The sequence below is a fragment of the Phaseolus vulgaris genome, chromosome 8, assembly GCF_051622355.1.
Source record: "Phaseolus vulgaris cultivar YP4 chromosome 8, ASM5162235v1, whole genome shotgun sequence".
Classification (NCBI taxonomy): Eukaryota; Viridiplantae; Streptophyta; class Magnoliopsida; order Fabales; family Fabaceae; genus Phaseolus; species Phaseolus vulgaris.
In genome coordinates this window covers 44,943,207-45,015,295 of record NC_143505.1, presented here as the reverse complement: position 1 = coordinate 45,015,295, position 72,089 = coordinate 44,943,207, and the positions used below count along the sequence as shown (strand labels likewise).

The 72,089-nt window shown below is 32.5% G+C and overlaps 3 protein-coding genes and 2 pseudogenes across 3 annotated transcripts; all 5 read left to right on the top strand.

Annotated features, from left to right (window-relative positions):
- Nucleotides 1–3,220: 3,220 nt before the first annotated feature.
- LOC137826800 (WAT1-related protein At4g08290) lies at nucleotides 3,221–7,559 on the top strand. The gene is made up of 7 exons (XM_068632935.2): nucleotides 3,221–3,523; nucleotides 4,576–4,638; nucleotides 4,979–5,095; nucleotides 6,225–6,468; nucleotides 6,574–6,735; nucleotides 6,860–7,011; nucleotides 7,108–7,559. Exons 1-7 carry the CDS (start codon nucleotides 3,321–3,323, stop codon nucleotides 7,352–7,354), a joined length of 1,188 nt encoding a protein of 395 aa, XP_068489036.2. The 5' UTR covers nucleotides 3,221–3,320; the 3' UTR covers nucleotides 7,355–7,559.
- Nucleotides 7,560–28,629: 21,070 nt separating this feature from the next.
- Nucleotides 28,630–29,922, top strand: LOC150025605 (uncharacterized; annotated as a pseudogene).
- A 590-nt stretch (nucleotides 29,923–30,512) lies between these two features.
- Nucleotides 30,513–32,018, top strand: LOC150025604 (uncharacterized; annotated as a pseudogene).
- Nucleotides 32,019–38,818: 6,800 nt separating this feature from the next.
- On the top strand, nucleotides 38,819–43,820 carry LOC137823758 (WAT1-related protein At1g44800). The gene is made up of 7 exons (XM_068629017.2): nucleotides 38,819–39,691; nucleotides 40,078–40,140; nucleotides 41,572–41,688; nucleotides 42,343–42,583; nucleotides 42,838–42,996; nucleotides 43,165–43,316; nucleotides 43,401–43,820. The coding sequence occupies exons 1-7, from the start codon at nucleotides 39,480–39,482 to the stop codon at nucleotides 43,612–43,614; spliced, it is 1,158 nt and encodes a 385-aa protein (XP_068485118.1). The 5' UTR covers nucleotides 38,819–39,479; the 3' UTR covers nucleotides 43,615–43,820.
- Nucleotides 43,821–47,716: 3,896 nt separating this feature from the next.
- LOC150025603 (uncharacterized) lies at nucleotides 47,717–48,595 on the top strand. Its single transcript, XM_090294131.1, has one exon. It carries the CDS (start codon nucleotides 47,717–47,719, stop codon nucleotides 48,593–48,595), a length of 879 nt encoding a protein of 292 aa, XP_090150257.1.
- The last annotated feature ends 23,494 nt before the right edge of the window (nucleotides 48,596–72,089 follow it).

Genomic DNA, 72,089 nt, shown 5'->3' with positions numbered 1-72,089 from the left:
CTGAAGCCCGAGCCTTCGAAAGGTGGTGGAGTAAACGAAGCAGAAGGGGCCCTCGGGGTTTGAGGCTTCGTCAGCACGCACAGGCTCACCTTCACGGCAAGCCACAATCCTCATAAATTTATCATGGTCTTTGCCAAAGACGCGCGACTTGTTGCAGGGCTTTTTTTTCCTATAAGTGGCTATGCTTGCAAAGGAGGTAAAGGTAGACGTCTCCTCTAGAAGATTCATCGGTGCCCAGCGATACAAGGACTTATAAAGTGAGACAGAAGGAGGGGGAATTGGCGAAGAAGATGGAATAGGGGATGGTGTCGAGACTAAACTAGAGCCAGAAGGAAGAGTTAGAGTGGCTTCCTGATGGGTCATCTTAGATAAGAAAGCTAAAAATGAGAAGAAAAAGAGAAAATTTAGAGGAAGAGGTGGCGTAACTTGACGAAACCAGAGAAACCCAGAAAAACAGAGACTCGAGACATGAACAGAGGAAATGAAGCGCGGAGAAATGCAAGAATCATAAACAGTCCCAGGCAGTTATAAGCATGTTACAAGCAGCGAAATCATAAATAGTGAAGTGATTGGTGAATAAAAATCATACCTTTGAATGTGGAGGTTCGAGGGTTTTGAGTTTTCGAAGAAAGAGAAAAGATCGATTTTCATATAAATGCTAAGAGAAGGTTCGCGTAAGTGAAGTAATGGAACGGTGAGGAAAGCGTAAGAGTTAAAGGGTTTGAACAGTGCACGAAGAAGTTTGAGCACCAACAAGTCCCAACCATTGATCTTGACACATGTACACTGATGGTGAGATGTCACTTCGGTGTACTGTTCACGCCCGACACCCAATGCCACGTAGGTCACCCAACGCGATCACTTAGTCTCTTCGCTAAAACAAGTTACAGCTCGAGACTGGGGGGGCTTGTTTCCCGACCAGTCCTCGGTCATTGACCCAGAGACTGACCCCAGACATCGTGCACTGATGCTTGGTAATGGAAGGGGGCCACGTGAGGTGGGCCCTAGACACACCTACCAAGGAATTGGTTAGTCTTTGGATATTGGTGTGTTAGGCGCCGATGTTGGAGATCAATATCGGACCTCGCCAATAGAGAGAGAAGATCGGACATCGGTGGTCTGAATGTTATAGAGGGCCACGTACAGAGGGCCCTAGAGTTATGTTGAGTTAACAGTTAAGACATGAGATGTGTGGGAAGCCTAAGTCACGAGGGGTGCATGCACATGGTGTGTATAGCGCATGAAGGCGCAACACATATGAATAATCCTGGGAGGCGTTAAAGCCCATTAGGGTTAGGGTTTCCATGGAAGCTGCATGCATGGCACGTGAATGCTTAGGGCACCCATGAAGCAGATGGCTCTAGAGAATAGGTGCATAAGTTGGTACCCAAGCGGCCACTTTGTTATTTGTTGCACTCCAGTTAAGGGATGTTTTATGTGCCAGATACGCTAAGATTACCTAAATAGCGGCGCAGAGACATTCTCCATAGAACCCTAAATAAGGGTAACAGCACAAAGGTAAACCCTATTTTCAACCTATATAAAGGGTGCCAAGAACCCTAGCAAAGTACACAATTTCTAAGACTGAGGGTGTGTTTGCTTCCAAGTGGGAGGAGGGAGGGAGGAGGAGGGAGGGAGTGTTTTTTGTGTTTGTTTTCATGGTTTTGAGAGTGGGGGAGAGGATGGGGGAAAGGGTGGAGGGTTTTTTTCATTCTTCACAAAATGAAGAGATTTGTGGGGATTAAGTAGAATAGTTGTATTTTACCAAAATACCCTTAGACATACATTTTATTTAAATATCAAAATTAAATATTACATAAATTTATTTATAATTTCAAAAATATTTAATTATACTATTAATAACAACATACAATTATAATAATGAAAATAAAAAATACAAAAAATTATAATATTAACAAAATATATATAGTTATATAAAATAATAAATGAATATAATAATAAATATTATTTTCATAAATTTTAATATATTTAATAATTTTATTTCAATTTAACACAAAAATATTTTCTATTATATTTTTTAATTTTTTATTATAAAATATAAATAATTATGAATATTATATATTAAAAAATTTAATTAATTCAAACAAAAAGAATTATAATTTATTATTTTAATAACAAGGACAAATTTGTAAACTTACAATAAACCATCCTCACAAATCCACTCTATCATCCCTCAATCCAAACAACCTCACATATCCTCACTCATCCTCTCTAATCCTCACAAATCCACTCCCTTCCCTCCTCACAAATTCCCTCCTCAATCCAAATAGAGCCTGAAGCTAATATACACTCTTGGTGTTTCTTTGTCCTAATACTGACTTGAGCATCGGAGTGCAAACGGCCGCTAGGACGTCCCTTTGTCTTTACAGATGAGTGGTTTCTTGATTAAGAACGTTCGATTCTCAAGCAGAGATAGAAGGGGCAAAGAGAGTCAACCGGCATGAACAATTATATTATCAAAATTTCATAATAAAAAAAAACGTAGATATGTTTGACGTGGATCAGGTTTGTAGGAACAATGAGTCACTGAGAAATTTTGTTATGTACTTCTAAAGGATTGATTTATAACAAACAAATGAGTCAATCGCTTACGTCAGATCACGGATCGATCTTCCACCACTAAGAAAAAATAGCTCGAAAATTATAATTAGCATAAAAATTTAATACGATTGCAGACTATAAAGTTTGCCGTTACAAAAAATAAAATATGACAAATTGCAATTTCGTGTTCATGTAGTTTTTTTTTTCAAATATAGAAGCCTAACCGCATTCATATGTCGTATAAGGAACTTAATGGTCATAATTTAGGAATGCATGTGTGATCATCTCTAGATTCTTTATATAGTTTTCTGAATCAACCCACAACTGAGTTTGTGGCTGCAATACGACAAAACAAATGATCTTGAAGATGGAAGAGTTCAACAAAGCTTCCAAAAATGAAGTGTTTGCGTTAACATGGCCTCCATCATTGCATGAGGAGAAGGAAAAAAAAACCAACAAAATTAAACATGAAAAGGAACACCAACTATTTATTAGTTATTTCTCTCTTGTGCCACACACAACTTCTTGGAAAGTAAACTCTGTGGTCATCACGCAATTTTTGTCATAGTGGATTTTCGATTAAGCTATAAACAAATCATTTAACAAGTAATTAAGCAACATCTTTGGTTATAAATACTGAGAAGGGTAACCTGGTTCTTGCATTCAATACCACACAAACAAAGTCATCAGACACAGTACTAGGTAAACTAGAAAAGAAACCTAGTAAGAGAGAGAGAGAGATTATAGATTGAAGTGCAATGGAATGTTGGAAGAAGGTGTATGATTGGTTCTGCAATTCAAAATCATATCTGATAATATTGAGCTTGCAATTTGGCTCTGCTGGCATGTACCTTATCACCATGGATGCTCTCAACAAGGGCATGAGCCATTATGTATATGTTGTTTATCGTAATGTCATCGCCACTGTAGCTCTTGGTCCATTCGCATTTTTTCTTGAAAGGTTTCTCCTTTTCTCCTTTTCAAATACCTAACATCAAACTATAGTTAGATTATTTTAACCAGTTGGAGAAACTCACCACACATTTTCATACTATGATTTTCAAAAACAATACGCATGTTTTGCTTGTTCTATAGTTTTCCATTTCACCATTTACATTCATGATCATGAACATAATATTCCAGGCCCACCTTTTCGTTGTTCTGATCAATTGCTTTTTCTGTTTTTAATTTAGTATATATACACAGAACAAAAAAGTTAGATCATTACTTTCTTTAAATGTGAGATTTAAAAAAATGTTTTTATTTAACTGTTACGCACAATTAATTACTCTTCTATTATTTACATCCTCTTTTTTTTACCTAGTGTTACAATGATGTAGAAATGGAAAAAAAATATTAAAATAAAAAGTATTATATTTCTTGATTTTTTTTTCTAAGAATAATCTTAAATGACATTTAAAAACTAATAGGGGAAATTAAAGGTGTTTTTAGAGGACTCAAGAGTTTTAACCAACTGAGTTCAATGTCTTTGGAAATGTTGAATTTGAATGGTTATAAATGATGCATTGTTTGGAAGAGCCTTTTCTTAGGAAAACAAATACTTACTTTTTTTAGAAAAATTAAAAAATAAGTTAAAAGTATATTAAATTTAACTCATATTTAAACTATTATTCCATTTGTTATTCATGAAGATGTTAATTTCAACACTTTCTTAACTTTTACAATATTTCGCTGCTTTATGGAAAAGACAAAAATTGAATCAAGTTTTTCTATCATTTTACTATAACAAATAAGCATTATTATGAATCTTCTTTACCTTTAGTTGCTTATAATTGAAAAATTAAATGTTAAAATTTTTTTACTACACTTGGTTTAGAACATGAAAAAAACAATAATCTGCAAAGTCACAACTATATTAAATTTCATAATTATCATTTAGGCTTTTTTTCATTTCTTTAAAGAAAACAAATTTATGATTCATAATTCTATAAATAAAAATTACAGTAAAATATTTTAATTAACGGTCTTTATCCATTTTTATTTAACTTGCAGGAAAGTTAGGCCGAAGATGACAGTTCGGATATTTTCAGAGATTATGGCAGTGGCTTTTGTCGAGTAACGTCATCTATTTCCCTTACCTACCTCTTTTCAAATAACCAAATTATTATTTCCACATTTTTATTAGAAATGCTAATTTGCACCAAAACAATAATTGCATGAAATTAGCATCATCTAATATATATATTAGAAAAGAGTAAATGTTAAATTAGTTGTCAAAATAATAATTTATATGACATTAAATTATATATTTTATTTTATGTGATGAGAAATGATTGTTGAATTATAAAATATCAATAGTGATATTTAATATAAATATATTAAAAAATTATATATTTTTAAAAATATTAAGTTAATTATGAATGAAAGACTAATTTGAAATTATTATTGATTGCAGGATAATACTTGATCAATGCTTCACGTTCTTGGGTATGAAGTACACGTCAGCATCATTTGCATCTGCAGTAATGAATTCCGTACCCTCCATTACCTTTGTACTGGCAATCATTTTTAGGTATGTCAGATGTTAATTAATGAATTAATTAGTTGATTAATTAAATGATTAGTTGGTTGATGCATACTAAAGACCATAACATTAACCTAAACAAAACACGTACAAGTGAATATCCTTCATAGATTCCACTACTAAGAGAGCATGCGGTTGGTGACTCTTATATATTTAATTTACCCAAAGATTAGTGATAAGTCGATGTCATCGCATTCAAGAATCCCGTTAATAGGTGTCATCTTCTTAATCTCTTCACCAAACCCATTAATCTATACTGTCTTTTTCAAGAAGAAAAAAAAAGGAAAAATATTATTTCTTTTTAATTAGTTGAATTTGCAAGATAAGGATGCTTGCTTAGAACATAATAATTTATACTATATCTTCATTTTATATATATATGAATTGATAAATAAAAGTTATCCATGACTATGAATTAGGAGAAACCCAAAACAGGAAATAAATTAATGATAATTAAAATGGTTTTTTCTTAACAATAGACAGAAAAAATAATTAATATAATGGCCTTAATTTATAAGGCATAGTCAGTTTTTATTGTATCTCAATATTACTCGATGCTGTTATGTTTTTTCTTGATATAGTAAATTCCATTCCATTCATGTTGTTAGGTTTTGTATCTCCAATATTAGGTATCACTGCTATAATAAATATTTTCCTATCAAAATAGTCGAATGTCCTAAAACTTAAAACAGTACTTCAATATTTCATCAGAAAAACTAATTTCTTGGCGTAAATGGTCAATTTTAAGCCCTGTTTTTATATTAATTGTATTTATTATTGACCTAATCAATTGAAAGCAGCATAACACTATTTGTAAAATCATCTTCAACATGAAACTTTTTTTCCCAGTATTTTTTTAAAAGGAAAAAGAAAATCGTTTCACTAAAAAAAGAGAAAGGAAACAGTAAGTCTTAATATATGTGTTAAAAATTAGTTTAACAGAATCATAAGGGGAAATCAACATAACTAAGTCTTACACATGAGAAAATAAGGAATCAAAACTTAAACCAAATGGTGATGGATATTTTTAGTTGTAATTTAGTTCTGATTGTGAATATTTGATATTGTTTAATAATGAAAGAGAATCAGAAACATTCTTAATTTGTAATTTGAGCAGATTGGAGCGTATGAACATTAAGGAAGTTGGATGTTTGGCGAAAATGAGTGGCACAATGGTTACTCTTGGAGGTGCTTTTCTAATGGCATTGTACAAAGGTCCTATTCTTAGAATTGCAGGTTCATCAGACACCCACGTTGACCAGCCTGAGAATGTCAACGACCCTTCTGGACATCATTGGCTCCTTGGTGCATGTTTTCTCCTCATAGGTTGTGCTGGCTTCGCTGCTTTCTACATATTACAAGTAAGTTTATTCACTTACACTTGCACCACATTCATTTTATTTCAATTTTAGATCTTACTTATCAAGAACTGAAGCTTATGCATGATTTTGAATATTATTTTGCAGGCTATAACATTGAGAAAGTACCCAGCAGAGATGTCCCTAGCGACATGGATTTGCTTTTTGGGTGCACTTCAAAGCGGTGCAGTCACCATTTTCATGGAGCCCAATACCCCTCATGCCTGGTCTCTGGCCTGGGATTCTAGGCTTGTTGCATATACATATTCGGTTAGTACAAATCTTTTGGGCTCAAGAGCCCAACCCAAGTTAAACTTTACCAATTACTTTCTGCACCAAATCAAATTCAAATGCCTTCTTCATTTTTGACATGTCTTGATAATTTATGATGCAGGGAATAGTAACATCAGCAATCCAATTTTATGTGCAAGGCATGGTTATTAAAACCACAGGGCCAGTGTTTGTGACTGCATTTAATCCCCTGCGTATGATCATAGTCACAGCCTTGGCCTGCATAGTCCTCTCGGAGAAACTTCACCTTGGAAGGTACTATCTTTACACTAATCTCTTAATTGTTTACCATTAAAATTTGTTTGAGAAGATGACCAATTAGATGGATTGGTATGGTGTGTATTGTATCAGCATTATAGGAGGAGGAGTGGTGGTAATAGGGCTTTACCTAGTTGTTTGGGGAAAATCTAAAGAACAGAAGAAGCATTTGATGCCACCGTCCCCTGAAAAGGTCACCCTGCAACGCCAACAACAACTACCTGTCACTGTACTCAGAAGTGATGGCAATGATAACAAACCTCAATTGGTCATAATTGGAGACAAAAACCAGGAGATGGACGAAGCCAGAACAGTGACTATAGAGAACCAGCAACAGTGAGCATCACTGTCAATCTAAGTGGACCTTAATCGAATCATCACATAGTGACACTAGTAGTAGTAGTAGTCCATGATCATTTCATGTACTGTGACTTGTGACTTTACGTGTTTATTAAATGTTTCCCAATTTGGATGGTTATTCTCAGCTTCACCTACAATATCAGTTTATATCTTTTAACCTTAATGTTACATATTCTTTTGGTGAACTACCAATATTCTCAACTCCAGAATTCAAAACTAATCTTTTCAAATATTAAATCAAGTTATTAATAATTGCTCTTTGAAGTTTCATTTAAATTCACGTCCTTGAAATATTAAAGATTATTTAGCAAATTAGGACTTTTTATTATGAATTTAAAAATATTTCATCTATTTCTCTATCCCTAAGAAAACTACTTAAATGTCAGCCAAATAGGAAAATAGTAATTTTTTTTATTTTAGTAAAGACGGTACATTTATTAGAGAAACATGCATACGATTTAAATTACTTTGTTGTTCCGTTCAAAGCAATATGTCATTGGGTTAATGGTTAGACTCTCTTTTTTCTGTTGAATTAATTTATATTAAAAAATCTATATATAATATAATATAATGTGGTAAATCCAACTTAAATTTAATTTTCTTTTAATAAAATATTTATATGTGAAATAGTAAATAAATTCCAAAACAATATAATATTATGGTTCGAATTTAAAATTTATGGGGCCCAACTGTCTGCAAAGGCCGGGATTCGAGGCTTTGTGCATGTGTTAGTCGGTGAGCACTCACTGTTTGGGTTGAAGTTGTTTCAAACCACACCCATAATTTTATGAGTACACCAATCCATAACAGCTTTATAATAAATATATATATATATATATATATATATATATATATATATATATATATATATCATTCCCTCTCATATTTTATGACATTTATTTGTAAAAAATTGAGTATTTTTCTTAAAACATATGGTGATTTTTCAGGTCAATATGTTAATAATTCTAAGATGAGTTTTTTCACCATGGATAATTCTACAAGATTTGTTACCAAAATTCAAGGTCTTTTGTCTTATAGTCATGGTTGTTTACCTTTTAATTATTTAGGGGTGTTTATTTTGTTGGTACTCCAAAGTGTCGATTTCTTCAACCTTTGGATGATAAAGTCAAATTGAAGCTAGCATCTTGAAAAGGTAAATCTCTTAGCATAATGTGTCAGATTAAGTTGGTTAATATGGTGATTACCGGATTTCTAGTTCATAGCGTTAATATGTATAAATGATCTGTTTCACTTCTTAAGCAAGTTGAGCAATGGTGTAGACATTTTATTTGGACGGATGATATTCTGAAAAAAGGCATAGATATAGTTAATTGGGCTAAGATTTGTTCTCTTCTTGAGAATGGAGGTTTGAAGAATATTAACCTTCATCATGAAAATAATGTGAATCTTCTTAAGCTTGCTTGGAACTTTTCTTATAGTAACAAGCCTTGATCTTTTCTCCTGAAAGCCGGAGTTCTTAAATCAAAATACAAGCTTAGAATGGTTTATAGATCCTCATCTATTTGGCCTGAAATTAAGAAGTTCTATGATACTATTCTTGACCATACTAAGCATTTGGTCTTCATCTATTTCTCCTTCCAAAACTTTAGTGCTCTGGAAATTTTTTCATGGGAGGCTTCCTAGAGATCATCATATTTAGCATAAAGGTTTGCATATATGTTCTATGAGTACGCTTTGTGAAAAGCATGAGGAACCTATTCAACATTTATTTTTTGAATGTTTTAATGCTTTGCAGATTTGGATTTGGGTTCGATAGATTTTTCTTACTTCTCATTTCTCTAATAAGGACGATCTTCTTTCTTTTATTATAAGGGATGGTAGTCCTTTGGTTAAATTGATTAAGCTTGTTGTGATAACTTTTTCTATTTGGATGATATGACATATGAGGAATTATGATAGATTTCAATATAAGATTGATGTTTCTAGGGCTATTTAGTAATTAAAGACTTAACTTCTCTAGTGGGAAATTCGTCTAAAACTTCAATGAAGAATGATATGTTGGATTTCAACGTGATTAAGTTTTTTAGTATTAATACTCATATTGGTAAAGTTCTTCGTCCTCTTCCTGTTAGATGGGGGAGTTCCCTTCACCAGGTTGGGTTAAAATTAACACTGATGGGGCTGCTAGGGGATATTCTGGACTTGCTACTTGTGGAAGTATTTTCCGTGGAAGTATGGAGGAGTTTATTGGTGGTTTTTCTACGTTTCTTGATGTTCAAACTGTTATGGTTGTTGAGTTTTATGGAGTTATACATGTTACGGAGGAAACTCAAAATATTAGACTTACTAAGATATGTCTTTAATGTGATTCTACATTGGTTTGTGTTGCATTTAATGTTAAAACTAATGTTTTGTAATCGATGGAATACTTGTCTTAATTACTGTGGGAAAATTAGGTTTAAGGTTACTTATATTTTTCGTGAAGGAAATGCGTATGCTGATAAGTTGGTTAATTTAGGATTTATTCGTAAAAAATCATTTCATTGGTATAGTAGACTTCCATCTAATTTGTTCTTAGAATTCTTTATGAATAGGTATTATCTACATATGTATCGTTTCTCTTAATATATGAGTTTTGGTCTAGTCTCTCCATACTTTTTTTGTATTTTCTTTCTTTTTTTGTATTTTTTGTATTTGCTACTTGAGGTGTCAGTCTAACTCAGATGTCAAGTTGCATAGTAATGCTTAACATGAAAGCTTTTATAAAAAAAATTAATAAATTGTAGAAGTTAAAAGAAATACAAATTTAAATCATTTATTAATAATCTATATGTTTCAATCTAAAAATATTTATATATCATGGATTTAATTACATAAAATAAACATTTTTCTTACTATATATATAAACTAAAATATATTTTGAACGCAGTGTTTGTTGCTGGACTGACTCTCTGTAATGATCTCACACTTAGATAGTAATAGCAAGTTAAGTATTCCAATTTCGTTTCTTTTGTGTTTTATTTTGTCTATTTAACTTTTCTTTAAGAACGATTTTTATTATAATAATAATAATAATATAATAATAATAATAATAACAGAAAATTATTATTATTGTTGTTGTTATTATTATTATTATTTGCTTGAAGGGGTTAATGAATATGAACAACAGAATTAAATATCACTGTCAAGGCATGAAACAGAAGCTTCCAGATAATGTGCCCAGAGATGATGACAAAGCTCAATCAACCATGAATAAATATGTATTCATCGCTATCAAAATAAAATGGACAGTTTTTCTTTGACTAAAATAAATGAAGAAATGATCTTGTGAAACATCACATATAAATTATCCAAATATACAATTAGTTGTGTACAAATCATAATAATTTGACCTTGGGTTATAGTGGGCGAGTCACCGACAATTTATAAACCAATGGGACCATCTTCAATCCAAAAAAAAATCAGGGTCCAACTAGAGTTTTTTTTTATTAAAGTCTGGTTGTAAAAACTCGGATAGGATAGTATGAATTTTCTTTTAGAGTGGATTCTCTTTTATTTGAGGTTTGGTTTAGAGTTCCGTAGAGCTTGTAGATTGTATGTTGGCCAAGTTATTAGTTGATTTTGGTCAATTTTTATATATGATTTAGATACCGTGAAGTATTTGTATAGGAATTGAAACATTTCTGAAGTGTCTCATTTTATTTTATTTAATTTTTACTGATAAAAAAAAAATTATATAAGAAATATTTGGATTTCTCTTTAACTAATCTTTACCAACTTAAATAAATAAATAATGAAATATTTTTAATCCTATTTTTTATTTACTTCACTTAAAGAATTTAAAATACTTTTTTTATAAATCTAACCATTCATTAATCATACATAGATTTGTTTAAAGCCAAACAGTTTATTAATACTATTGAAAAAGATACACAATATGTCTCTATATTTTTTTAAACTAAAAAAAAGATTGTGATGGTGAAATAATATTGGAAGCTATATGGGTAAAATAGGATATACTAAAATGACCTATCTTCTTTTATATACAGTTGTAAATAATTATCCCAAACATAACAGGATGAAAGGAAAACAAGAACAAGAGAATAGTTATCTATTTATTATTATTCATATATTAGAAAATATAAAATAAAACTTATACATAATTATATAAATATTTAATTTGATCCGGATAATTAAAAATGTTAAATAAAATGGTATAATTGATTTAAACAAAATACTAAAAATAATAAAATTTAAAAAATATAAATTGAGAAAAAAAAATATTTTTTAAATTGATTAATTTAAAATATTTTACTTTTGTTTTTCCTTTAATATATATATATATATATATATATAAAATGTAAGATGTAATTTAAAATAATAAAATTGGTTTGTTAATATTATATATAAAATTATTTTTGTGTAACAAAAAATTTGATGTTAACTGATAAATAAAAATGTTGAAAAAGATTAAATTAAAAAGTGAAAAACATGTTTTTTTATAATAAAAATAAAAATATGTAGTAGTTTTATTACACCCCCTATTTTATATCATATAATTTCTACACTCCTATTTATTTATTATTCATAAAAAAAATGAAAATAATATATGCATATATAATTGATTAACATTTTCAATTAATAGTCTTTCCAATTATGAGCATTTTCAACTAACTGATTGAGTAGTTACATCTCACTAATAAAATAATTATAATTGAAAAACTAAAATATTCATATGAAATCATATTTATTATCCAATAACACCCAACAAGTTGAAGCATGCATATATTTCATGTTCATTTTGAATAAGTTGTCACGAAATAACTGAGAATGTAAAGATTTGGTCAATATATCAATCACTTGATTAGAAGAATAAATATGAATTAAATGAATGAGACATTCTTGAATTTTAGTTCGAACAAAATGACAATCGATTTTAATGTATTTCTTCCTCTCACGATATATGAGATTCTTTGCTATGCATATAGCATATTTATTGTCACAATAGACGAAAAAATATTCAAAATATTAATATGTAAATCATGACACAAATATTGTAACTACTGAAGATAACAAACAAGTATAGTGAGTGATTTGTATTATGCCTGAAGAATATATGGACACTATAGACTGTTTTTAGACTTTCATGAAATTAAAGAGTTTCCCATAAACACACAATAAAGAATGATAGACCTTCTAGAATCAATGCAAGTTCCCCAATCAGAATAAGAAAAAGTTTTGATAACAATTTGATTATTACTAGGAAAGAATAGATTAAGACTAAGACATCCTTTCAAATGAGGCCCTTGTTGCTGCTCCTGCCTTTTCAAAGATGCACATCAGGTTTAGCTCCATAGTCTTTAAGCTATCTGTTGACAAAGGCTGTGTGAGTGCCTCGTTGGATGTGGAGGAGTTGGCATGAGCTCAGCAGATACATGTGGTATGGAAGCACGTGCAGACCGGATCATGGAGTCCTAGTAGTCGGGCATAGCAGGGGAGATGTAGGAAGTGGTTCTGTTATAACTGCTGGTTTTTTTGTGTTTGTTGGAAGTTCAGGTTGGTGATTATCATCAATACACCACGCTGTTGGTTTGCTTGTTTGTTGGAATTTCAGGCTGGTGATAGTCACGGTTAAACCATGGAGAGGCGCAACTGGTAAGCTGCTGGGCATGGTTTTGGGGCACTTACACTGGTGTTGTGTTGAAAAAGTGCTATCTTGATTACTGTTATGTTGCTCATTCTTGTTATTATACGCTACATGCTTAGCAGGTTCAGGGTGATCTAAATAGGTTAGGTGAACATACGATGTTTTTTCCCTTTTTCGTCCTGTTTACAACACCTTTGGATGTATACGGGTTGGGACACCCCTGAAGTGTCCCATGTTTATATTTATTAATTCTTTGCTGATAAAAAAAAAATCCTTTCAAATATTGTAATACACGAAAAGTTGTTGTCATATGAGGTTCTCGTGGATTTGAAACAAACCAACTAAGCTTATGCTTATGAACTACAAAGTTGATATCAGGCCTAGTGTAAGTAAGGTATAACAAAGACTCAATCAATCTTCTATATTCACATGGATCTAAAAGCAACGAACTTTCACTTTCAAAGAGAGGACGTGATGGTTCCATGGGCAAAGTAACAAGTTTGCAAGCCAATAAACCACTATCAAAGAGAAGATCTGGACAATACTTCTATTGATTGAGAACAATACCAGAAGGTGAATGATTTGTTTAAAATACCAAGAAATAGCGAAGAGTACCAAGGTCTTTGATACTAAATGAGTTATGAAGATGAGTTTTAACAAGCTGAATTTTCTGAAGATTATTGTCAGCCAACATAATGTAATCAACATATATATATATATATATCAACAAATTTGTACTACGATATTAGTTAGTTTTGAATTTTATTGCCTACTTGTCTGCTTTAGTCCATATTAATATTTTCTAAAGTTTACAAACTTACAATGTATGAGAAAAATCAAGACCTTTCGGAGGAGTCATGTAAAGTTCTTCATCAAGATCACCATGAAGAAAGACATTATTCACATCCAGTTGATGAATAATTCATCTCTTAGCACTTGCTAAAGATAAAATAAATCGAATGCTAGTAATTTTAACTATTAGAGAGAGTTTCAAAATACTCAATACCTTCAGTTTGACTATATCCATTGGCAACCAAACGAGTCTTGTAGCTATCAACGGTGTCGTATGGTTTATGCTTAGCTTTAAAATCCCATTTACATCTAATATGATGCTTTCCAGGAGGTAAATACACCAAAGACCAAGTTTCATTAGACTTAAGAGCATCAAGTTCACGTTGCATAACTTCTTTCCAACAATCAAGTTTTATTGCCTCTTTAAATGATTTAGGTTCTTGGATAGAAGAAATATTACAACAAAAAGAAGAATATGTAGAAGAACAATTATGGTGAGATATTTTTTAATAGGGTATATAGTACCTAAAGAATGATTGGTAACATCTTTTGAAGAAAAGAAAGTAGTGTGATAGTCCTTCAAGTATCTAGGTTGTTTTGAGACAAGTAGAAACTCAAACATGGAGGTTGTGGACCATAATGTTGGTGTTGTAAGACATTCGTATTAGTTCAATATAGTGGATTAAAATAGTTAGTAGTAGATGACAATGCACTTTCAGAAACTAAAGGAATAATATCACTAACAGGTAGGCACAAAATATTGTTATAAGAAATAGAGGGAAGCAAATGCATAAATTTAAACGGATCAAGTTTGTCCAAATTGATATCAATTTTATCCTTATAGAAAGCAAAAAGGGATTTCACAAAAAATAACATCTCTTGTTCAAACTATGTTTACGTATCAAGATAATATGTTATGAAAAAAATAAAAGAGTTATTCTACTGCACTCTATTTATAAAATCTCATGTTCAATATTAATTAGATTAAAATTTCAACAACCTAGTAATTTTAACTAAATGTTTAAATCAACAAAGCATGAATCATGATGCATTTGCATATGATAGATGTTGAAGGAAAATAGCAAATCATGTAAGTACAATGCTTTTTATAAATGATAAAGCACTTTGGTGACCTTCCATTTTGTTTGATAAGGTGTTGATAAAAATCATACTATAAGTGTAGACAATTCTTAAAATTAACATAAACTTAAAATATATTCTCGTATCTTAAGTTTGTATTGCACAAACTGTATTCACCATCTTTGATGGAAATCATCCAACCATAAATTTTTTGACTAGGAGGATAGAAGAAGATGAAGTCTCAAATAAGAAGAGTCTAGATAATGAAGAGTAGATAACCTACAAACTATAGCATTTGATGTTAAAGAATATTTAATGAAGATAGACTACTCAATAATGCAAAATGCAAAAACCTTTATTGGTTCGCAAACATTTTTTCTCAACCTAGAATCCAATTTGATCCCCGTCAAAGAGTCTACTTATCTTAAAGTTATATGAATGTTTTAGGAGACTTTTTCTATAAATATTTCATAAATTTTTACAATATCTATAGAATAATTCAAATAAAATTCATTTCTTAGAACTTTTTATAGAAAACTAGTAAAAACATATTGCAAAATATGAAAAACTATAGCAGTTTAATCTTACCAACAAATATTGAGATAAATTATAATTATAGTCAAACTTAATACACAATAAAATCAAAACTAGCATATTGATTATCAATGTACACTACAAGAAAATAGATATTTGACTTATGCTAACAAGCAAAAATTTAATTAGCCAATAACGTTAGATCTGCATTGAACATGTGTGCAATTCTAAAACCATTGATGTTAATTCATTAGTGTCAGCGTTTAAAGACCAACTCTAAGTAGCATCGACTAATTCATCACTATTTTTTAAATTAATTTTTTAATTAATAATTATTTTTTATTTTAAATTTATTTAATTTATCATCGGTTAAAATTTATGTTTAATATTAATTTAAATTGTCAATTTGACCGATGCTAATGATAGTAATCAAAGAAATATTCTCATAAATGTCTCCATCTTCAACAAAATAAAATATAAATAAAAAAATAGGAAAAAATAATTGGAGTGGATGAGCGTACAAATTCATAGCATATAAACTAGTGTTGAATTAGGAGACGCTAATCTTATTATTTTTAATATTTATTTTACTTAATATCGGCTAAACCGACGCTAATCTAACACTAACATAAATAATTTTACTTATTAAAAAGTTAAAAATAGTTATTGTCGTATTAGAGTTGGCTTAGCCTACTCTAGTAGCATCCAACATTAAATGAATTCTATTAGTATCGACTTAGTCAATGCTAATCCAACACTAACACAAATATTTATTTATTAAAATAAATTAAAATCTTTTTACATTTTTTTTAACTTTTTAAAAAAAATAATATTTTGTATCTCTTTAGAGTCAGCTTAATCTACTTTATTAGTTCTAACCACTACAAGAAAATCATGAAATAGAAACCCATTTTTAGAGACTAAAATAATTAGTTGCAATAGTAACTAAATTATATATCATTTTAGAAACTAAAAAAAATTGATTTCTAAATTAGTTTATATTATTGTTAAATAGTTTTTAAATTGGTATCTAATTAACAACCAAGATTTTAACTACCAATTATTTAGTTTCTAAATTTGGTAGCAAAAACTTGGTTGTTAATTAGATATCAATTTAAAAACTATTTAACAATAATAAAAACTAATTTAAAAATCAATATTTTTTTAGTTTTTAAAATGACTTCTAATTTAGTTATTATTGCAACTAATTATTTTGGTCTCCAAAAATTGATTTCTATTTCAAGATTTTCTTGTAGTGAACATTAAAAAAAAACTCTATTAGTTCGACTAAGCTTAATATAACACTAACATAAATATTTATTTATTAAAATAAAATAAAAAATTACACTTTAAAAAAAAAAAACATTTTGTATCACCTTAGAATTGGTTTAACGAACTTTATTAGTATAATATTAAGTGGATTCTATTAGCGTCAGCATATTAATTTAATTTGACATTAACATAAATATATATTTAATAAAGAAATTAAAAATAGTTTTACAACATTTAACTTTTTTTAAAAAAATAATCTTTTAAACATTAGAATTGCCTTAACCGAATGTAACAACTTAAGAATTTGGTCGACCTGTGTCATATTATTTTATTGCAAATATCTTCCGACATGCATCATTACTTTATAATGTAATAATTTAATTAATTCTTATCATCAATCCTAATGTTCAGCGATTGGATATAGTTTATTCGAATATGAACGTTGAATACTATACAATTAATATTTATTTAAACAAAGGCAAATAATTGTGGTTCCACTGTCAACTCCATATTATCGACCAAGAGCTGTATGCTTCGTCATTTTTGTAGAAAAACGTCATTTTCAAATAACTTTTTCACAACAAGTCTTACAATTTTGAAATGAAAAAGAAGAAGAATAAGAAAAATGTAGAGTAACATGAATATATGACGATAAAATATAAATAAAAAAACTACAGAATATTTCGTCAAATTTTATTATGCTTTTAACATTCCTCTTTTTCTAAAATATTATAGTATCGGTGACGAAAAGGAACAATTAATTAATAGAGTAATATTAAAGAAAAACGCACACAAAATAACCAAAACCAGTGGAGGGGTGGAGAATCAAGTTATGCTTTGATTCTATTTAATTGGTACATATAATAATGTGTTCTTTAATTTGTAGGATGTTAGTTATCACTTCACTACACTCTTCTCTTTTTAATATTCTTTTAGACAATAATATGACTGAAGTTCTAGACATGAATACTATAAGAATATGAGAAAAAAAAATTATTTTCACTCTTGAGCTAGGTTTTGTAAAGCTAATATCTATATATTCCTTTCTAATATCCATTGTTGTGTATATACCCGTAGAAATGCTCTTTTTGTAAGAAAAGAAATACACAAATTGCTTTGAATGTAAAGTTCAATCGTTATTGAGAAGTTTGAATTATTAGAGGTGTATTTCCGCATTAGATTTACTTTGCTAGCTCAATTTGTTTAAAAGAACCTTACTTTTTAATGCAACTATTGTGGAAGATCGTGGAACTAAACTTAATTAATTTAATACCAAGTGTAAAAGACAACTTTGTATTATTTTCACTTTAGAGTTAATCCAAGGTTTTGGATAAGTCATGCTAATGAATTTGCGTTTACTTCTCAAGGTTGAGAAACTAATTATTACAATGGTTCATCTTTAATAACATTATTACAACGGTTCACATACTCTTATGTCTTGAGTCTTGAGTTATGTTGATGAGATCTAGATTTTTGAATATCAAATGTAAGTTTGTCTTTTATATATGTTTTTTTGTTTAACCTAACATTGTTGAGTGATATGATACTATTTTGGATAATCATTAGTACAAAAGTTTAAAACAATAATTCATTATTTAATGCGTTTTTACGATTAGACGCTGTATTTCAAAACACGGTGACATTTTTTAAATTAATTTGATTTACGAAGACGGCTATTTGTAATAGTCACATTCTTAAATCAAGCGTTTTGATTTAAGAAGGTGACTTGTAATAGTCGCATTATTCCAACTAATTAATATTTTTGAAATATCCGTAATAATAGATAATACTTTTTATATATTTTTTATTTCTAAACTTTACCTTTCATATAATAAGATTTAGTTTGTTTATGTAGTAAATTTCTATTTTTATAAATAAAAAGTATCAAAATCTTATATGTTTGCATTTGTGTTTGTGAGGGAAGAAAGAGAAAGCTCATTTCATATCTTCACATTCAAATACTGGAGTTTGAAACAAGGGAGATGTAAGTTCACTAGCACAAAATGTATAAACAACGACTATTTATTTAATGCGATTTTAGGGTTAGTCGCCGTCATTCAAAACGCGATGACATTTTTTAAATTAATTTTATTTACGAATGTGGCTAATTGTAATAGCCGCATTCTTAAATCAAAACACATGATTTACGAATTCGGCTATTTAAATAGCCGCATTCGTAAATCAAAGCGCATGATTTAAGAATGCGGCTATTACTAATAGCCACATTCTTAAATCATTTTTTACGCTAATTTTGAAGCGCGTCACTTACGCTTTCATACTTTCATTCTTTTTGGCTCTTCGCGTTTTCTCTTTGTTTATGCTCTGGTGTTCCTCTTTTCTTCTACGAGTTTCATTGTGTTCTCGTACCATTGTAAGTTTGTTTCGATTTGCTCTCTTTCTTCTTCACCAATGGTTTATAATTTTTTTGTTGGTAATGAAAAAAGTTAATTGCCATGTGAAGAACAAGGTGATTTCAAATGTAATTTGGCAACCTACTTCGTTATAAGGTACTATTTACTTATCTAACTACCACACAAGTTGCTAATAACACCCCATACAAAAAAAAATGAAATTCTAAGAACCTTTAAGACACATTTTCATGCAGACTTTCTGCTTTAAATTTGCATATTTCTTTCAAAAGTTAATTTTGATATATATTTTGATTAGGGTTTTCCTACCCTTTACCATTGAGGCATTGGAATGTGAAGGAGTTCCCTTTCTTCTTCATTAATTTCCCAAATGATCATGGTGAAGCTGATATGTGGAGTATCTTCCGTAGAAGGGGTAGGGTAAAAGAGGTGCTCATTGATAGGAAGACTGATCGAAGAAGGAGAAGATTCGGATTCGTGAGATTCTTTAATGTCAGGAATGCTAAAATCCTTGAGAAAGAACTTGATGCCATCTTTATTAGAAAACGAAAACTACATGTTAATAGGCAAGATTTATGAGACAAGAAGGCAACCATGGGTAACCTCTCAGAACAAGTTATCCACCCTAGAATGCTAAAAGGGAGACTAAGGTGTGGAGAAAAATAACCCCTATCCAAATTTATGCCCAAACTCTTTTGAATCAAAACGGCAAAATGCATTAGGTTTATCAATGAATGGGCATGGATATAAAATTGAAGGAATGCAACGAAGAATGACTCAAGAATTGTGTGGTGGGTAGATTTTATGATTACAATAGTGTTAACAAAATACAAGATTTATTGGTGATGGAAGGTCTGGTATGCTAAAAGCTAGGTACATGGGGGACAATATGGTGCTCAACTCTGGGCCAAAAAAAATTTATTTTGCAAAAATCATTGATGAAAATAGAGAGTGGCTTGAGTTAGTTTTTGATTCTAATGGTTACAATGAATCAAAGCATGCTTGGAGTCATCATTTATATCTGTCTTAGTCAATGGAAGCCCAACTAACGAATTCAAACCATCTAGAGGCCTCAGACAAGGGGATTTGATTGCTCCGTTCTTATTTTTAATCGTGGCTCAAGGCTTATTAGGTTTAGTAAATCAAGCTGTTAGAAAGGAAGTTTTTTTTCTAGACTGAAAGTTGGGGACAACAATGTGGAGGTGAGCTCATTCAGTTCACCGACAAAACCCTATTCTTATGTGATTCTAATATTCAAAATATCCACACTATCAAAGCTATGCTTAGATGTTTTAAAATTTGCTTTGGCCTTAGAGTTAATTTTTTAAGAGAAAAATTGGTGTTGTAGGTGTGAATAGGATTACGCTAGATTCATTTTCAGAGGTTCTACAATGTAGCATTATGAATATCCCTTTTATATACGTTGTCTTTCCTATAGGAGGTAACTCGATTAAGGCAACTTTTTGGGACCCGGTGCTATCAAAGATTAAGAAGATATTATCAATGTGGAAAGGTAAAAATCTATCCTTTCTTCTACCATGTAACTTCTTGTGAGGTTGGGGTGCCGAGGAAATCTAAAATTGCTTGGAATCAAGCAGATAGACTTGTTCATTAAAGCTTTATTAGGAAAATGGAAATGGAGATTATGGTCCCCTAAGACATGATTGTGAAAAGATGTCATTGTTTCTAAATATGGCTCATGGAGGAAACTAGGTGAATGTAGGATTTCAAAGCACAACTCTAGATGGTGGTGTGATTTAACTAGAGTGTATGAGGATGAGCAGGGCAACAATCGGTTTGATTCCAATATGTAATGGTTAGTGGGGTATGGTGAAAGAATCAAGTTTTGAGAGGACGTTTGGGTTAAAAGAATGAAATTTTGGGAGGACGTTCGACAAGTGGAACAATGATAGTTGGGTTTGGGATTTAGGTGGAGAAGATGGTGGTTTGAATGGGAGAAGATTCAGGTTGAATAATTCATGTCTATTTTGGAAGGTCAAACCTTGAACTTAGTTAGGGAGGACATTTGAATTTGGAAAGACCTTCACAATAGCATGTATATTGTCAAATCAGCTTATGCAATCTTATCTAAATTGCACACAGGGTCAAGTAGTGCTATGTTGAAAGACTTGTGGGGTTTGTTGGTTCCACTCTCGGCTCAATGCTTTGCTTGGAAGGCACTGCAAAATAAGATAACTTGTCTAGAAGGGTCATCCAACTAGCGGATTCTCTGTGTGCTTTATGTGGGACTGAGGAAGAGATGACTTTTCACCTGCTCTTAACTTGTAGATTGCCAACTTTGTATGGAATTATTGTTATCAATGGATCGTGGTTAGGTTAGTTAATCATAATTCTCGGAAGGATTACTTTGGCCAATTCTAGTGTCCTTGGTTTAGCAAAGAAGGAAATAAGTTGTGAAAAGGAGTGTGGGTCTCCATTATTTGGTGCATTTGGAAGCATAGAAATGAGACAATTTTTAACCAAGCAAAGGTAGATGTGGTTGAAATATTTTCCCTGACTTAGATGTAGTTGTGGGCATGGTTAAAAAACAAGGTACCAAAGACATCATTTTTTGTTTTAAGATTAGGCCAAATGCTCAAGTACATGTATTAATATGGCAGCAAAATGATGGGTCCTTTGAACAAGGGGGTTGATGTTGGCACATGCTTGACACTTAAACTGCAGAAGAAAGTTGCAGAAGAATTTAAGTACAGGGAGCAAGAGTCACTCTTTGTAGCTATACATCTTTTGTTATTTGTTTGATGTGAGAGATTTCCATTTGCTCTGCTTTAGTGTGCCTTAGTGTGGTTGTTGTCCAACGCAATCTGCACCTAATTGTGAGCTATTTTTTCTCTGTTTTATTTGTATTTTAGCAACTGGTTGTGATTTATTTGAAGTAGTTTTGTGTGTTTTTGTTGCTCTTATCTTTGGTGAGGGAATTGTGCAAACTGATCTCATATTATAAAGACTTTATGCTTTTGTAGGGTGATAGGGAGTATAGCAAGCTACTTTATCTTGTATAAAGGTTGAAACATCCATTAAATATTGCTCTTCAATTTATTTATTATTTGTTAAGTAAAAAAAATAAACTTATTAGAACACTGTCATCATAAAAAAAAACACAGTCATATTTTATATTTTTGCAACTAACATATTCACCTACCACACACCAGCTTCTAGTTTGGTTTAGATTACCCAAATCATGAAAAACATGTTAAATTCTTCCTGAATTTCATATCAAAGCCTATTTATCATTTAATACATGTGGCAATAAATTTTAACATGAAATATGTAAATCAGATTTCTGCAATATCCCAAATCCATATCAGATATTGTAAATTGGGATTTTATTTTAACACTTCAAGATCTAAGTTGTAGGTTGTTTTGAAAGACCAACAGTTACACTTCCACTGACACAGGAAAATAATGAGTCCCACAAAAAAAATGTCGTTTTTTTATTCTTGTCACATTTTTTATTATGAAAATATCCACTTAGTATTTTTGGAATTCATCTCCAAGTATATTGTAATGTGTTTTACTTTGTGTTGTTTTTTTTTGAAATGTAACAACGAAATTATTTGGTTGAATTCATATGGTTCATTATGGTCCATTTGACTTTATTTTAAGATATGCAAACACCTTTTACATTCTCTTTTTCTTCATTATAGTTTTTTGTTGACTTTTTGCAAAAACCACAATCAGGTCAGACAAGTTATTCTAAGCATAAATATTTTCTTTTGAAAGCATTAATCATTTCTTAAATAATTTAATTTATTTTATTATTTTTTATAGATAAAAAAATCATAAAGATATGATATTTTTCTAATAGTTCCAACTTCTAATGAAATCCTAGAATTCACATTTAACATGAAGATTCAATAAATATTGACTCAAAACAAATACCTTTTCACATATCACCATTTCTACTAACCTAACTAAAAGGAAAACGTTGCTATTTTTTTACAGGAACTAAATTAAACAATTTAATAATAACTAGATCTAATTTAATGAAATATATAATTTTGGGACAAAATAAGTTATATTTTATCATATCAGTATGATATGATGATGGGTAAAAAAATATTATTTAATACGGTTGTACATTATTGATTAAGTTAAGTTTCTACATTTTGTTATTAGACTCAATCAAACACAATTAATCACTAACAAGGTTGGATTGAGTTGTGTACATGGAGTACCAAGTTTTTTTTTTTTTTTTTAATTTTACATTGTTTTAGATTATTTAAAATAATTTTTTAAAATGAACTATATTACTTAGTATTTAAATAACTAAGTAATTTAATATTTCAAAAATAGAAATTTAATTCATAGAAGAATGAAGTAAATCAAATAATATTTATATTAATATTAATATTATGCGATAATTTTGGATTATTCGGTCTTGGATTTAAATACACACTCCATCATCCAATAAGTAGATGAGATGACACAGAAAACACTATAAAAGAAAATACCTTTAATGCTTTAGTAAAAAAATGTAAATACAATTAAATCTTGTTTTTATAGTATTTTATAATTATAAGAAAATAGAATTAAATCTGATAAAGAAGACAAAATTTAATATAACCATATTACCTTTCATCTTTAGCTTATATTTGCTTTAAGGTGTCTCCTATTCACAAATATATGCTCGAATACTATGTTTACTTCATGGGAGTTGCGAACATAATCAAGTGCTCAAACTTTTATAATTTTATTATTTTTAACTTACTTATGATTTTCTATTATTATGTTTGATTCATAGGTAGGTTTGATTAAGAATTATATATCATAACAAAGAACTAAAATCATTTAAAAAGAAATTTCAGAACATATTAATTATATTATAAAATAAAAATATTAAATATATTTTAATAAAAATAAAAATATTGTATACATTTATAATAACATAAAAAATTAAATATATTAATCAAATAATAATAATTATATTATAAAATTTATATACATATAATATAATTCGTATAATATATAATCATTATGTATAACTTATAAAATTTTACTTATATTATAGAATTATATACATAATTAATTATTGTATATTCCATATAATTATTATTTATTTAAATTTATAATAAAATTAATTAGAATATAATAATAAAATAAATAATAATAATATAAATATATTTATATATCTATAATAATAAAAAGTATTATTAATATTAATAATATAAATATTCAAAATAATAATAATATTTAAAATTAATTTATAAAATAATAATCAAATTATAAATAATTTATTAAATAATAATATTATTTATAACAATAATTTTATTTTAATTATATTTGTGCAAATATTTAATAATATTATTAATAAAAATAAATAATAATAATTCATAATAATAAAAATGAATATATTTATTTATTAAAAAAATAAAAAATAAATGTTATTAATTAAAAAAAATAATATAAAATTAATTAATTGATTTTTTGAATTATTTTTAAATATAAGGATAAATTTAATTTTAAAAATATATAAGAAAATCATATTTTTTTAAAAAAAAATAGTTATTCAATTGTATTATAAGTAATTTATAAAATTTTAAATATTATTTAAATATTTTTAAAGACAAGTAAATTTATAAACTTACCTTTAATATTTTTTAAAATTAAAAATTTTCTTACAATTGTAACATAACTCATCAATTTTAATAAATTTTTTTAATAAATGGATTCGAAGGCAATTCAAACAATTTTACTTTTTTTTTTCGTATTTTTCTCTTAAATTATCATCCATCCCTTCTTATTTTAAATTCATATTTACCAATTCACCATGCACATAACCATATTACTAGTCTATGAAAATTATGACAGTAGAAAAAAAAAAAAAAGATAAAACGGATATTTCACAGTTTATAGAAGAAAAATATAAACACAAAACATAAAAAAGTAATATAAAATTTCACTATCAGAAAGCAATTGAAAAGAAATTAAAATATAAAAAATACTGCCACTTCGCACCTTCGCTTTATAAAGGCAGTGGTAGTAGTTAGTTACTACCAAAACGGGTAGGCCTCATTAATATATATATATATATATATATATATATATATATATATATATATATATATATAAAGCAATTGAACCATAATTTATAAAGAAAAAAGTGTTGCAAGTAATTTGTCTTTTCTAAAGCATCCAATATATAGTACGATGACCTGATTCAAATATCTTATTGAATTTTTCAATTATAAACTCAAACCTTATATTATTTAATTCAATATGATATTGATAAACTAAATCATATTTAATTAACTAAAAATTATATTAAAACCCATTTAATCTATCAATAATTACTTAGTATCTCACTATGTAAAAAAGTGTTGCAAATAATTTGTCTGTCTAAAGCATCCAATATATAGTACTATGACTTGATTCAAATATCTTATTGAATTTTTCAATTATAAATTTAATCGTTATATTATTTAATTCAATATAATATTGATAAACTAAATCATATTTAGTTAATTAGTTATAAATTATATTAAAACTCATTTAATCTATCAATATGTAAATTTGCATATTTATATTAGGTAATATCATCATAATTTATCAGCCTCTTTACTCTCAGTATTTATTTTAAAAACAAAAATTAAAATGCTTTGATTTAAAGATGGGATAGAAATACTAGCTTAAAAAAAGTGTTGAAATAAAGTAAATAAAAAGTTAGTGTGTTAACTTTTAAAAAATCAAATCCTAGACTAGTTATTTCTGTTATTAGAATATTTTTCTATTCATTCTAGTTTAACAATTATAAATAATTGCATCACTATTGTATCATTACCGATTTATGAATAATACATTTATAATTTCAATTCTAAAAAAAAAAAAAATCAATTCTCAACAAAAATAATTCATATTTTATCATATCAATAAAATTGGTTAAAAAATATTTAATACGGTGGTACAAGAATAAATTTTTAAAGTGAACTATATTATTTAATATTTAAATAACTAAATAATTTAATATTTCAAAAATATAAATTTAATTTCTAGAAGAATGAAATAAATTAAATTTGATAGTTATATTAATCTTATTTGATAATTTTGGATTAGTTGAGTCTTTGATTAAAATACACACTTCATCATCCAATATGTAGACTATAGGACCCAGGAAACACTAACATAAAAGCAAATAGATCTAATGCTTTAGTAAAAAATATTTCAATACTCTAAAAGATTTCAATACAATTAAATCTTGTTTTATAGTATTTTATAATTATAAAAAGATAAACTAATTTAGATAAATAATAAATAGCTTAATAAGTAATATAACCATATTACTCTCACTTTTAGTGTGTCACCCCACTTAACCAGAGTACCAATCTCTAAAGGTATAGCAGTAGCAAAAAAAACAAAAAACAAATAGATAAAACGGATATTTCACGGTTCAGATAAAAAAAAGAAACACAAACATAAAGAAATAATATAAAATTTCACTAAAGCAATTGAAAAGAAATTAAAATATAAAAAAGACCGCCACGCGTTTCATGTGAAAAAACGCCGCTGCACTCACTCCCCACTTCGCTTTTTAAAGGCAGTGGTAGTAGTTAGTACCAAAACGGTAACGTAGGTCTCATTATATATAATTTAAACAATTGGAACCAAAACTTATAAAGAAAAAAATCCAACAATAGATAGATGAAGAGTTACTTCACTAAGTAAAAGTGTTGCCAATAATTTGTCTTTCTAAAGCATCCAATATATAATAGGTTTTTTATTTTTTTATATAATTAACTCTAAATAATCAACTCTCCCATTCTTAAAAACACTATTTTTCCTATGTTTCCAAATTTCACCTACAAGAGCAATCCACAGCTCCCCCTGCCCCCCAAACTTTGGACATTCGACCATTCACAAGGGCAAAACATCATAAAGTGTACCTTAGCATCGAAGTGATTCACCGACACACAACCCAACCAAGACAAGCACAATTCCCAGATTCTCCAAGCAACCTTACACTTAAAGAAGAGATGACTAACATTCTTCTCTTTCTCACCACACAGCCCACACAAACTGCTCACCAAAATAACACCTCGCATCAACAGATAATCCTTTGTTGCTATACTATTTTGCAACAACCTCCAAGCTATAACTTGTGCAGTTGGTAGAGACTTGACCTTCCAAAATCTCTAAAAAAGAGACCTATCCCCACCTCGTCCCTCTTTCATTTAAACATTATAGGCATATTTCACAAAGAAGCCCAACTTTTCATCATCCCTCCAAATCCAATTATCCATGACGCTCTCCCCCTTCGCGACTAACTTCTTATTATCCAAAAGACTCATTAGTTAAGCAACCTGATCCTCTTCCCATACAAACAAGTTTCTCCTCCACCCCAATACCCACTCCCACATACTATTAATCCACCTACCTGTGTGTGCCAAAATACAACCTCGATTTATCGCAACAGAATATAGTCTTGGATACTTATACATCAAAGAGACATTATCCGCCCACTTATCTTCCTAGAACCTTATATGCTTCCCGTCCCCTAACGCCCACCCAATTTTATCTTCAAAGTCACTTTCCCAATCTTCTAACGTCCAAACCCTTTTTAGATCTCTCCACCATAGGGATTCCTTATTACTTGTGACCGAACTCTTTAAACCTCTCTAACCTCCATACTAAGATTGCAAAATAACTTTTCACAGACCACTCTTATCTGACTTCAGACGCCAGATCCATTTATTTAATAGAGCGATATTGAAAGATCTTAAATCTCTTACCCATAAGTTGTCTTCCTCTCTGGACTCACAAATCCTATCCCAAGACACCCAAGCTAAAGTAACTGAAAGTGGTATGCAAAGAATACATGGTTGCAGGGAGTGACATAACTGGATAAAAAGATACATCTTTTGGGATCTTGCATACTGGAAAGCCAATATATTAAGACAAGATGTTATGCATATTGAAAAAAAAATCTTCGATAACATCTTTAAAACTATTATGAATGTCACTGGGAAGACAAATGATAATGAGAAAGTACGAATGGACTTAAGTTTGTATTGTAGGCGAAAAGACTTGGAACTGAAGTCACATCCTAATGGAAAGAAATTCAAAACAAATGCAAATTGCACACTTGCAGTTGAGCAAATAAAATGTGTGTGCCAATGGCTAGAAGATCTTAGGATGTCTAACAGGTATTCTTCCAACTTGGTTAGTTGTGTTGATGTCAACAAAGGAAGAGTGCTTGGAATGAAAAACCATGATTGTCATGTACTCATGAAATGCCTACTTCCTATGACATTTAGTTTGTTACCAACTCATGTTATAAATCCCATTATCGAGGTAAGTCATTTTTGCAAAGATTTGTGTTTTACAACACTAAAGGAGGATGCCCTTACTAGGATGGAACAAAAAATTTCAATAATTCTTTGTAAGTTGGAAAAAATATTTCCCCTGAATTTGTTTGATTCTATGGAACATCTCCCTATCCATTTAGCATATGAAGTGAGACTTGGTGGACCTATCCATTATAGGTGGATGTACCCATTTGAAAGGTAATAATAAGAGTTATTAGTCTTTATAAAATGTGAAGTATAATTATCAATCATAACATATTTCTTTGATTATAGATTCATGGGATATGTTAAACGATCAGTGAAGAGTAAGGCTAGGGTAGAAGGATTTATTTTTGCATCTTATTTGCATCATGAAACAACTCATTTTTGTTCACACTATTTCAAAAACTTTATGTTAAGACCACAAAATTGTAGAAATGAAGTCAAGATTGAAAGTGAAAGGCTTTCATATGTTATCAGTCTTTGACTCCTGGACGTCATTCTAGGAGGGAGTTCACTCGTTGGTTAAGTGATGAAGAATTGAACTCATCTCATGTTCATGTTTTGATCAACTGTAATGAAGTTAAACCATACCTTGAGTAAGCCTCGTGCAAGATATTCTTTTAAAACATTGTTATTCATTCATTAAATTATCGCAAACCTAATGCATTGACACCTATTGATAGCTCATTCTTACATTCTAATGAAATTACTGAAGCACATGCTTCAGCTCGTATACATGCAAATTTTCCTTTGTGGTTTAGGGGACAAGTATGTATCTTCAAATTCTATAATTTACTTTTTGTTGACTTCCTTAACCATTTCATCAAAATTTAATGACATTGATGTATTTATAGGTTCATAAATACCCTTTAAGTGTGAGGAACCAACACCTAAGAAATTTATCACTTGCTCCTTTAAGGTGTGTAAAAGAATGGCACACATTCTTTGTGAATGGGTACAAATTCCACACTCATTCACGGAGTGAGATAAAGAAAATAATAAATAGTGGGGTCCATGTAAAAGGCCTTATAGAAGGAGGTGGGGATGATTTCTACAGTGTGATTCAACACATGTATGAGGTGGAGTACAATTCTTTGACCTAGATAAGAAAGTTGTATTATTTTACTGTGATTGGTTTTATCCATCAACAAGAGGTACACGAGTGGATTCCAAATATGGTATTGTTAATATTTGAATGGATAGAAGATATGTGCAATTTGATCCTTTTATCATTGCACATAATGTTCGACAAGTATATTATGTACCATATCCAACAACACACAGAGACAAACGTGGTTGGTGTGTTGCAATCAAAACGAAGCCCAGAGGTCGTATAGATTTTAATGGTGTAGAAGTTGAAGTGTCATACCAAGTTGATGAAATGTCACATGTTAATGAAGTGATTGAAGTTGAACAAGTTTCAGGATTACAAGATTTAGAGGTTGAGCTTGAAGAAGTGGACATAAAGAATGTATCATCGTTTGAAGATCAAATAGATGAAGAAACAAATGAATGGGAAGAAGACAATGAAAAGGGGGAAAGTGAAGATGAATATGGATATGACTTTGACATCTTTAGCTCTGAATAGACTTAGGTAGCTAGTGTCTTAAAATCGTGTCTTAAATGAGACAAAGGCGACAAGTGTTAACAAATAATATCTATTGTAGGAACTAGTGTTGTACTGTTGTTGTTAACATATTCTTTATTACATTAGTTAATCTAATGTCATATTCTTGGTTTATTTTTGGTGTTGAAATTTCCTATAAACTATATTATGCATATTTTTCTCCCCTAATAAACTTATATTACCATCATTATCATTTCATGCCATGTATAAAAATGTCATCAGGAGGTTGTGATCAACCATCACCTAGTGCCAATTAAAAAAAGGGAAAGAAACATTATGTAATAAAATTGTTATCACGAATAAACAACCTAAATCCATCACCCACTCAACCCACTACACCTATTCCATATTCAACTCCATCAGTACAAAATGCTATTGCATCCACACCATCTCCACGTCTTGTTGTTGGATCCACCCCATCAGTAGCAGATGCTACTGCATCCACCCCACCTATAGCAAATGCTACTGCATCGACACCATTTCCACGTATTGTTGTTGGATCCATCCCATCAGTAGCAAATGTTATTGCATCCGCACCATCTCCATTCGTCATGCCATATCGATCCACCTCGTCCCTTTCTCCACATGTTGGTTTTAATGCATCAACCCCAAACCTTGATATTGCACCATCCCCATATACAAATGTAATAGGGACGCGTTCAGCTTCTGCAGTCAATAACTTAGAGGAGGAGGTTCTCTTAGTTAGTGATTGCCTTCTAATTCAGCCTATTGGAGGAGGGTAAGAATATAATAAATTTCAATTTATATAATTTACTATTATTGTCTTATAATTTTGACTAACTTTGTTTTGGTATTTAGGTTTTATCCATAAAATACTGCATCAAAGGCCATCACTGCCACCATTAAGCAACATTTTGGTGAGCCATGGCTAACATGGGGGGCAATCCTAAAGGCTGATCTGATATATTTTTTCAACATTTTAAGGCACTTGGTTTTTATTTCCTTTAAAAATGCTTATATTTTATAATTTGGATTGATGATTCTTGTTGTTTTGCAGAGGAAGGTCACATGGAGGGTTAAGGATGAGGAAAAAGTTAAGAAAAATTTCCATTCGAAGGTTTCTCAAACTGTTTCACAAATCTTTAAAATGGTCCGCCAAGAAGGTAAACAACCAGAATGGATTAGAAATAGTGTTTGGAACAGCCTCCTGGAAAAGTGGAACATGCATGTGTATCTATCAAAATGTGATACAGCTACAAAGAATCGTTTATCCGAAAAAGGTGGATGTTTGCACACCAGAGGATCCATTAGCGTGCATGAACACATGATTCATTTGGTATGACTCCCCAATAAAATTTTGTATTAATCTATGATTAATTATTACCTCCTTAATTTATAAAATTGTTTATAGATAAAGGAGCTTGTTCGCTTGGTCCATATTGATGAAGTGTTTCAACAAACACATTTACGTAAGAGCATTGGGAATTTTGTTGATGATAGATCGAGGCAGACACATGTTAGTTGTTTTCAACTTTTCTGTACATGTACATTAATTACTATTTCATAAAAAATATTTATCATTTTAATAGGATGATTTTGAAAGTAGATTCTGTTGAGCATTATCTAAGTCACCATCTGTGTGTACCTCAATATCTACTCCATTAGATCCTGCGGAGTAGGAAAGATTAAGAAACAGTTGTTGGTTAGAAGATGTAGGTGGAAGGTACAAGGAACGAGTGTACGGGGTTGGACATGTCGATTGTGAGGACAACTGTGTTGATCATTACCTACAACAAACACAAGCATCTTCTAGTAAGAAAGTTGATCCAGAAGAAATTGTTAAACTTAGATAACGACTATCAACAAGTGAGGAGCAGATTCGACACATGAATTTTCGGTTTTAATCCTTTCTGGATCTTATGATTCAATATCTACTGCCTAAAGCCGTAGCGGCCGCAAAACATATTTTTCAGCAGCCAAATACTCAACAAGCAAATATTCAACAAAATCAGATGCAAGATAATGATGAAGTGCAACATGACAGTAATCATGATGAGCAACACAATTCACCTACTCAAGCTTATAATGATTATTAGTTTCTTAAAAACTTTGTAATGACTTGAAATTCTTTTTATTAGATGATTTTTTTTGGTTTGAATGAAATACATTTGGATATTTTGAACATTTGGAAATAGTATTCTATCATGCTTTTCAATTTATGGGCAGGTCTGAATGTTGATGAATATATGTTTCTAAATGCTTTCAGTATATCCAGGTCTGGAAAACTGGTTTTCAATACTTTCATATATACAAAAAAAAAAAACAAAATTATAGTTACATACAAATATATCCATATGTAATACATTAGTAATTACATACGAATATTTCCATATGTAACTTTCTGGTGTAATTACATATGGAAATATTCGTATGTAAATCTAAAAGATAATTTTATACGGATATATCCGTCTTTAGTTACATATGAATTATGAATCTGTATGTAACAATTACCTATGACAGTCTTACATACAATTTTTTTTTCGTATGTAATCTGTATGAAACTATGTTTTACATACGAATTTAGTGTCTTACATACGAATTGGTGTTGTATGTAATACCAAATTTTCTTGTAGTGGAATCTCCAAAGCCACTTTCCTAATAAAGCAACATTGAAGGACCTCAAATCCCTAACTCCTAAACCATCGTTTTCCTTTGCCTTACATATCTTGTCCCATGAAATCCAACTAATTTTCCTTTCCTCCCTGCCCCAACCCCACATAAATTTTCTTTGTATTTTCACAATGCAGTGCCTCACAATTGTGGGTATTTTAAACATAGTCATATAAAACAAAGGAATAGAAGTAATAACAAATTTAAGCAAGCAAATCCGACCATCAAATGAGAAATGTTTCTCATTGCACCTAGATAGTCTATTTTTTATTTTATCAACAACCTCATTCCAAAATTCTATTTTCCTATGATTCCCCCCACTAGCATATCCAAATAAGTAAATGGTGTAGTCATGGTATCACAATTCATTATCGTTGCATATCTTCTTATCGTGGTCGTGTCAACACTTTTGCCACCTAATCTTCTTTTAGAATAATTTACTTTTAAACCCGATGCAAGTTCAAAACATCGAATAATAGATTTAAGCACAAATATATTTTCTTTTGTTACCTCACAAAAGAATAATGTATCATTTGCATATTGTAACATATTAACCCCTACCTCTCATTTTTCCACTATTACACTTTTAAGAAGATTATATTTTAATTGTCCATCTAACCGTCTTTGTAGGTCTTTTTGCAATTATAAAATATAGGAAAGACTCCGTCGTCTTGTCTTTAAGACCACCTTAGGAAGAAATATGTAATTGGAGTATAAAAACATAGTTATCTTTAGGTTCATCTTAGAATGTTTTGGGTTTCCTCGCAGTTCAAATTTAAATTTTACTTTTGTGTGCAGCTCAAATTTTGTTTTTGTTGTGTGTTGAACTGTATAACATTATTTTTTATATGGATATTTAGTGTTTCATTTTATTTATTATTTTTTTATTATTGATAAAAAAAATGTCCCAAGTTAAATCTTAACCTTCCCAGCATCTAAGTGCACTACCATTGCCCTACACATTCTCCAGGATAGATTTCAGTCCTATATCCATCCTCGTAAAGTTGACATAGAAGAAGAATAGTTTATGGAGAAAGATAAAAGATATTTTTATATCTTCATTTCTTATGCTTTATATTTTATATGATTTAGATTTATTCCACCCACTTTTTGTAACAAATTGTTGTTCCTGATACTGAATATGCTTCTTACGTAGGACAACTCAAAATGTATACTTAATGCATACCCCCAAGACAAACTACTGTCTTACCCAGATGTGGAGTTACAGGAGGGGTATATAGTAGTTTTTTTATAAGAACCCTAATGTTCCATTATATTATATATTTTTTCTTGTTGACAAAAAAAACTCAAGACAAACAACTAAAGCGAACAAGATATGTTGGAAACATTTAAGCATTATAATATGTCTCTTTAGGAGTATCTTTGTATGTGGCATAAGCATATAAAGCAAGAGAGAAAATAGACGTATACGTTCTGCTGAGCAAAAAATAAAAAAGACGTATACGTGGAGTCTTTGTTTTCCTTTAAAATATACAAGAAAATAATTGAAAGAACATTAGGGTTAGGGACGTGTGGCCATAATTTTTAGACAAAAATATGAGGTCGTATACTTATTATATAAACAGCAAAATCAATTATTATATCATCCGTCAGAGTACATATGCTTTAGTTCATATGTTTTAAAATTCTTTCCGTACTTCATCTCTATCTGGAATTCAATTACCCAAAATCTATTACTTTAGAGTAAGAACTTTATGTATTTGGTAAGTTTATTCAAGTTACTAACTTAGTCATTAGATACTATGGTAGGTAGTTTTGTAAAAAAAAAAAATAAACAAAAGAGTTTACATCATATAATTTCTTGTTTCTGTTATTCTTACCACCTTCGTGATGCTTTTCTTTTTCTTTTTCATTTTCTTCTTTGGTTAATTATTTAAACAAGTGTCCAAACTTGGATATATAACCATTTGATTTTGATTCATGATTTTACTTTTATACACAAATTCTATATTTAGTTACGTAACTTAACCTAAAATTTCAAACAAAGAAGAAAACCATGCATGTCACAAAAAATATGCATATTGTATATTAGGTAAACAGTATTGTAGTTAAAATGTACAAAACACAGACACATATTCTTATATATATATATAAATCTGAAGGAATATAAGAATGATGCCAATCCAATTTCTCTGGTTCCTTGGTATTGCACACATACAATTCATATCTTCTAATCTCTCTAACGATTTGATCTGAGGTAGATTGAAACATGCCAGCATTCTATTCTTTTTGGTGGGTGGAAGAATATGAATAAATCCCAGGGAATATGATATGCAAAAAAGAGTGTGACGCACATCATTAGTTTAGCTAATTATAATATACGAGAAGATGTGTATTGGATTGAATTTAAAGTTGATGTCACAAAAATATTTTACTTTTAAGTTTTACATAATCTTACAGAAACTGGTTTCTATAATTATATCTAGTAGATTAAATTTTAATATATTTTATAACGTCCATAATTGATATGAAGTATATTTGGGTAGTTAATATAGATCAACAAACAACAGCTATTATTCGAATTCTAGATTCTTTAATTGTATTTTGCATATATATGATTTTGATACATATTTTTTTTCAGAATCCCTCTCTTTATGTTTGAAACTTTCAAGTTCAGGAGGATAATAGTATTTTTCTGGATGGTTTTGGTTTTGTGAGTCTATTTTTGTATATATGTAATTGTGTTTAGTATCTCTCAAATATTTTCATTTATTATATTTGTTATTATTAATAAAAAAATATAATTTCATATTTTTTTATTAACAAAAGAATGAATAAAATTAAATGAAGTATTTAAGATTAAGTATATCATGTACCTCATAAGTCAAATAATAATTGTTAGAGTATATCACATTTATTTTAGGTTGTAAATCTAATCTAATCCTACAAGTAAAATAAAAGTTATTCTCACTTATATATAAATAAATTTTCTATGCTACTTTTATGCGTTAGATTAATTATATCTCTAAAAAATTTATAATTCCAATAATCTCTTATTAAGTAGCTTGAAAAGAAAAGTAAGGTTTGTCCACCGTGAATCCAAACGAAGAATAGGTTGAAATATATTTGTGTTGGAAGAAGATAATGGCATATACATATATAATGAAATGTGAGTCACATATATGTATTTGGATCTCTTAGGATAACATATATACATGTATAGTAATGTTACTATTTACCAATAGAGAATGTGGTTTAGTTTGCTTTATGCCTACCCCCACCTAGTAGTATTTGTTTCACACATGCTCATAGTGCTGCCCAATATTATATATGGTGGATTCCACCAACCACAACCTAATTGCTTGTTGGAATCCAAACACGAAACCACCAACTTTAATTCCTTGGTTCGCCTCTACGCATTTTTATGCTCCTTCCATAATTATTACTTAATAACTATACTTATCACTACTATATAACCATTTAATTATCCACCTAAAATCAAAATGCTCCCCTTTGATAATCAACAAACGGTTTGCACAATATACTATTTAATTTTACATTTTTTTTTTGCGTTTCACTATTTCCAATGCAAGAATATGTTTTTTATCGAAAAAAAATGAATTTAATTAATAAGGGATACTTGAGAAATGTTCTAACCTTTATAAAAAAATATATATAACCCCAAAGAAAGATAACCGTACCTCAGAGAGTATCTTAACACGTTAAAACTTTCTACAAAAATATTGTTGTTTCTACTATTATGAAACTAAACAACAAATATCCTCGTCCACAAAAACCATGTTATATACTCACAATTTGTAACAATTAAAAAACAAACTTAACCCATGAAAATATTAAGGTATTGAAGTACATCCCGGGTAGTAATTAGTTAGCTTCAAAATCTTGGACGAGCAAAATGTTTCAATTCTGCATCTAGTTGGACATATGAGTTCCCTTGTAAACTCCCATAAAAATTGGAACAAAAATTGGAATTGAGTATTTTATAAGTATGTTATTTACATTTAATTTATCAAATATACAACAACTTTATTAGATTCAATGCAAAGTATATGGCATCCTCAAAGTTAAGTTATTTTATTTGTAATTTGTAGTTAGTTAAAAAAATTATCTTTTGTAACGTAAAAATAAAATGAAGTTCACTATTACAATTGAAAAAATAAACAGACTATCAACTAGTTTATATGGTATTTTTTATTAGTTTGTGTAACTCTATTTAGTTGTGTTTAAATAAAGGATTATTTTTTGAAACACTACTATAAGTGGTGTTTTGAAATGCGTCCGGAAGTTGCATTTTTTAGAATGTTAGATTTTTGCTTTCACCTTTTTATATTTATTTATATTTATTCTTAAAATAAGTTTTTTTTCTTTACTATATGACATTATTTTATTGTTTAAAAAATTTATTACTTTTAAATATTTTAATAAATAAGATATTCATCTGGATAGAAAATAAGTTTATTATTGTTATATCATATTATTATTTAGCATAGTTGCTGAAATTAGGTCACAAGAGAGAGATTCTATATACTGCACTTAATTTCGTTGGTTTCACTAGATTTTTAAAGAGAGAGAGAAAAAGAGAGACATCTTTAACTTCGGGTAACATTTTTTTTCCAATGATATGGTTTGTTGCCTAGGTTGATAAATACGTATGTACCTAAGATATTAAAAATCTGGTAGAGTTAAGGTAATTTTTTTAATTAATCTAATGTATTCGCTGTGTGAGAAAGACAACGTAACAACACAAGATAAGAATGTTAAATGTATTTAGAAACTTATTATCCATTTTCTGAAACTAAACAAATCAGATTTCCAAATATTGATGTCCATTAATGGCAACATGATGCACGCGTTTGGATTTTCACAGGTTACTCATTATTAAAGGAAAAATGAAATGACGAAGATAGCTAGGGAAAAGCTGTAACTATATAAATTTTAAAAAAAAATTAGAGTTCCTCCTGGTAATATAAAAAGAAAAACATTTTTAATATGTTTTAGTCACTTTTGTATGTAATTTTTGGTCCTCTTATTTGATTTGATTTTGTCTTTGAGCTATTTTTGTTTTATTTCAGCCTCTCGGTGTCCTTACAAAATTGTAAGAAATATTTTGATTTTAGTCCATGTTTTTGAGAAATATTAGGCTTATGTGTTACTCTTGATTAGTATAATAATGTTATGGATTAATAAGACTAACATTGAATAAAAAGTTATAGGAACTAAAATAGAAAAAAAAACTCAAAAGATCTAAACTGAAAATAACTTTATATTATTCAAAGTGAAATATTATTTAAAGCGAACAAACAAAAAGAAGAAAATTTGTTCCAAAAGTAATTCTGTATAAAAAAAATGAAAAAGAAACTTCATGTCAATAATAACAGTTAAAATGGGAAATATTTGCATACGAACATTTTATTTTCTTATAAATTAATTGTCAATTATGCTTAACATTTAAGGCATTATTTATAATAATGGACATTTAGAATGTTAACATTACTTAAATTATACGTAGATTTCTCTAGATACATATTTTGGTCTTGTAGAAGTAGTTTTCTATAAAACAAGAATACAAAAAATACTTAAAAATTATATATATTTTTGTGATGAGAAAAGATTGATGATATGAAGACATAAATGAAAAAAATTGGTCGAGAAGTTTTGTTATTGTCTTTCCTAATATGAAACATATTTGGGTTTGAGATAATCCAAGAAATGAGAATTGAGAAGACAAGTTGAGGTGAAGAGGTATTCCATACGCAAATGGCATGAGTGGATAATCAAGTGTAATTTGTTGTAATTGAAATCCAAGGAGGCCACCAATTTGTTAATCACTCTCATTATCCTTTTCTTTCATTGTTTAAAATAATTGAGCATGACCCCTCTGACGTTGAAACATGTATCAGATCCATCCACTATCATTCTACGGTATCTGTGAATGACTACTCCCCACGTCACTCGCACTAACTTCTCAACCATACATAACAAAAATGGAATTTTCCTATTAGCTACCTTCATACTTCATCATCACTTCTTATTTCAACCTTCACAATAATTGTCAAATAATGTCTAAACCATAGCATAGCCGTGTTAAATTAGATGTTCAAATCTCCAACCCCAGGTAGAGATATATGTCTTCAACTCAAATAAGATATCACACATCAATCATTAAGGATTATGACATCTACATATATATCAGTATGCATCCACACCAGTAACTCATTTTATATATATATATATATATATATATATATTTATTTGTTTCTTTCTTCTTCTTTTTTACTTTGGGTTAAGCTACTTATAATATTATATATGCACATTGTAACCATAGGTGAAAACCCTACTTGGTGATTTTTTTCAATCTTTCCATGGTTCTCAATGTTGTACAAACTATAGCATCCATTCTTACGTAATACCCCTTAAGAAAATATATCATTGATTTGCATGCGTCATGTCTAAGCACTATTTTTCCACTTGGTTACCATTGAAATCAAATGTCCCCACTCATAAACAAACACAAAGGGGCCATGATGAGAGAGAGAGAGAGAGAGCAACATGAACTATTTTCCACAGATATACAAAAGACATTTTCCTTAGAATTTTTTTTATTCTATTAAACATATATATAACATTATTCTATAAGAAAAATATAACATTATTCTAGAAATTGTACTCGGAATATGTTTCTTTTTTTCCCTAATGGATAAGGGAATCTGTGGGAATGAAAATTGAGGTGAGAGAGTTAGTGCCATGCACTACTGCGAAAACCGGTGCGTCTTGAAATTTTGCTTTTGTGGCCTATAAAAAGGCTGTTCATTCTAAGTATGTCATCCACAAACTCACAAGTGAACCAAATAGCTCGTTAGTGAGTCTGTGTGGGAGTGGTGTGTGTGCTTTGTGTTAGCTACAAAATGGAAAATGAAAATGCTTCTAGTGGATTTGGCAAAGGGTTCAACAAGGCTAAGCCTTACCTGGCTATGGTGTCCCTTCAGTTTGGTTACTCAGGAATGTACATCATCACCATGGTTTCTTTCAAGCATGGCATGAGCCATTGGGTACTCTCAGTGTACCGTCATATAGTTGCCACTCTCATCATGGCCCCTTTTGCATTTTTTCTTGAAAGGTCTTTTCTCTCCTCCTCAAATCTTTCTTCTCAACCTTTTTCATCAGTTTTTAACTCTTTTTCTATTCACCTTATAGCATCTTCAACCTGTTCCTTTCAACGTGTTTTTTCTAGACTAAGATTGTTAAAAAACAAACACACATTCTATGTTGTCTGTTTCCTTATTTCATTAATATTAATAAGCACAAACATACCAAAATTTTATGAGAGGAAAAATAAATCCATGCAAAAAGTTTTCACGTTTATCATCCCTCTACCGCACAACTATCACGTACAAAAAGTAATGTTTCTTCCGTTTTATGCCTTTTGTAGCTATTTTAACTTTTTTCTTTAATTAACTTGCGACGATTTATAAGTGTTTGTGTTTTGATGTTTCCTTTTTACAGAAAAATACGACCAAAGATGACTCTCCCTGTGTTCCTGAGGCTAGCAGCACTTGGTTTCCTTGAGTAAGGCTCTTCAACCCTCTCAACACGTATCACTATATATATATATTTGAAAAACTAAATATAGTATCTTTTTGTTTGTTTCTTCTAAGTCCCTTCATAGACCCAACTGAAAAATATTTGAAGTAGTACACATGCATGCATGCTTTTCTAGCTATGTCTATGACACCTACACCCTTATCCTTAATATTAATTACTACTAAATACTACCTTTGAAAGACAAAGTCTATATTCTTCCCTGTTGAATAAAGCCTACCTTTGATAGAAGAAATTATTCAACCCATTTTCATAAAACATGGATTTAAATTTTTCAATTAAGAAAATGTACAGATTATAAAAGTCTTCTAAACCAACAAATAATTTCATTAAACACCGGCTACTTATTTTTTTATGGCGTCTAGCTTGCTAATCGGTTCTGTTGTGTGCCTCGTTGAAAACCAAAAATGGTAAAAAAATTAACAATTTTTTTTATCAACAATAAATTAATAGAAATACTGTGTTTCAACTCTTATATATAAATCAGTCATATTTTAAACAGAGCATTAAGGAAAATTAATTTCGATTTCCAAAATATCACACATTAGATATGCGACAACTCGACAATGGGGCTTCATCGTATGGACCCACCATTTCTAGTGGACACATCATACCGAAGGAAGCAATCCACCAAAAAATAGTAAATATAATATAAAATTCTTTACAAGACTCATTCAATGACAATTTTAACATTTATAACACATTTGGTTCATGAATAATAATAAAAACTCATTATAGCTTTCCATGATCAAATGGTTTCTGATGATAAAAAAAATATGATCATATGGTTTCTACAAAAGTTTGATTGTTTTTTTTTCTAATAAGACTTCAATTTCAACTAGATGTCTGTCTCTAAAGTTTAAGCAACTAAATTAGTTTAATCATGATTATGATTTTCCTTTCCTTATTTTAATCATTATGCAATGGAAAAGGATACTAATGCCTCTAGTGTTACTCTTTGAAGAAAATCATTAGCCTGTTCATGTTCAACCACAGATATAACCTATAGATTGAACTATTTTTTCATCTCACCAATATAACCTCAGGCAGGTATAAACTATGTCAACAAAATTCGGCTTATAAAAAAAGCAGAAAATGAAAAAACTGAGACAGAATATGACAAATAGAGACATCCCTTTTTGTACAGAGAATCTACCATCTAGTCTAAGTACGAAATAGGCGCATCTTTCTGTACTTTGAGATGTGACTTTTTTCATAGATTTGAATTAAATTTTAATGCTACAACATTGTAATTAAGAAGTTATGAATTACATATTACATGGTACTTTTTATTTATTATAAAAAAAATAGTACTCTTTATTCTCTCTTTTTCTGATAAAAAAAAGTAGTGTTTATTTCCTTACAGAATTTGTGATCTGATAACTGTGATGAAAACAGGCCAGTGCTTGACCAAAACTTGTACAACATGGGGATGAAGAACACCTCAACAACGTTTGCATCGGCCACAGTTAATGTTCTCCCAGCCATTACTTTTATAATGGCACTTATATTCAGGTAACTAGATGCTTCAATCCTTTCACCATAATACTAATGACAGCTAGTTCTCTTACGCAAAAGTAAAGGCACACTCACACGAGGAGGAACTGAGTACTGTACAGCGCGCGCGCACACACACACATATATATATATATATATATTCTTGACAGTTATATTATCACCCTTGATTTAATAATTTCTGTTCGAACATTTCAAAAGAAAAGATGCCACTTTTGTGATTATTTTCTACTAAGAATATTTTGTTATCCATTTAACAAAAATACAAGTTTTTAAAGTAAGAAACTGAAATAAATTATAATAAATATAAATACTAAAAGTAAATATTAGGAGAGACAAAATTTGATTCATTATTAGTGGGTGAAATTTAATTAGTGGAACAGCAGAGACAACAGACACGATCAATTAGAGGAGATTTTCATTATAGTGATGGACAAGACCATGCATGGTATGGGACCACCCGTTGACATGTGGCAGCACAAATGGGTCATTCTCACACACTTTTAAGAATATTCATAATATATATCAATCAAGACTTAGATGTAATGCAATCCAACGCAATGTGTGTTTGGAAGTTGCGTTAAGCAACAAAACAAGAATTTCAAGGGATGCATCATGCCTGATCATATTATATTCCTGCAATGTGGTAACCAGGTTAGAGACAGTGAATTTGAGAAAAATACACAGCGTGGCCAAGGTAATTGGAACCGCAGTAACAGTCACAGGAGCCATGGTTATGACCTTGTACAAAGGCTCTGCCCTTCAGTTCGTCAAGGGTCAAGCAAACCACCAGGAAAGTGGCAGCACCACACAACCATCTGAACAAAACTGGGTGCTTGGCACAGTAATGCTCCTAGCAAGTTGTGGTGGTTGGGCCAGTTTCTTTATCTTGCAGGTATAACACACTATCCTTGCACTTTCTTTTACTTTCATTTATTAATTATGCTATGACCAAGTAGTATACATACTTTTACATAACAAGGCAACCTTAAATTATTACAAGTTAAACATGTTGACGGCCTTAAAATTCATATCAGCTATGGTTAGAAAAAAATTATATTGATTCTCATTTTATCTAAGCAAAAGTTTAAAATAAAAATGTTCTTGTACTGATGAGTGTCATCTTGTACTGTGCTTTGTGGATTATAGTCCTTCACATTGAAGATGTACCCGGCAGAGCTCTCAGTCACAGCTTGGATTTGCTTTTTGGGCATTTTTGAGGGTTCAATTGCAAGCTTTATATTTGAACGTGACATGAGTGTGTGGTCCATAGGCATCGACTCAAGGCTCCTTGCTTGTGTTTATTCTGTGAGCACCTTTTCATACTATTCTACCTACCCATTTGTTGCTCATATACCTTATACACTTTTCAATTCATTAACAATTAATAACCATGCTTTCAACCCTATAGACTAATTATTTAGTCTAATGGTTAATGGTTCAACTAATTAACAACATGTTTTGATAACTTACTAGGGTGTGGTGTGTTCTGGAATGGCATACTATGTACAAGGAGTTGTGACCAGGGAACGTGGACCTGTGTTTGTGACTTCTTTCAGTCCACTATGTATGATTATCACTGCTGCATTGGGATCCATTGTCTTGGCCGAGCAAGTTTACATGGGAAGGTAAGAAGCATGCAATGTTCAATTAACATATATAGTTTCTCTCTTCATTATCAATACCAAAATTAAAGTGTGGTTTATTTGCAGTGTAATTGGAGCAATTATCATTGTGAGTGGACTTTATACAGTGGTATGGGGAAAAAGCAAAGACAATGTGAACAAAACCGAGGCAGAGAAAAGTGAAGGCCAAGAATTGCCAATTAAGGACAGTGCAGCATCAGGATCAGGCATTTTTGACAGCATTGAGATCAATGTTCCTTCTGGAGCAGGAAAGAATGTTCTTGCATCACCAAGAACATAATAGGTCCCTTAGGACTATTACCATAAAGATTTTCCTACTAATTATTAAAATGATATCTAGAGGGATTTTTTGCTATGTTCAAATCCTTCCCTCAGTGCCCGCTATAGAGGCTGCGTTTTGCTATCTACCTTTTTTCTTGTTTTGCTTTGACCCTTTGTATGTTCCTGGAGCTTAAGTAAGAGAAAAATAACTCATTCATGCTTGTCTCTGTTTTTGTCCTTGAGATATTCTCTTTCTCTCGGTTTACTCTTTTGTGCATTTTATTTTTCTTTAGGATTTTCTCTACTGTGTTATATTTTATTCATTTTTTATTATTTCTTTAATTTATTAAAGGTAATATACACTAAGTTAAGGGAGGAAAAAAATAAAAGGGAAAGAAAGAATTTGAAAATAAAGAAAAAAAAGTGAAATAATTAAGTTATTTGATTGTATATTAGAAGTGAAAAACAAGAAAAATATACATATAAAATGACAACTATTTAAATACAATAAATTTAGATGATGAGGACAAATAAAGATATTTTTATTTATTTTTCCTAAAAAAATTCTTATTATTTTTAAATGGAAGGAAACAATTACTAATAGAAAAGCACACAAAAGAGATAAATGATATGTGGAAGAAATGTTTCTTAATTTGTTGTCTTTAAAAGTAGAGCTACAGGTCAGCATATACACACAACACACACCAAATGTACTAATTAAATAAACAAACAAAAGAAAAGGGACTAGAGTTTGTGAGTCCAATTACACCACTAACATTACGCCGCTGCACTTACTCGCCACTTCGCACATTCGCTTTTTAAAGGCACTGGTAGTAGTTACTACCAAAACGGTAAGGTAGGCCTCATTCAAATATATATATGCCATTTCAAAATTCAAGTGTTTCTCTTCTTTGATATCTCCTTGCGAGTTAGGAGTAGATGCGAAGAGAACTATCTAGGGAACTCAAAAATGAAACTATTGGACCCGAACTTTTGGTTTAAATGTGAATAAGTTGCCAGGAAGAGGAAATAGGTAACAATATGATAAGGCTATGTGGAGTCTTTTATCACATTATAGTCCAATTCAGTATGAGTTGTATGTTAAATATATGAAATATAGGATTGACAACATATAGATTGGTTATGACAATATATAAGGATGGAGGAAGAGTGGAGGGTGGAGAAAGGTGAGAAGGGTGGAGACCTACGGAGAAGACCCGTGGAGCACCATTATCGGTATTCGACCAATTCTTTCACCACTTTTTTCTTCTCAATTTTTTCAGAGAGTCATGGTAAATACGAAATGCTTAAGTTATTTCAGAAATGGGTTAGGGTTAAAGAAGTGTTCATATTTAAACGGTTGAATAGATGGGGCAGAAGGTTTGGTTTTGTGCGATTCTTTGATGTAGGAAATGTTGTGAGCCTGAAAAAGGAGCTAGATTGTTGTTTTATTGGGAATATGAAGCTTCATGTTAACCTACCAAAGTACAGGAGGGAAAGGATTAAGAGTAATGGTAATGGTCATGTCTCGGTGGAAAAGAGTAAAAGTGGTGGCGGTATTCAGTATCACAATCAGAATTTACAGAGGAAGGATAAGGAGGTATGGAGGGAAAAAGGAGGGAAGGATGTTATAAGGAAAGACATAGCTAAGCAATCCTATGCTGATGTAGTGAGAAGACCACATAACGATCCATGGAGAGGTCATGGTTTTACGACTAAGGTGTCTATTCTTCCGTGGATGGTAAATAGTATGGTTGGACGTATGATGGCGGACTGTAATTTCGAGCTTCTGCAGGAAGAATGTATTAAGGGAGGGATGAACATGCTTAGGGTTTTTTTTTGGGACAATTTCGTTAAAAGTAATAAAGATTGGTTCGACTGCTTCTTCGAAGAAGTTAAACCTTGGTCAGAGTCGTTCGCGGTAAGCCATAAACGTGTTTGGGTTAGATGCTTTGGGTTACCCTTTCACTTGTGGAGTAAGGAGTGTTTTTCGAAGGTAGTGGAGGAAGTAGCAACGTTGGTGGAGGTGGATGAAGAGTCTTTGTCCTGGAATCGGTTGGAGTATGCTCGGTTTAAGGTGTGAATGTTAAAGTCTCGTAAGGTAGACTTGTCCAAAGGTTTTCAGATCAATGGGATTTTATATAACGTTATCCTTGTGGAGGAACTGAACTGTTTTGATGGAGATAAATGTAGATGCAAATGTGTTCATAACTTTAAATGCTCATCGGATAGTGTTTCATCCTTCGAATCATTTGTTGAGGATTCTGTTTTATCCGAGAAACTAAGTAATGAAGAGGGGGAGAAAGGAGAAGGGAGTAGATGGTGGTCGGAGGTTACCAAAGGGGTAGGAAGGGGGTGGGTAACGGGAAAAACAAAAAAAAGGCCTTGGAAAAGAATGTGCAGAAGACTTTGTGGCTTGTCAGAAAAAATCTACTTCTTTTTGCACGAAAAAGGAATTGAGCTCATAGGGAGTATCAGCGGAGGGGACAACTGTGTCAGCTACTCAACAAATCAATGTCGCATGTGGGGTTATACAAAGCATCTTGGCCAACCTAGTAGAAGTGGTGGAGTCATTTAGTTCTCTTAATAATAGGCCCATTGTATTTGAGGCCCAATGTAAGGAAATTGGATCGCAAGCCCAATTGAGTAACAAGGGTGGGCGCGTATCAGATGCAGGAACGTCTTTGGGAGGAACACGCGATTTAGATGGAGATGTCGATCAATCGTCGATGTCGAAAAGTGAGAGGGAGGCGCAGCCGCTGGTGGAGTCGTTAATGGAGGGCAGTAAAGGGGTTTCTAGCCCTCCCCTTTGGGTAGAGAAGTCGCAATCAAAGTAAAACATTTGTCGAACAACCTCTACGATGGAAGGATGTGGGGGAGATTCGAGGAAGAAGACGCTTAGCCTTGGTAGTGGAGGAGAAGAACCCATAGTGGTGGACGACACTCAAACATCAGACAGAGTACGTCATCTGCGCGCATTATGGGAGCAGGGGGATCGAACGGTTCAGCAGCGGTGGCGTTCTAAAGGGGGCCTGAGATCGTTACATTATGGAAACAGATACTCGACCAGGTCAAGCTCAATTTCTTATGCTTTATCCGATTCTGAAATTGTTGAGTGTAATAATTGTATTAGGAAGGAAGCAGTTGAACCTGAACCAGCTAGAATTTGGGAGTTAGGCAAAAGGTTGGGAACGAATTGTTCACGGGATAAAGATATGATGCTAAAAGAATTGGAGGTTATGGAGGATAAGGATAAGCAAGTTCTGAGTAAGCTGAAGAAGGGAACGAAGACTGGTTATCTATGATTATTGTTAACATAAATATCAGAGGGTTAGGGGGAGGAGTAAAAGCGAAATATCTTAAGCATATTATTTGTAAGAAGGGAGTGAATTTGTGTGTATTCAAGAGACCAAAGTTACGGAGTTTTCTGATAGTAGATGTTTTGCTTTGTGAGGGGATAATAAAACTGGTTGGGTGCATAGCGAAGGAGAGAATGGGGCAGAAGGCGTTCTTTCTATGTGGCACAAAGAAGTGTTTGAATATAGCTCCCATGTCAAAGGAAGAGGTTTCTTAGCTGTTACTGGGGTTCATATTAAATTGAATTGCTTATGTACTACGTTAATGTGTATGCTGCATGTTCGCTAAGTGATAAGGCAGTCATGTGGGAGGCTCTGTCAAATATAAGAAGGGTTAATCAGAATGAGGTGTGGTGTTGCTGCGGGGACTTTAATATTGTTAGGAGTATAAGGGAAAGGAAATGTGTTAGAGGATTTTCCAGCCAAAAGAGGGAGATTAGAGAATACAATGAGTTCATTGATAAGAATGTGTTGGTGGAGCTACCTATTGTTGGTAAAAAGTTTACTTGGTACAAGTCAGATGGGTCTGCCAAAAGTAGACTAGATAGATTTCTAGTTTCCTTGGAGTGGCTCCAAATGTGGCCTATGAGTAAGCAATATGTACAACCGAGGGAAGTTTCAGACCACTGTGCTGTAGTGGCCAAATCATGGGTTAAAGATTGGGGTCATAAACCGTTTAAAACAATAGATGCTTGGCTTTCGAAATTTGGATTCAAGGATTTGGTGAAGGGAAAATGGAAGAACTATGAGGTGTAGGGAAATAGAATGTCCAGGCTCAAAGATAAATTGAAGTTTTTGAAAGGTGACCTTAAGGAGTGGAATAGGAGTGTATTTGGAAATCTTGAGGAGAGTAAGCGTAGGATCATGATGGAAATTGAGAAGCTTGATGTAAAGGATGCTGATTGTGATTTAATGGAGGGTGAAAACCTGAGAAGACTGGAGTTACTCAGTCAGCGGAAACTGATAGAGAAAAAAGTGGAATCTTTAAGTAGGCAGAAAGCTAGATCTTCTTGGTTTAAGCATGGGGATTCTAACTCCAAATATTACCACTCTATTATTAGGTGGAGAAATCTTAGGAATGAAGTTAAAGGTGTTGAAATAGACAATCAGTGGTGTGAAGAACTGGAATCTGTGCGCAGGGAAGCTAAAAGAGTGTTTGAACAAAGGTTCATGGCCACTACCGATCATGGTGTTCGACTAGGTCTCGTGGACTTCAGGTCTCTTCCAGAGGCGGTGAGTCTGAAAATGGTAAACATTTTTTCTGAGGAGGAAGTAAAGGTTGCAGTTTGGCTGTGCGAGGGATCTAAGAGTCTGGGTCCAGACGACTTTAATTTTAATTTCATTAACAGTAATTGGGAGACCTTAAAGGAGGATATCATGGAAGTTGTATATGCGTTTGAAGAATCTGGGACCTTCCCAAAGGGATGTAATGCGTCATTCATTGCTCTTATCCCCAAAGTGAAAGATCCTGTCATGATCGATCATTTCAGACCTATATCTCTAGTGGGAGCTCTATATAAGATTATTACTAAGGTCCTATCGTGTCGTATCAAGGACGTCATGCACTTGGTTATAGACGACGTTCAGTCAGCTTGCTTGGAAGACAGGGGTATGTTAGACAGTGTCATGATGGCCAATGGGTAATCGAAGAGGTTCGGAGGAACCGGAAGAGTGGGGTGTGCTTGAAGGTTGACTTTGAAAAGGCGTACAACTCGGTTAGATGGAGCTTTTTGTTGGATATGCTACTGAGGATGGGGTTCCATAGAAAATGGATAAAGTGGGTAAAAGGTTGTTTGGAGACGGCTACAGTGTCTGTGCTGGTTAATGGTAGCCCAACGGAGGAGTTCAGACCTACAAGGGGGTTGAGGCAAGGTGACCCTTTGGCACCGTTTCTTTTCCTCATTGTCGCAGAAGGGCTGGCTGGCCTAGTCCACAAAGTTGTGAAGGAGGATGTATTAAGTGGTATCAAGGTGGGGAGAGCTGAATTAGAATGTTGTCTGTTACAATTTGCAGATGACACCCTGTTCATGTGTGAAGACTCCTTCTCCAATGTGTTTACAATTAAAGTCATTCTCAGGATCTTTGAACTTGCTTCAGGGCTGAAAGTTAATTTCTATAAATCAAAGTTGGCAGGTTTGCAGGTAGATAAAAATATTCTTGAGATATATGCGAGAACTCTTAATTGCGATATCATGCAGATACCTTTTATTTATCTGGGGGTGCAAGTAGGTGGTAACCCAAGGAGGATGCAGTTTTGGGAACCAGTTGTGGAAAAAGTTAAAGCTAGACTTAGTGTCTGGAAGGGGAAATGCTTATCGTTTGCAGGTAGACTATGCTTGATTAAGTCGGTTTTAACATCCATACCTTTGTTTTATCTCTCTTTTTATAAAGCACCGAAATCAGTTTGTGATAAAATTTCTAGTATTCAGAGGAGTTTTCTCTGGGCTTGGGGCATAGATAACAAACATATATCTTGGGTCCATTGGGAAAATGTATGTAAATCACAGGAGGAAGGGGGACTAGGGGTCAAGGATATTAGAAAGTTCAACAGAGCTTTGCTAGCAAAATGGAAGTGGAGATTGATGAGTAAGGAAAAGGGGAAATGGAAAGAGATCTTGTTATCTAAGTATTATAGTGATGATGGAAGTAATCAAGGTTATGGTAACCAACATTCTTGGTGGTGGAGTGATCTTGGTAAGGCATGTGATAAAGGAGAAGGTGAGGGGTGGTTCCATAATCATGTTGCTTGGAAAGTTGGAAACAGGGACAAAATTAGGTTTTGGGAAGATGCACGGATAGATAGTAACAAGCTTAAATCTTTGTTTCCTAGATTGTATTTCATATCCCTAGATCAAGGAAAGCTGGTGGGCGAACTAGGTTCTTGGGGGGAGTTAGGGTGGTCATGGAGGCTAAGGTGGAGAAGGACTAGATTTGAGTGGGAAAAATCCATGGAGGCAGATTTGATGAAACTCATCACAGGGAAAATTGTGAACAAGGATTCTGAGGATTATTTTGTGTGGAGCGGGGATAATAAAGGTGTTTTCTCTGTGAAATCTACATACTTGACTTTGCGTAACTCTTTCAATGGTGCATCACACAATGTGTTTTCGATGTTGTGGCAAGCTAAAGCGGTATCAAAAGATGTGTTTACGACATGGAGGGCTCTCCTTGGAAGGCTACCAACTTATGATAATCTCATCAAGAGAGGTGTGGCTGTAAATTCTCCCATGTGTGTGTTTTGTAAAGCAGCTGAAGAGTCATCCCAACATATCTTTATGAACTGTATTTTTGCACAACGGGTCTGGTCCCTATGCCTTAGGTGGATTGGTATTCTGTCTGTACAACACAAGAATCTTTTAAATCACTTTGAGAATTTTCACTTAATTCATTTAAGTATTAAGCAAAATCAAGTCTGGAAGGGTTTGTGGGTTGCTATTGTTTGGAGCATATGGGATTAGAGAAATCTGATTGTGTTTAAACAAGGGATACCAGATGTTGAAGAAATCTTCCATTCAGCCCAACTGTCAACATCGTTGTATGTGAAGTATGGGGCGGTCTATCTTTGATGCTCTTTCTCGGATTGGATTCTCAATCCGGGCCTTTGTCTACAAAACTGTTGAGGTGGGGGATGTTGCTGAGAAGTGGCAACTTCACATCATGTACACGGTACCGGGGTTAGCTAGGAGAGGTGTGAGGATGGCAGTGAGTTGTAGTCGTGCCAATGAAGGGATACCGTGGACAAAGGGAATTGTGTCTCATCAAAAGTTTGAGTAAAACAAAGGTTCTGCAGGGTAGGACAATACACTTCAGCATATCTTTGAGGATACGAAGCAACAAAACTGGTGTTTGTTTTTTTATGCAGGGAGTGAGGGGAAGCAAAGGAGTTAACTGTATGGAGGTGTAATTTGCTAGTTTTTTAGCGAGGGTGGAGGACTGGATGGAGGGATAAGTAGTAGGTGATGTTAGGAAAATCAAAGTGTTCCCTGTGGTGAGTATATGCAGATTTAAGGAAGCAGAATGGTAGGAAGAAATGACGAAGGTTCTAGTACTGGAGTATTTGGAAGGAAGCAATGCAGTTTTACTTGGTATACAGAGAAGTAAATGATATTCTGGAAGCAACATAAGCACTTCAGGGAGTAATAGATATTGGATATTCATTTCTCTCTGTTCTTTTTCTGCTTTCAAAAGATGTATTTGTCCTGGCTTCCTTTATGTGAAGGCACGTGGTAATTCTCTAGGTTTCTATAGCATTATTCTACACTGGTGAGTGGTCACTTTTCTTTCCTCTATAATAGGCTAAGAAGAATGAGTTTTAGGAGGTGATGGAAGCGGGGCCGCTGGGAGCTTACAAGAAAGAAAAGGGGTTTTTTAAATTATCATGGTGTTGACCCGACTGCAGGGCTCTTTTTTTTTAGAAACAAATTGCTATATGTGTATTGAGTTGCATGTTTCTTGTATTTAGGTTGAGGTACCCCATAAGTATCTCTTTTTATTTTATTATATTCTTTGTTGTTAAAAAAAATATATATATAAGGATGGAGTTCTGAAGGGTTTTGAAAGTCTCGCATGAGAAAGGTAAGCCATTAAATCTTATAGGTCACAATTGTCATGACTTTATACTCTCTTCACAAGAACTTTTGAATATTGTGTTTTACTTCTTTGACTTCCATGAAATGAGTGAAGACGTCTATAGGCAAGAGGATCATAAAACAATTCTCTTAAGTTTATTGAAAGTCTTTTAGCACTTTCAATCATGTAAATGTTGCTTTTCATTCGAAATTCTTTAGTCAATAACTCCAATGCATATTTTCATTGGTTCATCAAAATTCCTTGTTTGGTTCATGCCACCTCAAAACCAAGAAAATAATATAAGTTCCCAAATTTTTAATGCAGAAGGAAGCATCAAGAGCTTTCTTAATTTGTGTTATTTCTTGGTTATCATTCCCTGTCAAACTTATGTCATCCACGTACATCAAAATTGTTGTTAAAGAATCATTAGATGACTTAATAAACAAAGAATAATCATGCATGGACTATGCGTAACCTCCGTAGGAAAGGAAGGAGGAGAGTCTAACGAACTATTCCATGTTGGATTGTTTTAAGGCCATACAATGCCTTTTAGAGCTTACACACTTTTATCAGTAAAATAGTGTCCAATCCATGAGGAGCTACCATATATACTTCTTCATTTAATTCACCATGTAAGAAGACATTATTGACGTCTAACAACCTTAGCTTTCATTTTAGCACATAAGCAAGAGACAAAAGCTACCTTATAGTGGTCATTTTTTGCCACAAGTGAAAAAGTTTGTAGATAGTCCCTTTAGTTTGAGTATGCCCTTTTTCTACTATACGGGCCTTATGTATTTCTATTGTCCCATCTGCCTTGTATTTGAGCTTGAAAGACCATTGGCAACCAATTGGAACCTTCCCTTGATAGATTTTTGACAATCCTTGTTTGATTAGCATCGAGAGTTAGAAACTTGTTGACTCTTTTACAACTAGTATATCGAGTCAGAAGTAATAATTTGTCCCTAAGGACGGATATCGAATCCAAAAGAAAAAATTATTTAAAATCATAATCATAGCATTCACTAAGTATAAGACTATGTACAATAATTTGATTCGAAAGATATTGACATAAGTTTGCGTGAAAATTAAATAAAAACAAAATAAATGAGTAAAATAATTCAATTAAGAAAATTCGAAATGAGGTTTGATGAGCATATATTTATTCACACTCAATAGCTTTAATCATATATTATTGGACTATAATAATAAATAAATCCATTATTTTAATTCAGATTCATATAATTGGGCTTATTTAGGCCTTAACTATTTTTGTGTGTGTTAATTTTGTGTTTTTTAGATTAGTTTGAAAGAAATGTCTACCTTTACAAATTGGCCAAATATGAAAAAAATCCAAGTTGCTTCTTTGAATCGAAACAAAAAACAAAATCTAAGAAGAAAGAGAAAATAAAATCTACAATATCTCAGGAACAAAATTGGAAGTAAATCTTCTGCAAAATACAAGAATTTTGGAAAGTTAGAAATTGAGAAACTGTTCACAAAATCTAAACAATAATATTTCTCAAGATCCTTGGAGTAGAAAAACCTATTAAAAGACACAAGCTTTAAGGAGAAAGGGGGAAGTTTCATAGGATTTTCTTAGTTTCTTTTCTTCTTTGTAATTCTTTTGTTTTTCCTCCGCATGGAAGGCTAAACCTTTTTGGTTGATTCCTTTGTAATTCCCCATTGAGTTCTAAGGTTATGATCAATAAAAGTTTCGTCTTTTAATTCTCTATAACAATTGTTTTAATATTTTAATCTCCAGGAAAACTGATTTTTGTGAGAGGTTGTACTTGGACGCATGATTGAGAGTCTTCCTTATCTTAAACTTTGGTTTCTTAGTTAGTTTGCATTGTTCTAATTAATTTCTTGGACACATGATTCAAGAGAAGAGATAAGCATTCCCATGGAGTATACACATGGAACAAAGTGGGTACTGATTAAATTAGTTGATGCATGCTTTAGTAGTGAACTTCAAGTTGAATTAGACTGACGCATGTTCAATCTAGTTTAGTCCTGTGTGAGAATTGAAGGATGCTAATATTTAGAAGACCTGTGAAGAATTCATTGGTGGAAAAACTTAGGAATGAATCGCTTTTTATTTGTTGTTTACTCTCTGTTATATTTTTCGGTTAAACAATCTCAACCCTTTTTTATATTTATTGTTATTTCTAACTTTTATTGCTTGCATATAGATTCTAAACACTGATTTACTGATTTCACTATTGGATTCGTTGGGAGACAACTTGGGGTCATTTGACCACAATTATACTATCATCTCTCTAGTGTTAGATATAGGGGTGGCAAAGCGGGCCAGCCCGCCCCGCATTGGCCCGCCCCACAAAGTTATTGCGGGTTAGAATTCTTGACCCGCCCCGCATTAGAGCTGGCCCGCGGGTTTGCGGGCCAGCCCGCGTTCTTTTTTCTTTTTTTTTAAAAATTAAATATATATAATTTTTTTTTACATTTTGTTCTTAAAAAATTGTCAAATTAAACCTATATATTTGTTACTATCAAACCTAAATGTTTTTTTCTTCCTTTTCAAACATAGTGAAACATCAAAACATTAAGATAAATATCAAATATCATTATTCTCCCACTTCCAAAACATTAAAAATACCTAATTCCAAAACATTAAACATAAACATTAATTAAAAAATATTAAACATAAACATTATTGACGCGATTGTATTGGGTTTCTTTCTTTGAAATTTTGTGAAAACCTAATTACGTTGCCCAGCTGCTACTAAGTGCCAATTTTTTTTCTTGCGGGTTAGCGGGCCAGTCCGCCCCGCCTGGCTGCTGGCCCGCGCGGGCTGCAGGCTAATGCGGGTTAGCGGGTTGAAAAGGTTAGTCCGCCCCGCGTTTTTTACCAGCGGGCCGCGAGCCGGCCCGCACGACCCGCCCCGCTTTGTCATCCCTAGTTAGATAGGTCTACACTATAATCATTTTAATTTGACAGCAAAACGACAACTATCAAGGTTAACCCTTCTTACTCGTCTGTAGTTTCAATGAATAAAAACATATAACATTCTATCTTGATAGACGTTGATGCACATATAAAAATCATTCATATAAATTTCTTGCAAACAAAATTATTAAAATTGTCTCCTAAAATCGATTCCTCCCATATTTATAAAAACTTCATATCATTATGAATAAATGTTATAAAATAATTAACATTTCAAATCTATTCGTAGAATTCAAATATGTTAAGCATTATCATTTATGTAAGATACTCAGAAGTACTTTCCAATCAAATCTAAGGATCAACATGAATAAAGTTTTAAGCTTTTAGAATAAAATGATAATACCAATCATCAATGAAGAACAAAATATTATAAATATATATCACCTCAATACATAAGAGTTTGAATATATTACTCTCAATCTCAAATGAAAAAATTAGCCACAAATGGTGGTCATTGCAAGCATGGAAAGCAAGAAAAAGAAGATTCAGAGTGTTTCTCATTGAAGGCTGCCTCCTTTAGGGTTTCTTTCCTTTGGTTCTCCTTTCAATGATCTCCACTTTCTCTCTGCCTTACGCCTTTATTTAACCTAATTGGGCTTGGACTAAGTGACATCTTTATTCATAATACATCCATTTTCTTCATCCCCCTTAAATTTTTGAAAATAACACAAAATTAAGAATAAATAGTACTTACTGATCTCATAACTTCAAAATATATTATTATCTTCAAATTTATCAAATTAGGGTTGATTTATAACTTAATCAATTAAAATCAATAAATGTCTAAATTTTTGCATGAAATTTCACTAAATAATGACACTTATCACTTCTCGGCCTAGAATCTTGCTTGATACAAGCAAAGTAAATAAATCTAGATAAACTATACCATGGTTCAATTATCAAAATAACTTCTTCATTCATTGGATAATAGATTAAATTACAAACCTATGATGCTTCCAACTCCAAATGCAACAAGAAATAAATATTTAGGATGAATAACTGAAACAATCGAATGGCAATTTTATCAAGCAATTTCTTCTCATACGGATTGATCTATCAGCTAACTGTAGATCATCCTAGTGGGTTTAACCTCCAAATCACCTATCCTTTTTAGCATAGCTAGAGGTATTAAATTGATGCTAGCCCCCAAATTCAATAAAGCCTTGTCCACAGATAAAACACATATGGTTACTAAGATATTAAAACTTCTTGGATCCTTGGGTTTTAAGGTCAAGGATTTTTTAATAATAGCACTACAACTGACCGCTAACTCTATAGTCTCTTTCTCTATGAAGTTCCTCTTCTTTGTCAGCAACTCCTTCATGAATTTTTCAAATGTCGACATTTGCTCTAAAGCCCTTGCCAATGAAATATTGATCTGCAAAATTTTAAAAATCTATTTAAATCTAGCAAATTGTCTCTCTTTAACTCTTCTTAAAGGAGCATGAGGATATGGTATATTCCTTATAGGAATACCTCTCTCTTTATTTTCACTTTTTTTTTCTTTTTTTCTTTTTCTCCTTTTCTTTTTCTCTTTTTCTTTAATTTTTTGTTTTTCCTCCTCATACTCATTTTTCCTTTCTCATTCTCATTTTTTTCTCTTCATCAGTAACTAAATTATCACCAATCCCCTCTCCTACTACTATACCGCTTTTAGTGGTAATTGAATTGCAATGCTCCTTGGGGTTGGTCTGTGTGTTAACTGAACACTGACCACTTTGTTAATCTACCAACTGTTTAATAATCTGTCTCACATGTGTTTCTAAATTTATAATTGCAGCTTCGTTATTCTTCTAATTGTATAGAGAAGAGTGCATGAATTTCTCCAGGTGTCCTCCAACTTGCTCATTCTCTCATAAATTGAAGGATATAATGGTCGTTGTTGAAAAGGGACTTACTTGTTAGATGGACCAACATCTTGTTTCCACCCAAAACCTTGGTCTTGATTGCTTTTCCAACCTTGAGACATATTATTCTGATAATTATTATTGTTTGAAAAACCACATTGTCTTCCTTGATTATTCATATAATTTACTTCTGCTTCAGATGAATTAGTTTGATAAGAACAGTGACCATTGGGATGACCACTTCCACAAAAATCACACCTCATTGGTTGAGTCTGACTCTAAGAAGACTACATAATTGTTGACTTATTTCGGCAAGTGTATCGAGTCAAAAGTAATGATTGTCTTGGAAAGACGAATGTTGAACCCACTGATAAGTGTCATATTTAAGTAATATTTTCTATTAAAATACATACACTTATGGGTATTTATTGATTAAATAACTATAATTCTGTAGAATCAAGTGTGATTAAAGCTTTGAAGAATCCAAATCATAGCTTTTTGATGGAAGGCTGAAGTTGCTTGAAGTTGCTGATGTGTTTTAGAGTAGGATCTGGGGTAGTTTATCTTTGTAATCCACTCTTTGTTGAATCTAAAACTTAAGTGTTTTCAAATCTTTTAAGTTTAAAGTGTTTTTCAAACTAAGTGAAAAACAACTTGTTGTTTCATCGAAACAACTGATTGTTTTATACTTAGATGTTTTTGAAAAAGTTTGAAAACTGTTTTGGTTAGTTGACTTGCTGTCAAATCAAAACAATCGATTGATTCCCTCTTTCAGTTGATTGTTTGTTTGAAAACTCTAACAGAATCAGTTTTGCTAGTTAAGTGAGCTTTAAATAATTTTATAACTGAATACGCTCCTGCTTTAAATGCTTTGACCATTCTTTGAATGCTATAAATAGTTTGTTTAAGTTTTATAACAAACAACAAGAAAGAAAAACAGATTTGAGTTTTTCACAAAGAGCTTTCAAACATTTGAGTTTTCACTTTGAGCATTGGTTATTCAAGAGAGAAGTGGAATAGGATTACATCTGTATTGATTTCAGTTGATTCTGTAACAAGTGTAATTCTTCTGAAAACTTTGTACATTCTGGTGTAGTAAAGCCAAGAAGGGTTGTGTGCTCTTGAAGTTGTCAAGATCAACATTCTTGGTGTGTGTGCTGAGCCAAACGAAGTGTGTTTCTTGAGGGGATCAAGGTCACTTCTTTGGTGGTGTGTGTATGTAATCTGGTTTTGATTACCTAGTGGATTCCCAGTGGTTTCTGGTAAACTGGATGTAGCTCTTGGTTTAGGAGTGAACCAGTATAAACTGTTTGTGCATCTCTTTCTTCCTTAAATTCTTTAAATTGAGTTGTTGTTATTTTTACTGGTATAAACAACCGATTGTTTCTACGAAACAACCGATTGTTTTTCTGGTGCTTTACTGTTTTGAGCTTTATTTCTTGGCTAACTGAATTCCTAATCTGATTTCTTGCAAATAATTTCAAAGTTTGCGAAAACACCCTTTAAACAATTCACCCCCATCTAGTTTAAAACCATACATTCTAACAATTGGCATCAAGAGCTTGGTACTTGAAAAATACTCAAGTTTAATCCTAAAACCTTTTTAAAATGGCTGAAAAACTACCTTTTGGAGAGGGGGCTTCAATCAACAGACCACCTCTATTTTGTGGTTTGAATTATCAATTCTGGAAAGTTAGAATGAAAATCTTTGTTGAATCTCTTGACAAGGGAATTTGGGATGCAATTGAAAATGGTCCTTTTATTCCAAAATTTGAAAAACCTTGGTCTCAACGGATTGATTCTGAAAATAAGAAGGCCAAATTTGATTGTATTGCCATCATAACATCTGCCTTGAATTCGGATGAATTTTTCAGGATTTCTCAATGCTCATCGGCCAAAGAGATGTGGGACACTTTGGAGGTGACTCATGAAAGAACCAATGATGTGAAGAGAGCTAGAAAGAATACTCTAATTCAGGAATATGATATGTTTAGAATGCTTAAGGAATCGCTGAAGTACAAAAGAGGTTCACCCACATCATCAACCACCTTATAAGCCTTGGGAAAACCTTTGATAAAGAAGAACTAAACATCAAGATCCTCAAGTGTCTTGATAGATCATGGCAACCTAAGGTGACAGCAATTTCTGAATCAAAAGATTTGACATCCTTGACAATGGCTTCATTGTTTGGTAAACTTAGAGAACATGAGTTAGAAATGAATAGACTCAATGTTCAAGAAAGTGAAGACAAGCATGTGAGAAGCATTGCCTTGAAAGCTGCCAAGCACAAAAGCAAGCAAGAATCAAGTGATGAAAGTGAAGAAGAAAACCTTAGTTTGTTGTCAAAGAAGTTTAGTAGATTCTTGAAGAGAAATCGCAACAAAGAAGCCAACAAAGAAAGGTATGACAACAAGAAAACTAGTGATTTCAATTCTGACAATTATACTTGCTTTGGTTGTGGTGAACAAGGGCACATTAAAGTTGATTGCCCAAACAAAGAAAGCAATGAAAAGAAATCAAGCCACAAGGAGAAAAAGGGGAAATCAAGAAGTCTCCTCATCAAGTGAAGATGAAAAAGAAAGCATATGCTTGATTGCAGAAGGAGATGATGAGTCATGTAGCTCAAGCAATGTAAGTTCATGTGCTTCCGTAAGTGCTAAAAAATATAGTAAATTGCTTCAAGCTTTTCAAGAAACTCGTGAAGAAGCTAACCGATTGGTTCTCTCAAACAACCGTTTGAAAGGGCTTAACAACTGGCTTGAAAATAGGGTTAAGACACTTGAAGAAGAGCTGGAAAAATAAAAAATTGAGTTTGCAAAACTTGAAAAATATTGCAAAAACTTTTATCATGTGTGTGACTCTCTTGCTTGTGAAAATTGTGAAAATCTTGAAAGAAAGTACATTATCTTGTTAGAACTGTGGATAAGCTTTCAAAGGGAAAATCCAACTTTGAGAATGTCTTAGCATCTCAAAATTGTGTTTTTGGAAGAGCTGGATTAGGTTTTAATCCACAGAACAAGCAAGATAATTTTTCAAAGAATTTTTCAAAACTGCCAGTAAAACAACCGATTGTTAAGTCGAAACAACCGGTTGTTACATGCTTTTATTGAATGAAAATAGACCATTCTGTTAGATTCTGCAAAATAAGGAAATATTCTATTCCTAGAGGTTTTATGAAATGGATTCCCAAAGGTTGTGAGGTTTCAAATGATAAAAATAGATCAAACGGACCCACATTTGTAAGGGGACCAAACCTTGTTGCTTGAATTCATTTTTATGTAGGGAAACTAGAAGAACATGAGGTTCTGAGTCATCTGATCAGGTTCTTGGAAGGAAAGGATTAAGACTGGAACTAAATTAGAAGTATGTACCAGTCCAAGCCTTTTTTCAAAAGACAAAAGAAGCTCCTTGATCACAATCAAATGACTCATTGAAGGGACTTCAAAAAAGGATAAGACCTTCCTTATCTTTGCCTTTATTTTTTAATTACTATTTCATGGTTAATTCTCTTTTTCAAATGAGCACTTACATCTGTTTTGAATCTTTCTCAGTCTATGTTTGAAAATCTCAATCTGTCAACATGCTGCAGAAAAACAACCGATTGTTTCCTCGAAACAACCGATTGTTTCTTTTCTGACTGCACTATGAAATAATTGAATTAATGCCTCTATTCTTTCTGTGTATTGCAGATCTCAATTATAAAAGGGTTATGAGTCAATAAAGTTGTCTTGAAAGCCTGATTGTGTTCTGGAGGAAGTTACAACATGTCATAAAGGAATATATTCCATATATTGAAAATTCAAGAGCCTTTATGACTAGTCAAAGATCACATGTGATGACCATGTGGTTTTCTGCTCTTTTCTAACGTTTTCTGTGCAGGTCTTGGTCCAATCTTTTCTTCTTGAAGACTGAAACTCACTCATACCAATTGATCACAGTAAGGTTCAGTTATGCTATAAAATCTGGTGCAGTAGTTCTCTCTCATAAAAACAATCAATTGAGCCATCTCTTGCAACATCTCTTGCTTTCTTTGTGTGTAAACCTTTGCCTCTTTTTTCTGCTATCATGTAGTCCACTCCAGCTACATCAAAGAGGATAAAAACAAGGGTTGTAAGGTCTGGAGGGAGACTTGAGGGCTGGTTTTCAGGGGATAATGAGGTCATTGAGAGATATCGTTTTGAGACAAGCACAAAGGTGGTCAACAACCCAAAAGTTGTCTCCTTTTTTATTGGCTGAAAAGCCAAAAGCTGGACAATGTGAGAAAGCTTATCAAGGATCAGTTGCTGAGAAGATTCTTGGAGATGAAGGGAAACATATACCCTGATTTGATTCGAGTATTCTACACCAACCTTAAGTTTGAAGGAAACAACCTTGTTTCTCATATGAAAGGTGTAGACATGGAGATTACCCATGATGTGTGGGCTGCAGTAACTAGATTAAAGTATGTTGGTCTAAGGATTAATCAAGGAAATCTTGGAGTTGTGGAAGATTTCAACAAAGTCCAATACTAGAAGAGCTATTTGAAGAATCAACAAGCCCAAGTGAGAACTTGTTCTGTTGGAGGCTTGAAGTTAGATGAAAGGGTACTTGCTCTTATTGTACTTGGATTCTAACTCCAAGGGGGAGCAACCATTATGTTTTAACAGAAGAAGATCTTGTTTATATCTACTGCATCATGAAGAAGATCAAGATCAATTGGATTCATATTGATGTGATTCCACTAGCACAATTAGAATGATTCTTGACATTCTTAGGAATCATCTTGAGTTGGTTAAGAGCTAGGCACTTTATCATAGAAATGGATCAAGGTTCTATGAACAAGAACTCACCAAAACTAGTGCCAAAACACAAACTCATATAGAAGTTCCAACTATTGTCAAATTGAACCGAACAAAAAGGCACATAAGCAAAGCAAACTGAAATTGAATGCTGGAAATTAAAATGAACCGAACAAAAAGCTGGAAAATGAAGAAGAAAGATGAAGAACAACAAGGCATAAGAAAGAACCAAAGCAACACAAACTACAACTGAAACTGCCGAACCAAATTCAACAAGGAAACAAGCTAAGACAAGGAAATAACAAAAGAAGAAAGGAAGGAGAAGAGAGTGCTCATGAAGATGGATGTAGTGTTGGATGATCATGCCACTAGAAGGATGGTTGCTCCTAGATGAGTGTGCTGCCGCCACTTGAGGATACCATGGATCCTTCAAGATGAGACTAGAGAAGAAGGCTCAAAAGCTCTCCAATGATCACTCAAAATTTGAGTATAGTTTCTTTTCTCTAAAATTCAAATCTGCAATTTACAAAGGAAGAACCTCTATTTATAGCCTAAGGTGCTGAAATGCAAGCTAAACAATTTCAAATTTCCCCCCTAAATCATTCTAGAACCGGCGCCTATTTACAAGGCATGAGGAAGGTGTGACTTCTTCCTTCACTTTGGCACCTCCTATTCTACTCCTACACCTATCTACTAATACACCCCCCCTCCTAAAGCTCCTAACTAAAACCTAAAAGATGCTATAACAAAAGAGGTTTCTAATGTTTCCCTCTAAGCACCTTTAACCAAAGAAATTACAAAAAGAGAAAATAAATGTTCCCTAGCTCCTAAAGCTTTGAACATGCTTCTTGTAAGCCTTTGAGGTGGGCTTTGACCTCCATGGGCGTCCTCTATTTGTGCCTCTACCTCTTCTTGATCTTGTTGATTGGCCTCCATGTCCTCTTGAGCTTGATCTCCGTCATACTCCCCGAGTTGGAGAGAATTCGACCACGAATTCTGGAGACCTACAGAAAAAGGAGTTAGATCGCTGACATTAAAAGTATGACTACCTAAGAATGTATCAGGCATATCTAACTCATAAGCATTGTCAATAATCCTCTTGAGGATTTGGAAAGGTCCATCCCCTCGAGGCATTAGTTTGGACTTCCTTTGAGTAGGAAAGCGATCCTTCCTCAAGTGAAGCCAAACCCAATCGCCCTCATCAAACAACAATGCTTTTCTCCTTTTATTGGCAAGTTCAGCATACTTGCCAACCTTCTTCTCAATTCTCTTCTTGATGTCTTTATGCAAAGTTTTCACAAAAGAAGCCTTTTCATCACCATCTTTGCACAAGACATCTCCAAGAAGGGGAATAGGAAGAAGATCAAGAGGTGTTAGGGTATTAAACCCATAGACTGCCTCAAAAGGAGAATGTGAGGTGGTAGAATTTACTACACGATTATATGCAAACTCAACATGGGGTAGTAAATTCTCCCACACTCTAGGATTCCCCGAAATAAAACATCTCAATAGTTGTCCCAAAGTTCTATTCACCACCTCGGTTTGACCATCAGTTTGTGGGTGGCAAGTTGTAGAAAATAAAAACTTAGTTCCAAGCTTGCCCCACAAGGTCTTCCAAAAGTGACTCAAGAACTTAGGATCTCTATCGGACACTATAGACCTAGGAATCCCATGTAGGCGAACCACTTCTTGGAAGAAGAGGTTTGCAATGTGGCATGCATCATCCACTTTGTGGCAAGGAATAAAGTGAGCCATATTTGAAAAACGATCCACTACCACAAAAATGGAGTCCTTTCCCTTTGATGTCTTGGGTAAGCCTAAAATGAAATCCATAGATATATCTACCCAAGGCATTGAAGGGATAGGAAGAGGAGTATATAGACCATGGGGATGCATTTTAGATTTAGCTTTGCGGCAAGCTATGCATTTATCACACAAACTATGAACATGTTTATGCATATGAGGCCAAAAGAAATGTTCATGCAACACATCCAAAGTTTTAGCAACCCCAAAATGTCCCATTAAACCCCCTCATGAGCTTCTCTAACAAGAGATAATCTAATAGAGCTTCGAGGAACACAAAGACGTTTTCCTTTAAAAAGAAAGCCATCTTGAATAAAAAAGTCTTTGTGTCCTCCCTTAAGACACTCTTGATAGATGAGAGAAAAATCAAGGTCATCATGATAAAGTTCCTTAATGTGATCAAAACCAAGATATTGAGAGGTTAAAAGATTTAGCAAAGTGTATCTTCTAGAAAGAGCATCCGCCACAATATTTACTTTGCCTTGCTTGTGTTTGATCACATAAGGAAATTGCTCAATGAATTCCACCCACTTGGCATGCCTCTTGTTAAGTTTGTTTTGGCTTTTCAAATATTTAAGAGATTCATGATCACTATGTATCACAAACTCTTTGGGAAAAAGATAGTGTTGCCAAGTAAACAAAGCCCTAACAAGTGCATATAATTCCTTATCATTGGTGGAATAATTGAGATGACTTCCCTTCAATTTCTCACTAAAATAGGCTATGGGGTGGCCCTCTTGAAAGAGAACAGCCCCAATACCTATGCTTGAAGCATCACACTCAATCTCAAATGTCTTAGTGAAATTAGGAAGGGCCAAGATGGGAGCATTAGTCAATTTTTCTTTCAAAGTGTCAAAAGCATTTTGTTGTGCTTCTCCCCAATGAAAGACCACATCTTTTTTCACTATGTCATTGAGTGGTGCGGCAATGGTACCAAAGTTTGGGACAAATCTTCTATAGAAAGAAGCAAGTCCATGAAAACTTCGGACCTCATTCAAAGATTTCGGTGTAGGCCAATTTTGAATGGCCATCACCTTTGTTTTGTCCACATGGACCCCTTTGCAACTCACAACAAACCCTAGGAATTCTATATGATCAAGAGCAAACATACATTTAGCAAGGTTAGCATACAAATGTTCCTTCTTAAGGGTTTCTAAAACTTGCCTAACATGCAATCTATGGTCATTCAAAGATAAGCTATAAATGAGAATGTCATCAAAGTAAACAACAACAAACTTACCAATGAAAGGTCTAAGAACATGATGCATGAGGCGCATGAAAGTACTTGGTGCATTAGTTAGGCCAAAAGGCATAACTAACCACTCATATAAACCAAAGTTGGTCTTAAAAGCCGTCTTTCATTCATCACCCGGTTTGATACGGATTTGATTGTAGCCGCTTTTAAGATCAATCTTTCAAAAGATTTTTGAACCATGTAATTCATCCAACAAATCATCTAGTCTAGGTATGGGATGCCTATACTTAATTATGTTATTGATGGCCCTACAATCCGAACACATTCGCCATGTGCCATCCTTTTTTGGCACTAAGATGATAGGCATAGCACAAGGACTCATGCTATCTTGCACCCACCCTTTCTCAATCAAAGCCTCAACTTGTTGGCGAATTTCCTTGGTTTCACTTGGATTGGTCCTATATGCTGGATGGTTTGGTAAAGAAGAGCCCGATATCAAATCAATTTGGTGCTCAATCCCTCTCAAAGGTGGAAGTCCATTTGGAGGATCTTGAAACACATCTTGGAACTCTTCTACCAAATTTTCCAAGCAATGAGGACTATCAACAAGTGATTCTACTCTAAGAGTTCTAGGGATGGCTAAGAAAAGAGGATGATGAGCCACTATTTCCCTTTCAATGTCACACCTAGACACAAGGAGTGTAGGCTTAGAACTCTTATCTTTTTTTATCTTTTTTATCTTTTTCACTCTCCCTCTTTTTCTTCATTATAACTTGGTCCTCATGCACTTCTCTTGGAGAGAGAGATTTTAAAGTAACCTTGTGACCATGGAATTCAAAATATAGTTTGTTGGTAAAGCCATCATGTAAAACTTTTCTATCAAATTGCCAAGGCCTTCCCAAAAGAACATGAGTGGCTTCCATGGGCACAACATCACATAATACCTCATCTTTGTATTTTCCAATGGAGAAATGGATGAGGACTTGTTTATTGACAATTATTTCTCCTACTTCACTAAGCCATTGTAATTTGTAGGGCTTTGTATGAGAGATAGTAGGCAATCCAAGCTTATCTACTACTCTTGTACTAGCCACATTTGCACAACTACCCCCATCCACTATCAAGGAACAAATGTTGTTTTGAATAAGACATCTTGTATGGAAAATATTTTCCCTTTGACTTTCATCAAAAGGTTGTAAAACTTGTCCAAGAAGTCTTCTCACAACTAACAAGTCCCCTTCAAGTGGACATTCACTCTCTTCCTCACTAGATGCATGAGAATGCAATGAATGCTTAGGAGAATCCGAATCATGCTCACTAACTACAATGCCCTCATGCATGTACATACTTCGTTTGGAAGGACAATTTGCAGCTATATGACCATAACCCATACATTTAAAGCATTTAGTATTGGATGTTCTAGTGGGAGACTTAGGTCTAGAAGTAGATGGCTTAGTTTCCTTGGGTTTGAAAGAAGAATCTTTGGAAGGATGTTTAGAAAAAGAATTTTTGTTTCTCCAAGACTTAGAGTAGTATCCATCATTGGAAGCATTTTTGAAAGAGTTTTTCTTAGCAAGTTGGGCTTCCACCTTCATTGCAAGATGAACTAAAGAGCCTAATGATGAATACTCTTGTAACTCAACAATGTCTTGAATATCCTTCCTAAGACCACTCACAAACCTAGCAATCATAGCTTCCTCACTTTCTTCTAATTCAATTTTAAGCACAAGCGTCTCAAGCTCCTTATAATATTCATCCACATTTAGCGTGCCTTGTTGAAACCGTTGGAGTCTCAACATGAGGTCTTTCCTAAAATGTGGGGGTACAAACCTAGCGCGCATATGATCCTTTAAAGAGTTCCAAGAGTCCACAGGAGGACCCTTGTGATAGATAATGTCCTTTACAATTCCATGCCACCATTTCATGGCATAATCACTAAACTCTAGGGTGGCTAGCTTAAGCTTATGCTCATCTTGGATCTCATGGATCTCAAATATTTGTTCACACTTAGCCTCCCAATCTAAATATACATTAGGATCACTAGAGCCATTAAAACAAGGAAGCTTGACCGAAGGAAACCTAGACTTTGCATCATGATAGAAGCCATTGCCGTAGTGAGTTCTTTCCCCTTGGTGATGATGTCTTTGTCCATGGACTTGGGGTGGAGTTCTCCTTCTCCTATGCTCATCTTCACGGCCAAAATCATTGGAAGAAGTTCTTGTTGAAGGTCTATGATGCTCATCATGAATTGAAGGAGATGGTCTAGCTTGTTGCACCTCCATCTTTTGCAATTTCTCCTCCAAGCATCTAATGGTTCTTTGAGCTTCATGTAATTCACCAAGGATTGAAGCTTTGGAAAGAGAATTCTGCTTGTATGATGCATCACTTGAAAATCCAGCCATTTTGGAAATAAAAAACAGCAAACACACAAAAACAACAAACAAGTTAAGAAACAAAAATTAGCAAAAACAGTGAGTGTGGCCAGCAAGAATGCCGAAGTGAAAAGAGGTAGAAAAAGAGGTCACTCTCAAAGAAATAATGTCCTTGCACCAATCTGATCTTGAGGCCTTGGAATCCTCAAATGAAAGATGTCAAAGCAAGCACACCAATCTCAAAGGCAACCACCACAAAACCAATGAAACAATAAAGACAAACAAGAAAAGGTATAAGCAAAGAAAGGTAATTGCAAAAGGAAAACTATATGTAAGACAAACTCAAAGAGTAAAGAATGAAAGACAATCAAGAAAATAAAGAACTCAATGAGAAAGTAGGCACACAAAAGAATACTTAAGGAAAAGCACTAGAGTAGATGAAGAAAACAAAAAATTTAGCTACTGGAATTTTTTTTTTTAATGCAAACTGTGCTTGATATTCACTGATTTAACTGGAATGATGTAGAGCGAACTGGATTATGAAATTTAAACCATAGAAACTTCAAGATGTTAACTCAATAATGGCACTGTAATCAATTAAAAACAGTAAGCCAATTAATTGAGATAAATTTTTTAAAATCGCTGCCAGATTACCGTATTCTTTTCGGCAGAATTGTACACTTTTTTTATTTTATTTATCATTTTTTTGTGTACTTTGAATTTTTGAATGATTCTTTTTTCTACTCTTTTCTAACACTTTGAATATCACAAATCCAGAATTTCAGAATTTTCCAGTGAGTAAATCAATTGCAATAAGGAAAAACAGTAAGCACTTTTTTCAGAAACAGAGGAATCCTAATAGGAATAAAAAACAGAATTATGAACTAGCAAAGACATAATGGGAAATGATGTATTGGAACTTGTATAGGTCTAGAATACAAGTACGAACTCAATTCTAAAAAGAAAAATGCACAAAGGATCAATAGCAATTCAGAAAATTATATGACACTAAAGCAAGAAACAATAAAAAACAATAAAAGTACTACTAGAAGTAATGACAATTATGGAATAACATGACTAAGACAAAACTTGACATGATTCAAAAAGGAAAATACTCAAACATATGATAGGCAAAAGAATTAAAATAGCAAGTAAACTCAAAATAAGCCTAAAACAGAAACTTAAATTGCAAGAAATTAAAAGAGCTCTTGAAATAAAGTGCTACACAACTCAACAATTAAACAAGAACACACCTAAACTCCTGATACCACATGATGTGATTCCACTAGCACAATTAGAATGATTCTTGACATTCTTAGGAATCATCTTGAGTTGGTTAAGAGCTAGGCACTTTATCATAGAAATGGATCAAGGTTCTATGAACAAGAACTCACCAAAACTAGTGCCAAAACACAAACTCATATAGAAGTTCCAACTATTGTCAAATTGAACCGAACAAAAAGGCACATAAGCTAAGCAAACTGAAATTGAATGCTGGAAATTAAAATGAACCGAACAAAAAGCTGGAAAATGAAGAAGAAATATGAAGAACAGCAAGGCATAAGAAAGAACCAAAGCAACACAAACTACAGCTGAAACTGCCGAACCAAATTCAACAAGGAAACAAGCTAAGACAAGGAAATAACAAAAGAAGAAAGGAAGGAGAAGAGAGTGCTCATGAAGATGGATGTATGGTTGGATGATCATGCCACTAGAAGGATGGTTGCTCCTAGATGAGTGTGTTGCCGCCACTTTAGGACACCATGGATCCTTCAAGATGAGACTAGAGAAGAAGGCTCAAAAGCTCTCCAATGATCACTCAAAATTTGAGTATAGTTTCTTTTCTCTAAAATTCAAATCTGCAATTTACAAAGGAAGAACCTCTATTTATAGCCTAAGGTGCTGAAATGCAAGCTAAACAATTTCAAATTTCCCCCCTAAATCATTCTAGAACCGGCGCCTATTTACAAGGCATGAGGAAGGTGTGACTTCTTCCTTCACTTTGGCACCTCCTATTCTACTCCTACACCTATCTACTAATACACCCCCCCTCCTAAAGCTCCTAACTAAAACCTAAAAGATGCTATAACAAAAGAGGTTTCTAATGTTTCCCTCTAAGCACCTTTAACCAAAGAAATTACAAAAAGAGAAAATAAATGTTCCCTAGCTCCTAAAGCTTTGAACATGCTTCTTGTAAGCCTTTGAGGTGGGCTTTGACCTCCATGGGCGTCCTCTATTTGTGCCTCTACCTCTTCTTGATCTTGTTGATTGGCCTCCATGTCCTCTTGAGCTTGATCTCCATCACATATCATCAAAGAACATATGCAAAAATCCATGAGGTTAAGTGACTACCACTATCCCTATGTTGTTTTAATCTCTAAATTCTTGCTCTATTTTGAAGTGAATCTTGAAGATGAGACCTCTGAGTTGGTTAAATCAACACAAGAAATGAATAATGGTTCTCTAAGCAAGATGGGATTCACCAAAATAAATGGATGATGGGTGAGCAAAGATGGTGATCATGGTGGTTCATCAAGTGCTGCAGCTGCTGATTTTGATGAAGAAGATCAAGCTGCTGATATGGATATCCACAATGAAGAACAACCTGCAACTGACTTTGATGTTGGAACAAGTGCAGAACATCAAGGGGATGAGATTCCTTCTATGTCTTCTTTTGAAAGATACATGGTGAATAGGCTTGATGGCTTTGCTGAAAATAAAAGAAATCTCCATGATCTTTGTGTGACCAATTTCTAGAGCATTGACAACAGATTCCAGAGCATGGACACTCGTTTTTTGACCTTGGATGAACAGATTGAAGCTGTTCAGAAACAGATCTTTGAGCTGCAATATGGCAATGATGACTGAAGAAAAACTACCAGTTGAATGCTCGAAACAACCGATTGTTTTTGCTCTGTACCAGTTTAAGTGCTATTTCTTTTAAAATTATGTTTAATCTAGAACAATTTTTGTTTTATCTCTTCTTATAGTCTATTTGTAAGACAAATAGGGGGAGATTTTATGTTGTGTTGTCTCTAATTCTGCAAACTCTATTTGTTTAAATGATTAATGTTTCTGTTGCTTTGCTGCTGCTCTTTGAAGAATCCAAATCATAGCTTTTGATGGAAGGCTGAAGTTGCTGATGTGTTTTAGAGTAGGATCGAGGGTATTTTATCTTTGTAATCCACTCTTTGTTGAATCTAAAACTTAAGTGTTTTCAAATCTTTTAAGTTTAAAGTGTTTTTCAAACTAAGTGAAAAACAACCTGTTGTTTTGTCAAAACAACCGATTGTTTTATACTTAGGTATTTTTGAAAAAAGTTTGAAAACTGTTTTGGTTTGTTGACTTGCTGTCAAACCAAAACAACCGATTGATTCGTTCTTTCAATCGATTGTTTGTTTGAAAACTCTACAGAATCAGTTTTGTTAGTTAAGTGAGCTTTAAATAATTTTATAACCGAATACGCTCCTGCTTTAAATGCTTTGACCATTCTTTGAATGCTATAAATAGTTTGTTTAAGTTTTATAACAAACAACAAGAAAGAAAAACATATTTGAGTTTTTCACAAAGAGCTTTCAAACCCTAAACCCTAAACCCTTAAGGAGATCATGATTTGAGTTTTCACTTTGAGCATTGGTTATTTGAGAGAGAAGTGGAATATGATTACATCTGTATTGATTTCAATTGATTTTGTAACAAGTGTAATTCGTTCTGAAAACTTTGTACATTCTGGTGTTGTAGAGCCAAGAAGGGTTGTGTGCTCTTGAGATTGTTAAGACCAACATTCTTGGTGTGTGTGCTGAGCCAAAGGAAGTGTGTTTCTTGAGGGGATCAAGGTCACTTCTTTTGTGGTGTGTGTATGTAATCTGGTTTTGATTACCTAGTGGATTCCCCAATGGTTTCTGGGAAACTGGATATAGCTCTTGGTTTAAGAGTGAACCAGTATAAATTGTTTGTGCATCTGTTTCTTCCTTAAACTCTTTAAATCCAATTGTTGTTATTTTTACTGGTATAAACAACCGATTGTTTTTCTGGTGCTTTACTGTTTTGAGCTTTGTTTCTTGGCTAACTGAATTCATAATCTGGTTTCTTGCAAAGAATTTCATTTTAGCTTAAAAAGTTTGCGAAAACCCCCTTTAAACAATTCACCCCCTCTAGTTTAAAGCCATACATTCTAACAAATTCAACATTTAATTTATTAATTTAAACGTTTTTACATATTTTTGGATTATGAGAAGAATAAGAATGATTTATTCCCAATTTTGTTTTATTTTCAGGAATATAAGGAGAGATGGAGCATATAAATATATTATGAATAAAGATGTCACTGAGTCCAAACCCAATTAGGTTAAATAAAAAGCATGAGGAATAACCTAGATCAATTGGGAGAATAAAATGTCTAAGAAAACCCTAAATGAGACAACTGTCAAGGGGAAACATCCTGAATCTTCTTTTCTTGCTTTCCATGCTTGTAATGGCCAACATGAGTGGTTAATTATACCATTTGGGATTGGAAGTAATATGTTCAAACTCTTATCTATTAAGGTGATATTTCAATATAATATTAAGCTCTTGATTGATGATTGGTATTCTCATTTTATTTGTAATGTTTTTATCATTATCTAGATCCTTAGATTTGACTGAAAAGTACCTTTAAGTTTCTGACCCAAATGATAATGTTTAACATATTTGAATGCTAGGAATAAATTTGAAATGTTAATTGCTATCAACATCTAATTGTAATGCTAAATAGTTTTTATAAATATGCGAGGAATCGATACTTAGGAGACTCTCTTAATAATTTTATATGCGAGGAATCGATATAAATGAATTTTATATGAGCATCAACATTAATCAAATGATAGAATATTACTGTGCTTTTCAAAATAAAAAAGAGTAAGAAGGATGAACCCCAATCTCAATTTTCCTAATTGAACCAACAAACTCTTTAACTTGCTTTCTTTACAATTATTGCAATCATAACAAACTCCCAACAAACTTTATTATTTTCTTTTCTATTTAGTGAATCTTATACTTGATAGTTCAACTATTCCTTGTGGGTTCATTATTCATCCTTAAGGACAAATTATTATTTTTGAGGTGGTATACTTGCCGTAAAATAGTCATCACCCACAAGGAACAATTATTTAAAATCCTAATCGTAGTATTCACTAGGGTGATTGAAAACAAGGTAGCTTCCAAGGTAAATCTGGAGAGACGAGGGATACAAATTGAGAGTAATCTTTGCAACTTATGCAGGTTATCAGAGGAGTCAACAAAGCATCTATTCTTCGGTTGCAGGGTTGCTTGGCTAATTTGGAACCTATGTTATGACTGGTTAGGAATGAATTTGGTTGATCTTATTGTTCCCGGGTCATATTTCGAACATTTCAAGATTTTTGATGCACCTAATTCAGTTAATCTTATTATGGGTAATATTTGGATAGCTTTGGTCAGTGAGATTTGGAGACACAGGAATAATTGTTTGTTTAAAGGAGGAGTGGTTGATCACACTGAAGTATTTTCTCTAGCACAGGTCAAGGTTTAGTCTTGCATCAATTTAAAGATATCGTCAGTGAGTTTCTCATTCTCTAAATGGTGTC

Excerpts from the sequence above, each read along its gene's own strand:
- LOC137826800 (XM_068632935.2), top strand. The coding sequence starts at position 3,321 with ATGGAATGTTGGAAGAAGGTGTATGATTGGTTCTGCAATTCAAAATCA. Across the intron at positions 5,096-6,224 it reads GTACTGGCAATCATTTTTAG|ATTGGAGCGTATGAACATTA; the intron begins GTATGTCAGATG and ends TAATTTGAGCAG. Across the intron at positions 6,469-6,573 it reads CTGCTTTCTACATATTACAA|GCTATAACATTGAGAAAGTA; the intron begins GTAAGTTTATTC and ends ATTATTTTGCAG.
- LOC137823758 (XM_068629017.2), top strand. The coding sequence starts at position 39,480 with ATGGAAAATGAAAATGCTTCTAGTGGATTTGGCAAAGGGTTCAACAAG. Across the intron at positions 40,141-41,571 it reads GCAGCACTTGGTTTCCTTGA|GCCAGTGCTTGACCAAAACT; the intron begins GTAAGGCTCTTC and ends TGATGAAAACAG. Across the intron at positions 42,584-42,837 it reads CCAGTTTCTTTATCTTGCAG|TCCTTCACATTGAAGATGTA; the intron begins GTATAACACACT and ends TGTGGATTATAG.
- LOC150025603 (XM_090294131.1), top strand. The coding sequence starts at position 47,717 with ATGTCCAGGCTCAAAGATAAATTGAAGTTTTTGAAAGGTGACCTTAAG.